Source organism: Pinus tabuliformis, chromosome 1_2, assembly GCF_031772625.1.
Source record: "Pinus tabuliformis cultivar Carrire ecotype Pingquan chromosome 1_2, CPIR1, whole genome shotgun sequence".
Classification (NCBI taxonomy): domain Eukaryota; kingdom Viridiplantae; phylum Streptophyta; class Pinopsida; order Pinales; family Pinaceae; genus Pinus; species Pinus tabuliformis.
Window position 1 is genome coordinate 1,289,770,335 of NC_142298.1, and position 72,089 is coordinate 1,289,842,423.

Consider the following 72,089-nt stretch of genomic DNA (forward strand, 5'->3'; position numbering starts at 1 on the left):
AATATGTAATAGTATTTAATAGGTAATAATATTATTAAATATTTAAATTCATTTACATTTTATTATGTAGAATATAAATCAATAAAGAGATTGTTTTTCAATCCCATGAACTAATATCATAATTTATTAATCCGATATGTCTCCAAAAAACAATAACTCATTTCACGATAAAAATATTTTATATTTTAATTTAATTTTATAACATTTTCTTAATCAAATTGTAAAGTAAAAAGAGAGTGGATATTTTGACAATTATTCATATTGTCAAAATATTTTGAGAAATAAACAGAATAGGTTTTTACCCTATCCAAAGTTTTGATTGGACACTTCACACACCATCACGGACCAAAAAAAAAAATCACTCATCATTAGGGATTAGAAAGCATATCACTTGCTTTCTGGTTCGTAATGTACAACACTACATAGTTTATTTCCCAACAAATTGTGAGGTGTCCTAAAATGTACAAAACATTAAATATCTACATAGTTTATATCCCAACAAATTTTGACAAAAGTAAAAGAGCATAACTATCTTTGTAATAAATCTCAACTCTTTAATATCTACATAGTTTATATCAAAAGTAAAAGATCATAACTACCTTTGTAATAAATTTCAATTCTTTATTTGGGATTATTATTACAAAAATTTCATAAATATTTTATAATATTAAATCTCTATTATTCAAATGAAAAAAAAAAAAAATTGAAACATATTTGGAAACAAACACCCTTATAAGCATAATCAAATTTATATATAAGATTGAATAAGTATACCTACCCAAATAATGTAAGAAAGATATGAGAAAAATAAATATACCTCCATAAATAATGTGAGAAACACATAATGTTTCGAGGGTTGCGTTTTTGAAAAGGAATCCATGAATAATCCACATTGCATGATTAAATAACGAGAAGCGAAAGTAGGTACCCTTATGGCCATCATAAACATAAAGTAGAAATTACATGAAGTATTTTAAATATTCTCAGACAGTGTAATTACGTTGATACATGTGTATTATAGAATAAAGTTTTTAGAATTTCAATTTAATTATTAATAGTTAGCTTAATGTTAGAGTTCAACATCTATAATTTTTTTGAATATTTTTAATAGTATATACAAATCAAATGTTGAGGTTTATTTTCAAAATATGTATGCTCTCTTTTCCCTCTTGATTAATTTGATTAATTAAAAAAAAGTCAGATGAACAAGTATAATATCAACTAAGTTATGTTTTTTTGAGCATGTAAGATTGACAAAGCATGGTATTGTAACAAATTTATTTATAAATTAATAATATCCACATAGAATCGTATTCCATATATTTTTTTTATTGTATATATGTCTAACTTATATATGTTCCATTATCCATCTAAAGACTAGATCGAACACTGGTTTGGATGGATCAAATCTCTTGATATGCAAACATCTTTTAGAATAATAAGAGATTTGATCTCTCGACAATTGTTACGTCAAGAATTATGATGGATATAGGCTCGTTTAGTTATTAATTATAATTAGTTATAGTTATATATACACATATATCACTATTAATTTTTTATTTTATTTTATTTTATTTTTCAATTTTTTTAGTCTAATTTGATTTGGTCAAAATAGTAGGCCATTATAAAATCTCTACCATACTAGATTGGAAAAAGCCCCTCAACAATAATAATAATAATAATTAAAAATTAGTTATAATATAGTTAGTTTTTATATTTTTTTATTTCTTTATCTTTTGAGTTTTTGAGTTTTTGGTTAGAATTACAGTAAGCATTCTTTAAGACAAATTCTAATTCTTCCTCCTCGTAACCTATGATGATCCAATTGTGAAGAGTAGGCAAATTCGACCCTACAATATTCCAAAAACATTAAAAAAATAAATAAATTACGGTAATTACGACAATACTTGAAAAATTACCATAACAAAAATCCTGATTGAATTAATGCTATAAGGTACTATGTCATTATTTTGTGCCATGTAAAATTTATTCGACACATATTCTCGTGCAATTATAATTTATTATTATGCATTGATTTACGGTATTATTGGCATACATATTTCAATGGTTTGGCTTAATCATTTATTACCCTAACACGATACACCTTGGATTCCCAACACCATGGGATTGGGAGAGCGGGCTTCTGGTTGATTCTGACTACTCTCGAGTTGTCTGACACTTCATGGGTATGTTGCCTCATCAACGGTCTGATACAAATCCACTCCATCAGACTGTTGAATATGCTTGCCTTAATTATTTGGTTCATGACATCCTCAGGCAACTTCGACATTTCGCTCTTTCTTTGGTAGAGCTTCCATGTTTCGGTTCTTGGCTACGAGGTTTCTCTTCAGGTTGCTCTGGCCTCTCCAAGCAGTTGAGCATGCTTCCCCTATTCAGTTGTGTTTCCTCCATAACTACCTGCTGGGTGAACAGTTTGTCGGACTAGCTTGGGTGCTTTCTCCACGGTAACCCAACCAGGTAAAGATGGGTGTCTCTATTCACTTCCTGTTGTAGGAAATGAGAGCTTCTTATTTATTTTTCATCATTAATGAGATGTGTATCTATTCTAGGTACTTCGTTTTTTTTTATATCAGTTAATTGAATCTTCAATATGTATTTAACGTTTCATTCCTGTATGCCTAGGTTGTCGAGGGTTCCAGCAACGGTGGTGGTTCCTTTCATGTTGAGACCCTGCCTCGCTAAGCCGAACCGCAGATTTGCAGCCTCTATGCGTAATCCATTCCTGGTAAAGTGAATAATATTCCGAGTATTTCTTGCCATGCAGGTTTTGAGTTCTTAAGGGGTTGAATGGCTAAAATTGCCATTTTTTAATGTTAATTTCTTAGTCTGTTTACTAGCTTAAGACTAGAGCGTAGATGCTAGAACATAACATTTCTTAGCGCTACCTTCTTGTTGTCGTGTTTTTGTTTAAATTAGTTCTGGTAATTGCAAACCCCAACTGTGTTGTTAGTTTTTCGAGCATCCAAGATGTAATTTAAGTCCAGAGAGTTGGATGGCTGATTTTGTATCTTCGGCTCTCTTGACTTAGTCAGAACTTTGTTTGTAGAACCTTTGCATCTTGTTGGTTCGATTATAATCTATGTTTGTGATTATCGTTTTAGCGCTGGTGCATGATTTGGCAAGGTACTTAATAAGATTTATTTGAATTTAGCTCGTCCTTATCTGGTTAAGAGAGAAATTATTCAGTTATTCCATGTAAAAGGATTCTGGCATATATATGTACAATTTTAATCTGTGTTTTGTTATCAGTACTATAATTCTTCTATTACACAGTTGAAATCCATCATGCCTTAACACGATTTGGTATTTATGCATTTTCCTCTGTTAAATTACTACAACCTGGATATTTGATCTCCTTTCATGTGTAGTTGTGTTATATTCTGTTTTCATGCATTAACTTCCGCGTGGTAATTTGTAATGAATCTCTTCCCTTTCACATTTTTCTGATAATGCTTCTACTTCAGGTTTCTTATTCAATGTAATCTTTACGTTAGATTGGCTTCCCAACTTAGTCTGTCAACTCTGTTTACTTTCTTTCACAACTAAAGGGTATGCAAAGGGTCGAAATCCTACTAGGGTAATATTCCCAGTTGAATGTCTTTGTTCATACTTTACTCCTTCTAGAACCATAAATGCTTTTGCGTGAAAATTTTCTCACAGTATTGTTATTTTCAAAGGGTTTCATGTTTGTCTATTCCCCGTATTTAAAGAATTTTACACAATGAACTTTCCAATTTCCTTTACAGTTTTATTCCTCTGTGTTCCTTTGTTAAATGGTTGCACACCCACCGCTGGGCAGCTAAAAATAAATTACGCCTAAAGTCTGACATGATATTTTTCCTATAATAGCCCCTTTATCGTTTTTAACAGAAATTGAAAGTCCTAATTTAGACTTAACAGAAAATCAGACCTTTAATTTAAACTTTACAGAAAATCATAATTCTAATTTATACAGTATAATTTCTTATTTTAGAATTCAAAATAGGGTTTCTGCTATAATAACCCATCTACTATTTTTAAACAGAAATCAAAGGTCTAGGTACTTATCTGTTTCTGTAGATTTCCATTACTTTCCTCCTGGACTAGATTCAACTATAAGCTAACAAATTTCCTCCTAATCATGAGACATTCTTTCAAGCCAAAGTCTCCCCCCGAGATGTTGCTCACATGACAGATACTTTCATATAAGACTATTGTCTGATTCTCAACAGCTATCTGGTCTTAATTAGACTTAGCTCCTGGACCCATCTGACATATTAGCATAGAGACATTTCCTTTTCTTCTCCTTTCTTCATCTCAAGTACCAATACCCTCCTGATCTCCTGTTGGAGAATTAATCTTCCAGGAGATATTTAGGGATAGGTAACTACCCATCCAACTACTTTGACATGTGAGAGTCAAAACATTTGTTATCACTCCAACATTTGTTTAATGCATAACTTCATCAAAATATTAAATGTATAAATTTAAATAATAATAATAATATCGAGTCTTGTTTTACTATGGTAAATAAATATTTACGATTGTTGGGGACATCACATATCCTCCCCCTAAGATTAAACATTGTCGCATATTTTTCTGCTGCAAATAGATCTCAACAAGTCTCCCTCATAACTTGTTTATCCTCCCAAGTGGCCTCCTCTAGCCCAAAGTGTTGCCATTACACTTTAACCTAGGTGATAACTCATCTTCGCAACATTACTTCTCTCCGATCGAGTATAACTAGAGGTTTAACCAAGAACTTGCCTTCCAGTTCGATCTACATGCACGAAAAAAAAAATAGTCAGTTCTTTTCCTTTAGTAACATTGTCTTGACAGAACTATCAGAATTAGATTACTTGTATATCTTGCCAATTGATTATATGCTAAAGATCATATATAGATATATATATATATATATGTATGTATGTATGTATGTATGTAGAGAGAGAGAGAGAGAGATAGAGATAATACAAAAACATGGAAAACATTGTGCACATGTATGTGGCTGGGCAAGGTGAGCTGGTAAGCCACTTGCCCGATTCGAGCCACAATCTGAAAAGGACCACAAAATCAGGTGCCAATTTATCACATCAGCTTTATTGTAATTTACTCTTCTTAGTTCACACACACACATAAACATGATCTCCAAGTTGAAATTCTCTGAAACTCCTCTTTCAATCAACAAAGTTCTTTTGTCGCTCTTGTGCAGCCTTTAAATTGAAACGTACTTTTTTTACCATCTCATTCATTTCTTTTAACATGTCTGGTCCTAACATCAATTTATCCTCTAGCCCTCCCCAACTTGAAGGTGTCGTGCACTTGCGTCCATACAATACCTCAAACGGGCTCATTCGTAGCGATGTATGGTAGTCGCTGTTATGATCAAATTCTACGAAATGTATGTAACCCTCCCATTTGGTTGGATGTTTCATCACATAAGTTCGCAGCATAACTTCGACTACTTGATTTACTTTCTCAGTCTGTCGATCAGTTTGAGGGTGGTAAGCAGTGCTGAAATGCAGTGGTGCGCATAAAATTTCTAATAAAGCTTTCCAGAAAGCTAATGTAAATTTAACATCACGATCGGAAATTATGACTTTTGGTAACCCATGTAATCTAAAAATGGTTTGCATGAATATGTTTGCAATTTATACATCCTTGTAAGTTGACTGTAACGGTATGAAGTGGGCAAATTTTCTCAACTTATCCACTACCACCATTATCAAATCATTCTTCTTTTTGGAGTTACGTAGTTCGGTAATAAAATCGATGGAAATGGTTTCCCACATCCTTTCTGGAATAGGAAATGGTTGTAGCAATCCGGCTGGGTGTCGATGCTCTTCTTTCACTTGCCGACATTCCAGACAGCGAGCCAAATACTCAGTTACTTTCTTCTTCATACCAGGCAAGAAATATTCCTTCGTAAGTGCAGTAATTAGCTTTTGGTATCGAGGGTGGCCTGCATACGGACTTTTATGATATTCATCCAAAATTAAGTCTTTAATATTTTGTTTTTTAGGTACATACATCCTCCCTTTATAAATCATCACATGTTCATGATTTATCTCACATCCTAGCTATCGTTCATTGATGTTTGAAATTTTAGCTTGTTTCCATAAAAATTGGTATTCTGGACCACGTCTGGTTGCCTCTTTGATCAGCTCATTAAAGGTAGTTCGCATCTCACTAATAGAGACCTTGTAAATACAGTGTACCTTCCAACTTAAGGCATCAGTGACCCAGTTATCCTTACCTTTCAAGTGCTTAATTTCAAAATCAAATCCACTTAAAAATTCGACCCAACGAGATTGTGTAGCATTCAGAGTATGCTACTTAAAATAGTTAGTTAAACTATGATGATCAGTCATTAAGAGAAATTTCTTACCCGTCAGGTAATGCCGTCACAAATTTAATGCATGAATGACTATTGTTAGCTCCAAGTCATATGTGAAATATTTTTTCTCATGCTCCTTAAGTTTCCTAGACTCATAAGCAATTGTGTTTCCTTCCTGCATTAGCACACCACCAACGCCTTCATTGCTACATCTGTACAAACCACATAGTCTTTATTGGGGTCTACAATGCTTAAAATAGGTGTGGTGGTAAGTAAATGCTTAAGCTATTCAAAACTCTTTTGACACTACATAGTCCACTTAAAAGTTTTTCCTTTCTTCTGCAGGGAGGTAATTGGGTATTCTACCTTGGAAAATCCTTTAACAAATCACCTGTAGTATCCGGCTAGACCCATGAAAGACATTATATCCACCATGTCCTTTGGGACTGGCTACTCAATTATAGATTTTACCTTTTCTAGGTCTACAAAAATTTCATCCTTGGTAATGAGATGTCTTAGATACTGGATTTGATCTTTAAAGAAATTGCATTTGTTGTATTTAGCATATAGTTGATGTTCTCTCAGAGTTTGCAAAACTATTCTAAGATGCTATTTATGTTCTTCTATATTCTGAGAGTAAGTTAATAGATCATCGATAAAAATCAACACAAATGTATCCAAATACTGATGAAATATATTGTTCATGAAACACGTGAAGGTTACGAGAACATAGTTAACTTGAAGGGAAACACAACGAACTCGTAATGTCCATAGCGAGGTCTAAAAGTTGTTTTAGCTATATCTTCTTCTTTAATTCTGATTAGATGGTAACCAAAACGAAGATCAATATTGGAAAACATGGTTTCACCCCTCACCTGATCAAACACCTCGTCTATATGAGGTAAAGGGTATTTATTTTTTATGGTTAGTTTATTTAATTGGTGGTAATCCATGCACATTCGTAGGGTTACATCCTTCTTTTTAACAAAAAGCACCGGGGCTCCCTAAGGTGATACACTTTTATGGATGTAATTTTCATCAACCAGTTCTTGTAACTGCATTTTTAATTCTGTCAACTCCGACAAACTCATGCAATAAGGAGCTTGTGATATCGGAGAAGCTCCTAGAATCAACTCAATGCTAAAGTCTATATCTCTTTTTGCAGGAAGTCTCGGAATTTCCTCAGGAAATACATCTAAAAAATTCTTTATTACAGGTATAATTTCTAAAGAAATGGATTTTTATTTTGAGTTAGCATATCCTACCTATATCGCATAAATTTGACATCCTTTTTTTCTACACTTTTCTAACTGACATGTTGTTACTGGTCTTAATTTTAGAGGTCTTAATATACCTTGAATTTCCTGCCTCTTTCCCTCTTCATCCATATAGCTAATAGCTTTGGTTTTACAGTTAATGAGGGATCAATGCTTTTGCAACCAATCCATGCCTATTAGGATATCATATGATCCTAGGGGCAATATATTCAGGTCTTCCACAAGAGGCTGAATTGCTATTTTTAAAGGGAAGTTGCTGACCTTGGCCAACATGCTTCTCTTTTCTCCTATGGCCATTTGTACTAACCAAGGACTCTTAAGCTTAATGGCTTCCAAATAGAATTGTTATACTATCTTAGGTATAATATAACTCAAAATAGCTCCTCGCTCAATTAAAATAGATTTAGTTTGGTCAAAGATTTTACCTTCAAATTCCACCATGGTTGGCTTGTATTCCACCAAGTGGTATTCAAGGGTAGCATTGATTTTTGGAATTCTTCTCGCCACTTATCGTATAATTGATGCTTCATCAATCTGTGCAATCTGATCAGTTCCCTTGCGTTTGGGACATTTTTTTACATAATGTGGTCCTCTGCATCCCTAGCACTGTACTCGGGGTCTTGATCCTATTTCTACTTTTGTTCTGCTTGATTGGTCATTAGTTTTGGACTCATTTGGAAGTATAAATCTAGATTGATTTCGATTCGTATTTCCATTTACTTGCCCTTTATGGGGTCCCTTGCTGATTATGGCTTTATTTCCCTTGCTTCCAGTAGGAAAATTAATTCCCTTTTTATTAGACCATTTTTCCCCACTTCTCCCTTTTGTCTTTTTTGTTGATATCATATTCAAGATGTTTTGTATAATTTCATCCATGGTCTTTGGGTTATCGAACTCAAGATGCTCTTTCATGAAAAATGGGAGACTGGTGATAAATCGTTGCACCTTCGCTTTTTCCTCTCGTATGTAATGTACATATCGAAGCAAGGATGTAAATTTTGTTATGAACTCGTCCATAGACAACTCACCCAATCAAAGATCGTGAAACTCTTTTGCCATTTTGTCATAAAATATTTTGGTTAAGTATTTTTCCTTAAAATATCTTTAAAAAATTTCCCAAGTTATTCTCTGCTCACTCACTCCACACACAACCTTTACTTCTTCCCACCACAGGGCAAGCTTTCCTTGCAGTTGGAAGATGGCCAAGTGAGCTTTTAGGTTATGGTTGTATTCATACATCTGAAAGTACTTATTCACATTAATAAGCTATCTTTCAACTACCTCTTCCTGTTCACCATAAAAGAGGGGCAGTTTTATTTTCTGAAATTCTTCTCGTAGTTCTATCTTTTGTCTTTTCTGTGTTTTGTGTTCTGATGCATTATCAGATTTCTCATCCTGATTTTCTTCTACTTCTGTCCCTAAATATTTTGTTCGTATCTCTTGTTCGCTAGTCATGTTCTCGTGCTCTGGGTTGGGGATTGGTTGTTGTTGATTCTATTTACCAGACAGACTCTTCATGATCTTTTTCTACTCCAGCGTCAACCTTTCATTATCTGTTCACATCTGGGCCATCTCATCCTTTAGTTCTTGCACAATTTCCATGACTGCAGTGTTGGTATTGCGTGGTTCCTCCTCTAATTGCACTCATACCACACGATTGGCTTCTTGAAAATATGTCGGTCATATTTCTGTCATCGATCTATGAGGTGTAATTCTAGTGCTCCTCATGCCAACTGCTTTTCTTTCTTTCTCTGTGTGAATCATCATAATCATTGTTAATCATATATTTCTAGAGGTCTCAACTTTCTAACCTGAGCACTTTGATACCACCTGGCACATCTCTCAATAAAAACAATAAAAATAAATAAATTATGGTAATTACCACAATACTTGAAAAATTACCATAACAAAAATCCTGATTGAATTAATGCTATAAGGTATTATGTCATTGTTCGACCCCATCTAACATTTATTCGACACATATTCTCATGCAATTATAATTTATTATTATGCACTGATTGACAATATTATTGGCATACATATTTCAAAGGTTTTGTTTAATCATTTACTACCCTAATGCATTACACCTTGGATTCCCAACCCCAAGGGATGGTGGGAGCGGTCTTTTGGTTGATTCTGACTTCTCTCCAGATGTCCATCACTTCATGGGTATGCTCACCTCATCGACGGTCTGATATAGCTCCACTCCATCGGACGACTGAACATGATTTCCTTAATTCTTTGGTTCATGACATCCTCGGGAAACTTGGACACATTTTTCTCTTTGTTTGGCAAAGCTGCCCTATTTCGGTTCTCGGCTACGGGGTATCTCTTCGGGTCACTCTTGCCTCTCCAAGCAGTTGAGCATGCTTCCCCCATTTAGTTGTTTTTCCCTCGTGACTGCCTGCTGAGTGAATATTTTTCCAAAACAACTTGGTTGTTTTCTCCATGAAAACCAAACTAGGTAAAGAGGGGTGTCTATGTTCGTTGCCCATTGTAAGCACTGAGAACTTCTTCTTTGTTTTTCATCATTAATGAGATGGGTATCTGTTTTGGGTACTTCATTTTTTTTATATGAGTTAATTGAAGCTTCAATATGTATTTAACATTTCATTATGTGTATGCCTAGGTTGCTGAGGGTACCAACAGCGATGGTGGTTCCCTCCGTGTTGAGACCCTACCTCGCTAAGCTGAACCATAGATTTGCAACCTCTACGCCTAATCCATTCTGGGTAAAGTGAAGAATAATTCCGAGTATTTCTTGCTATGCAGGGTTAAGAGTTCTTAAGTGATTGAATGGCTAAAGCTGCCAGTTTTTAATGTTAACTTCTTAGTCTGTTTACTAGCTCTAAGACTAGAGCGTAGATGCCAGAACATAACATTTCTCGGTGTTACCTTCATGTTGTCGTGCCTTTGTTTAAATTAGTTATGGTAATTGCAAACCCCAATTGGGCTTTTAGTTTTCTGAGCATTCAAGATGTGATTTAACTCCAGACAGTTGGGTGGATGATTTGTATCTTTGGCTCTCTTGACTTAGTTAGAACTTTGTTTGTAGAACCTATGCATCTTGTTGGTTCGATCGTAATCTATGTGTGTGACTATTCTTTTAGCGTTGGACTATGATTTGGCAGGTACTTAATAAGCTTTATTTGAATTTAGCTCATCTTTATCTGGTTGAGAGAGAAATTATTCAGTTATTCGATATAAAAGGATTCTGGTATATATATATATATATATATATATATATATATATATATATATATATATATATATATCGTTTTAATCTGTGTTTTGTTATTAGTATTGTAATTCTTCTATTACACAGTTGAAATCCATCATGCCTTAGCAAGATTTGGTATTTATGCATTTTCCTTTGTTAAATTACTACAACTTAGATATTTGTTCTCCGTTCATGCGTAGTTGTGTTATATTTTGTTTTCCTGCTTTAAATTCTGCATGGTAATTTGTAAAGAATTTATTCCCTTTTACATTTTCCCGATAATAGGTTTACTTCGGGTTTCTTATTTAATGTAGTATTTAAGTTAGATTGGTCACCCAACTTAGTCCGTCGACTCTGTTTACTTTCTTTCACAACTAAAGGGTATGCAAAAGATCGAAACCATACTAGGGTAACATTCCCAGTTGGAAAGTTTGTGTTAATACTTTACTCTTTCTAGAACTAAAAATTCTTTTGCTTGAAGTTTTTCTAACAGTATTATTATTTTCAAATGGTTTCATGTTTGTCTATTTCCTGTATTTAAAGAATTATACACAATTAACTTTCTAGTTTCTTTTACAGTTTTATTCCTCGGTGTTCCTTTGTTAATGGGTTGCACACCCACTGCTGGGTAGCTATAAAAAAATTACGTCTAAAATTTGACATGATATTTCTCCTATAATAGCCCCTCTATCGTTTTTAACAAAAATCAAGAGTTCTAATTTAGACTTCACAGAAAATCAAACCTTTAATTTAACCTTAACATAGAATCAGAATTCTAATTTAGAGAGTAGATTTCTTATATCAGAATTCAAGATAGGGTTTCTGTTGTATTAACCCATCCACTACTTTTAAACAGAAATCTCAGGTCTAGGTACTTATCCGTTTATGTAGATTTCCACTACTATCCTCCTGAACTAGATTCAACTATAAGTTAACAAGTTTCCTCCCAACCATGAGACTTTCTTTAAGGCCAAAGTTTCCCCCATGTTGTTGTTCGTATGACAGATACTTTCCTGTAAGACCACTGCCTTATTCTCAATGACTATCTGGTCTTAATGAGACTTAGCCCCTCGACCCATCAACACAGAGACATTCCTTTTTTTCTTCTTTTTTCATCTCATGTACCAATACCCACTTGATTTTGTCTTGGAGAATTAATCTTCCAAGAAGTAGTTAGGGATCTAGGTAACTCCCCATCCAACTACTTTGACATGTGAGAGTTACAAGATTTGTTATCACTCAAACATTTGTTTAATGCATAACTTAATCAAGAAATTAAATGTATAAATTTAAATAATAATAATATCAATATCTAATCTTATTTTACTGCAGTAAATAAATATTTACAGTCAAAGTCAACATTATGAAATATATCATGTATTATAAAGTGTTTTAAGGTTTACTAGATTAATGCCTCCATTTAAATTTATATGGTATTATGTCTAAAGTCTAATCAGGAAAAACATTTTTTTATCAATTTTATTTCTAAGGGATACTTACTCTTCATGTCTCGCAGATTATGGTGAGAGAGTTTCAGCTTATGGTGACAGAGTTATCCATGGTTAGGTAAGTCCCACATGTTTGACATTTAGGCCACGCATATTCTGTCAAGAGATTCACCATCTAAAGGGATATTTTTTTAGATTTGTTTGATTCCTTCCACCCTTCATTGAATAGGTTTCCTCTATTATTATATAGTTGTCTAGAATGGCTCTCCTGTATTCTCAACAGTGACCGCCTTTACGACGAACTCTACAAATGGATGGCCGCGGACTCTCAGGGTAGGTGAAGACAACAATATCAGAATTACATTATGTGACCTCACGCTTGTTTTCTTGTCTATAACAGAATGGGACCAACTATTACTCTTACTTTCCATCTAAAGGGAGATTCTTCTCCAGAGAAATTGAGAGTTTGGAATTTTCAAAAGAATTACTGCTAATGTTCGTTTCATGAATGATTATTTCAGATAATGGTATCTGAGTCTATTGAACCATATACAACAAATTTCTCTCTGTTACGTAGAGAACATGTCCATTTGAATAAGAGGCCTGGAAGAGAGCATCAACTTTGGAGACATCCAAATTGACACATTCAAACATAGGTTTGCAATAATGGTAGAAGAAAGGAGAGGGTGCGAGACCCACCAGAGAAATCAACGGTCCGAAATGACCAGGGATTGCCGAGATCTTGCTACAATGATTTAGGAACTATACTTAAGACAAACAAATCAAAATAATGGGGTTGAATTTTTCTAGTTCATGATGATTTGAGTAATCTTACGTAAGTTACTATTGGTGTTTTAGAAAAATAGAGGTAGACGTGTTATCAATATGCACTCAAGACAAATATTCATTTATTTATGTATGGGAGAGTTTATGTACGGTGTTTTTTTTTGCTAGAGAAAGAGTCTTGCCTTCTATATCATTAAATCAAGCATAATTTACAACATATATACATTTCCACCCAACTCTGTGGGCTAAGGCAAAATAGGAAGTTGCCTGATTGAAACAAAGCCCTCAAACCCCTAAAAGTACCCACGAAATCCTTTCGAGTACAGACAAAATAAGCAACAAGAATAGCAGGGCAAATGAATCCTCCCCACATGTATCTACGCCATCGTACATCTAACCTTCCCTTTTAATCGTTGTTTTCCATTCTTCTTTTTTAGTCTGACGTCGAAGATAGATATCGCTCCATGAAGAAGCAAGAAGGTTAACCCCCCGACCCCACCAAACCGCGCGATCAATCCTAATCGTTGGTCTGCCTTACTAAATCGGATGGCTGAGATGAATATTGCACTCCTGAAGTAACTGAACTTTAGTGTGTGATGAGGGTGGTTTTCAGACCCGACCCTCATCCACGTGTCATAAGTTGTATGGCATCGCTGCCAAATCTTCAAAACCACTTTTGGCTTGAAAGCGGTGCGATCGACCCAAAACCACTCAGGAGGCGGTTTTGTCTCCCGACTCTGGAAAATTGGGAAATGATGCCGCCAAAAACGTTTTCTGCTAGTTATTTATTTCGACCTTTCTCAGGACTGAGAAAACCTTTCGCCAAACACCTGGGATTTTTGGGATTATGATTACTGAAGCTAGTGAGGTCAACCGTGGCCTGCCTCCCACCATAGACCTGTCTGAGCAAAATTGTGAATCCTTTAGATATCTGTTCATTGCGATTTGGTTTCCTTAGTTTTGTTCTAATACACTTCTTTATCCTCTTCCACCTGGTTATGGCAAAGTTCTTTTAGGTTGCTCTAATATTGCGAGCCATTACATCGAAATTCTACTTTCCTTACAGCTAACACCTTGGTTAGCTAGAATGTCCATTAATATTTTTGCCTTTCTATGCACATGGTTGAATCTGAGCGTGCGTAGTCCCTGAAGATGTCCCTGTATTTTATGGAGAACATGTATCAACCTCCAATGTTTTGTGACTTTTTCCGGCCTTGTTGCATGACTAATTCTCTTGGCCGAGTTGATGAATAACTCTAAACCTACTTCTATTATAACATTTTGGCAGTTGTCATGTTTTAGAAATTCTAAGCATTGCTCCAGAACCACTAATTCCACCATGTTGTTGGTGGCTTTCCCTAAATGATAATGGAAGTGGGAGATAATGCTTCCAGTTTCATCCCGAAGAACTCCTCCAAAGCCTGCCATTCCCAAGTTACCTTTTGAAGCTCCATCTATGTTATATTTCAAAAAACCTTCCAAAGGAGGATTCCAGAACTCTTTAACCATTTCCCTCATGACAAATTTCTTATCCTGACCTTGTGGAATGAGCCCCTGCATGCCTAACTGCCTAAGAATTCTCAATTCCTCTTCTGAGAGAGGATTTTTGGGGAGATCCCTTACTGTGGTACCAACTGTCTCCTTAAGCCATTTCAATATCTGCTCCAACAAGCAAAAAGAGGAATTCTTCTCTTCTTTGAAGATTCTTTTGTTTCTTTCTTTCCACACATTCCATATAATAAAACCTGGCAATATAGCCCAGGTAGAGTTAAGAACTTCATAATCTGAATAATTATTCCTCCAATTTCTTAGGGTATTAGTAATACTTTATTTGTCCCTATCGTACTAATTGAAGATGGTGGTAAAAATATCCCATAACCTAGAGGTGAAAATGCAGCTACTGAGAAGATGTTCCATAGTCTCCTCTTGGGCTTCACAGAGCTGGCATCTGGAGGGTCCCAGCACACCCCTTTTTCTAATATTATCCTAGGTCAAGGTTTTCCTATGCTGAACCATCCACATAAAGAGTTTGAACTTCATCCAGCCTTTGTGTCTCCATAGCTTTTGCCAGATCCTATCTGGAGCCTGGGACTCTAGCCCAAGGAGAATACCTTTTTCTTCCTTAATATTAAAGTTTCCCTCTTTTTTGTTGCCCCATCTTAGTTGATCTTGCCCTTTAGTTACTAAAATCATCCTCTGATCCAACAACATCTTAAGTGTCTCTGCTCTACTTTTGAGGGTTATGTCCTCTCTGCCATCTATTTTTCTCCAGGTCCTCCATTTTCCTGTATGATGAGAATGCTCCCAAAAGTCCTTTACCTTTACTAATCCTTGGATTTTTGTCTCATGCTTGAGGCCCAAAAATTCCTCTTTCAAAAGAGTTGGTTCTTGATGCCATTTGTGCTCCCAGAATAGTGCAAGATCTCCCTCTCTAAATTCCCAGAAACTGTTCTTTTGCACCACCCCTCTATTCTCCCAAGCCTTGTTCCATATGGGAGAGCCCTTCACATCTCTAGACATTCCTATTATATCAAAAGAATGCCAGGAGCTTGCATATTCTTCTTTCCAGATGCTTGCCCATTGAGCCTATGGATCCTTAACCCACTGCGACCAAAGTTTGGCCCCTGGAGCGTTACTGAGAATTTCTAGATCATCCAATCCTAGGCCTCCTTGGTCCTTGGGTTTACAGATCTTCTCCCATGAGACTAAAGCCCATTTTTTCCTTGTCTTCTCCTTGCCCCAAAGGAAATCTCTTTGGATGTTTCTAAATTGTTGTAAGACTCCTTTAGTAGCTAGGAGAGATGATAGCATAAAGACTGGGATAGCTTGGAGCACCGCCTTTGTAAGAACCAGTCTACCAGCCAGATTTAAAGACCTGAAGGTCCATTTCCTGACCTTATCTTGCATCTTGATGATTAACGGTTCCCAAATTCTCTTGTGCCAAGGTTTAGCCATTAGAGGAATTCCCAAGTACTTAGAGGGGAGGGACTCTCTTTGAAAGCCAAGAATTCTGGAGACATTTCTCTGAATGGCTATATGGGTGTTAAAGAAAAATATTTTTGATTTGGAAAGATTGACTTCCATACCTGTTGCCATAGCAAATTCATTCAAAATTTGTTTGTATGCTAGCACCTCCTTGACTGTGGGAATTCCCTGTAACATGGTATCATCTACAAATTGTTGATGAGTCAGAACTTGACCATTCTCCGATAGTTGGAGTCCTTGAATTTTTCTCGTTATTCTAGCATGCTTAATAGACCGACCGAGTTGTTCCATCATGAGGATGAAGAGAAAATGAGAGAGCAGATCTCCCTGTCTAAGGTCTCCTGAAGGAAGAAAAATTTCAGAGTGAGAGCCATTAACTAGAATTGAAAAGCTGGAGGAAGTCACCAGGGCCATTACCCATCTGACCCAGTTATGATCAAATCCAAACATTGTTAGCACTTTCTTGATATATGTCCAGTTCACTTTATCATACGCTTTGGCAATATCCAATTACATGATCATACCTACCTTCCTTTCACTTGTTAATGAGTGAACCACCTCATGAGCTTGAATGATGTTATCTAGTATTTGTTTGCCTTCCACATAAGCAGATTGTTCCCCCAAAACAAGCGCAGGCAGCAAAAGTTTGAGTCTATTGGCCATGACCTTGGAAATTATCTTGTAAACTACATTGCATAAAGAAATGGGCCTATACCTCTCTGGCGTTTGAGCATTCCTATTTTGGAATCAAGGAGAAGAAGGAGGTATTGAGTGCCTTCAAAATAGTTCTATTCAACCTAGAATCTTCCACTACCCTTAAAATATCCATTTTGACAATATTCCAACAAGCTTTGAAGAAATCCACATTGAAACCATCCGGACCTAGAGCCTTGCCGTTTTGCATTTCCTTAATGACCTCACTAAACTCATTTTTAGTTACAGGTCTGTTAAGATTACAATTATCCTCTATGGATACCAACTTAGGCATACGTTTGGTAAAGTCCTTGATGAAAGGTTCCCTTACTAAAATGTTTTCCTGGGCAATACCTCGGAAGTTCTTAACTAACATTGCCTCTATCTCCTCATGGGATCGATGTATCTGCCCATCGTCATCCTTGATCGAAGAGATCTTGTTGTGAGTCCTATTCGCAATAGTGGATCTATGAAAAAAATTTGTGTTATGCTCTCCTTCTTTTAGCCATTGAACTCTAGATTATTGTCTCCAAAAAATTTCCTCTTGTTTACACAAATTTTCCCATTCTTGATGATGCTTCCCTACTTGATCATTTTTATTCTTATCAAAGCCTTCCTTAGTCAAAGCTTGGTTGAGCTCTTGAATTTTCTTTGCCACAGATATATTTCATGCAAAAATATTACCAAATTCATTCTTGTTCCAAGCTTTTAGCCTCAGCTTGATGTGCTTTAATCTTTTGTGTAGCAGGAACATTGTTAATCCTTGAATCTGCAAATCTTCTGCCCACCATTTTTCAATCTTGCTGTGAATTCTGGGTGTGAAAGCCACATATTTTGAAATCTGAAAGGTCCATTTCTTGGGGTGCCTATGCCCTTGATCTCCATTTGAACCGACCAGTGATCTGAGCCTTCAAAAGAAAGAATTCCTTCTATTATTTCCTTATCTATAAGCAGTAGATCCTCAGAGATCATGAATCTATCTAACGTGGAGGCTACCTAGGAATCCCCTCCTCTTTTATTGTTCCATGTGAAGAGGTCACTGCTAGTCTCAATGTCAACAAGCTTCATTTATCTGAAAAGATTTGGAAGGCTGATGAGTCTTTATTTAGAGCTCTTGTACCCCCTTTCTTCTCTGAGAGAGATCTAATCATATTGAAGTCCCCTCCAATGACCCACGGTATTCTAGTATGTCTGACCGGGTGATCCACCAAGGATTCTACAAACCTGAGTTTGTCATCTAACCTTTGAGGGCCATAAACATTCGTGACTAAATAAGTGTCCTTGTCTCCTACATGATGAATAAACATTGATAAATAATTCCTTGATGCCTCTACATCAATTATTCCAATTTTTTTGGGATTCTAGAGAGTAAGGATATCCCCTGCAGTATTTTCTGCTTGAACTTCTAGAAACTCAAATCTGTTGAGCCATTTACTATGGATTTGCCTTAACTTTTGAATGGAACATTTAGTTTCTTGGGCGAAAATTATATCCATAGCTGCCTGTTTCATTCTATTATTCAGCATTCTCTATTTTCTCTTACTGCCTAGTCCTCTAATATTCCAAGTTACGAATTTCATAATTAAAGATTGGTAAAGGAGTAACTCGTTAGATCTTTCATCTTACTTGAGTCTATCATAAGATTTCCACATTCCATTAGTAGCTCGTTCTACTTTTTCCTGCCTCTTTTTTTCTTGGATTTCTCTGTGCTAACCCCATAGTCATTTTCACTATTTTCACACCTTCATTCCTCTATCTTTCAATGTTATTTACTCCCTCCAAACCCTTTGCCTAAGTTTTCCATAAGAATAACTGTTGTATTCGATTAAACTCTTCTTGTGGTAGTGATTCTACCCCGCGAGTTGTTCCCTGAATCAAGAACCCTTCTAGGTCCAGGTTTTTTCTGTCAGGAATCTCTTGTAGCTCATTGTCTTCCATTTCCATCTCACTCTGGGTCATTTCCTGATCCATTTCCAGTTTTGTATCACTCATCATGATCCCTTTCTATTTTTCGTTTTCATGTGTCTGATCACGATCTTCTTCCTTCTCCTTCTTCTCATAAACTTCATTCATTGCTTGATCTTCTACTGCTATTTGTTCATCCTCTTCAAGTACTTGGAACTGGTTCTGACTAACATTTTTTCCTTCATTTTGGTGTAGCTTTGGCCCTTTTTTGCCGCTTTTTCCTTTATGTACTACTTTGTGAAAGCTGTCAGTGTCTTTCATTGTGTTAGTTTTTCTTTTGTTCTCTGCTTTACTGAGAGGGAAGTCTCTTAGAAGGTGCCCATGTTCATGGCATCTACGACATCTAAATGGAATATGCTCGTAGTCTACTGTCTGCACCCATTCCTCATCAAAAACTTCCAAGATGACCTCATTCAAAAGAGCTCTGGATAGATCCATCTCCACACATATCCTTGCAAAGGAGGTGCATTTTTTCCTCCTTGTGACTTCAGAAGCTTTGACGAACCTTCCTAATTTATTGCCTATGGCAGCTAGGAATTCTATTTGCCAATAATCAAGCGGTAGAGAATAGAGTCTTACCCAAACCGGGATTGAGGTAAAAGTTTCCCGCTCTGGTACAAAGTTCATCATCCATGGCTGCATATAGATCCCTGCTGCCGCATAGAAGTAAGGCCCGCCTTCAAACACTTTGTCTTTGTCTTCAATGTTAATGAACACCATAGTGAAGAATCCCTTGGATCCTAGATGAAGATTAATGCCCCCTTTGGGTTTCCAGTGGTATCTGATCCATGTTTGTAAAGCTTTCTCAGTGGGCCATAATCCCATGAATTTGCAAATAATTGCATAAGTCCGCATGTGATCCCTATTGTCACGCCCCTGAGTCTACGGTAGTCTTCCAACCGTTATCTGGCGGGGTGCGGCACTACCATGTACTTTCTTTTTCGTAATACTTGTACATATAGACTACGCCTTACACGTTAATATGCTTAATTCATCTTCTTTAATTAAGACAAGGCATTAATCTTCATATATAACCATAACCAATATGCAATGTAAAACCGAACATGTAACAATTGCACACAATGATAATGGGAGGGGCAACTCCCGAACGAGTTCGCCCAAATATATATTATGAATCTCTTTCAATAATACAATCACATAAGTGTGCCGGGTGTACCCACGGCCAGCACTTAAGATAATTACAATGAGGCAAGAAAGCCTTTTACAATTCAATACCAATTACCTTTGGTAAGAGCGAGCTCACCCGAGCCTCCAACAACTCTACCAAATCAATTCGGCACCGAATTACCCTTCACCGTGAACCGTCGTCCTCAACTCAATTCCCGGTTGAACTGCGCACTTATTCTCTTTATGCGCATGAGAGATGTGCACTTCTCTGCGTCCTCTTATATCTAGATCGATGACCAAGAGGAGAGCGAAGTGCTTGTTGTTCAAATGAGCCTTCTACTCCACGAATATATAGCTATCTCACTTTATGACGAAGGGGTGTCAGCTCTTTAAGCCGACCCCCAAAATACATACGTTGAAGCCCCTTTCTTTACTTATGGGCAGGTCAGCCCTTGCCTAAGGGAAAGGCCTCCCTACGCCCTTATAAAGTCTTGTGACTCAATCGCATTATTTCCAAGTTTTATGTAAGTGCTCCAACGTCGCAGTCGGCTCGTAGGAAGGTCGCATGCCGCCCTTTGTCGCACTGCTGTTTGATGTCGCACGCCCGGTTATGGTCATGTTTCTGCCCATCCGTCGTATGGAGAGGCGCCCGCCCGGGTCGCCCTCCCTTTGCTCGCATGCACACGCCCAATTGTGCCATGCCCGTGTCAACCAACTCGCGTCCACCTTGCTGTCCGCCATGTCGTTGTTCGCCATGTCACTATCCGCCATGTCGTTGTTCGCCATGTCGCTGTCCGCCATGTTGTTGTTCATCGGGTGTGGACCGCCCATGGGTCGCCCGCCCGTCGGGCGCGGGTCGCCCTTGGGTCGGCTCTCCGTTTCGGCTCGCCCGAGCCTCAACCATAAACTGTCCGCCGGTTCGGTAGCTGCACCCGCGTCTAACTCTGCTGCAACTCGTCCGCAGCTCGCCCTTTGTTCGCCGGTTGTCGTCGCTTGCCAAACCTGCCATCGCTTGCCGTGCACGGGTCGCGCGCCTGGGGCGCCCGCCCGTCGTGCACGAGTCGCCCGCGGGTCGCCCACCTGGGTCGCCCATCGAGTGAAGGCGCGCCTCTGCCCAAGTCGCCAGGGCGTTACACTCTCCTCCACCTGAAGACATTGTCGTCCCGAAAACATACCATCTTAGTGATTTTCACCAAGACTAATATCGACCATGATGTAGAATCCTCCATATAAAGCAATACCTCTGCAACATATATAATGTCCCCGTCTCCACCAAGTCATCTCCATGTGCTAACTGCCCATGTATAACAAGTGTTACACATCCTAGCCATGTGCCAACACTTACTTCCACGATCCCATGCCCAGGTCCATGGAAACCCCATCTTTCTGCAGCATGTTGTGATCACCATACCTGCTCAACCAAGTTTGAGGGCTCACTGCCATGAGCAGCTTAACAATGAGCCCCATCTTCTATGTCATCTAAGAAGATGTGGAGCGAGAAGAGCCTGGAGGCTCTCCTTCACTAATCAGCTCGATCCATCTATCTGGATCCTCAACCTCCATCCTTTGTAGATATGCTTCCCGATCTTCCTTCTGGATGTTCGGCCTCATATATAGCTCATCATCGTCATCATCGTCCTCCACCAACTCTAGCCTCCTCGATAAGTTCAAGATTCTATCTGAAAGTTCTTGGATGACCACAGATTGTTTTGTAATCTTTCCCTCCATTGTAGACAACCGCTTGTCTACCTATACCTTGCCCTCCATCTGCATTCCTCCTAATTTATGATCGGGTTTTGTTACACCAATGGGCACATCTTCCCTTCCATCATAAATGAAGAGTTTCCTCAAATGTGGCACAACCATAGCTTCAAACTATTTCATAAACTCCATCCCCAATACTACCTCATAGTCATCAATCCGCACTATGGTAAAGTCCACCTTCCCGGTCCATCCACCAAGTGTGGTGTCCACCTTTTCGGCCATACCAAGGATTGCCATAGGAGGAGAATTCACCGTCTTCATTTGTTCCTTCACAGGTACAAATTTCAGCCCAAGTCTCCTTGCGGTGTCTTCACTCATGAAGTTATGTGAAGCCCCACTATCAACCATAGTGAGTACATCGGCCCCACCAATCTTCATCTGAACATACTCCAACCTGTTTCTTTCCGGATCCCTTCTAGAAGCCACTTCCGTAGTAGCAGCTGCACCAAGTATCTGCATCATCCCTACAGAAGCATTGTCATCCTCCTCGGCAGGTTGTGTAACAGTGGTCAACTTTGGTTTAGATGGGCAATTCTTCACTGTGTGTGGTCCTTCACATAACCAACACTTCAAAGGCTTCTTCATCTTTCCACCATCATCTGATTTCGGAGTATCCTCCTTCTTCTTGTCTTTCGGTTTATCAGACTTCTTTTTCTCATTAGAAGTCTCATCATAGTGGTCCACCAACCTGTCAACCGCAGCAAAAGCTTCTTCAAGTGTTCTTATTTTCTGCCTCTTCACCTCATTGCGTGCCCAAGGCTTCAACCCAATAATAAAGTTGAACACCTTGTCTCTTTCCGCCATGTCGGGAAGTTCCAGAGCTGCACTTGAAAACTCTCGCTGATATGCTTGTAGGCTTCCGGTTTGTTTGATGAACTTGATCTTCATCCTTGCTTCCCATGTTTCATCCTGAGGACTGAAATGGGTTTGCAAAGCTTTCTTCATGTCGTCCCACGAAGTGATGTCATCAGCATTTCCATTGATAATCTGATCCACCCTCCTTCGCCACCACATCTTGGCATCATTTGTCAGGAATTGAGCGGCTACCTTGACTTGTGTCTCCCCATCAGGCAGACTTAACCGTTCCAAGTACTGCTCCATGTCCCACAAGAAGTTACCAAGAGTCTTTGCACTCCTTGTACCGTCATAAGATTTCGGCTCTTTGACCTTTACATGAGGTACTCCTCCACCTGAGTTATACCTCATGGCTCTCTTCAATACCGCAATCTCATCCTTGGCTTGACCAAGACTTTTATTTACTTTTTCAAGAGTTCCTCTCAAGTTCGTGATCTCTGCAAGACCCTGATCTCTTGATTCTTCAACTTCCTTGACCCTTCCTCCCAATCGAGTACACATAAGATCATTGTACTCACATTGTGCTTTGAGCTCATCGTTTTGTGTCCGGACTTCTTCAAGTTCTTCCCTAACCTTCGAGATGGTTTCTCGTTCCTTAGTAAGCGTGTCCACATCTTGGTTCCAAGAAGACTCCAAAGTCTCCATCCTTTCAATCACCTTTTCCATGAACTCTAGATGAGGATCCTTCACGGGGTCCTTCATTGTATGGCTAGACCCACCTTGAGAGTTAGCGGCCATCTTCTTTTGCGACCTTGTTTCGACCATTCATCGGCTTCTCCAAGTCACCTACAAGAACCTTTGTCAACTGCCAACTTCCAAGTGTGTGAGCAACCCTGCTCACCAGCTCTAGACCGAGCTCTGATATCACCTGTCACGCCCCTGAGTCTACGGTAGTCTTCCAACCGTTATCTGGCGGGGTGTGGCACTACCATGTACTTTCTTTTTCGTAATACTTGTACATATAGGCTACGCCTTACACGTTAATATGCTTAATTCATCTTCTTTAATTAAGACAAGGCATTAATCTTCATATATAACCATAACCAATATGCAATGTAAAACCGAACATGTAACAATTGCACACAATGATAATGGGAGGGGCAACTCCTGAACGAGTTCGCCCAAATATATATTATGAATCTCTTTCAATAATACAATCACATAAGTGTGTCGGGCATACCCACGGCCAGCACTTAAGATAATTACAATGAGGCAAGAAAGCCTTTTACAATTCAATACCAATTACCTTTGGTAAGAGCGAGCTCACCCGAGCCTCCAACAACTCTACCAAATCAACTCTGCACCGAATTGCCCTTCACCGTGAACCGTCGTCCTCAACTCAATTCCCGGTTGAACTGCGCACTTATTCTCTTTATGCGCATGAGAGATGCGCACTTCTTGCGTCCTCTTATCTCTAGCTCGATGACCAAGAGGAGAGCGAAGTGCTTGTTGTTCAAATGAGCCTTCTACTCCACGAATATATAGCCATCTCACTTTATGACGAAGGGGTGTCAGCTCTTTAAGCCGACCCCCAAAATACATACGTTGAAGCCCCTTTCTTTACTTATGGGCAGGTCGGCCCTTGCCTAAGGGCAAGGCCTCCCTACGCCCTTATAAAGTCTTGTGACTCCATCGCATTATTTCCAAGTTTTATGTAAGTGCTCCAACGTCACAGTCGGCTCGTAGGAACGTCGCATGCCGCCCTTTGTCGCACTGTTGTTTGCTGTCGCACGCCCAGTTATGGTCGTGTTTCTGCCCGTCCGCCGTATGGAGGGGCGCCCGCCCGGGTCGCCCTCCCTTTGCTCGCATCCACACGCCCAACCGTGCCACGCCCGTGTCAACCAACTCGCGTCCACATTGTTGTCCGCCATGTCGCTGTTCGCCATGTCGCTGTCCGCCATGTCGTTGTTCACCATGTTGTTGTCCGCCATGTTGTTGTTCATCGGGTGTGGACCGCCCATGGGTCGCCCGCCCGTCGGGCGCGGGTCGCCCTTGGGTCGGCTCGCCCGAGCCTCAACCATAAACTGTCCGCCGGTTCGGTAGCTGCACCCGCGTCTAACTCTGCTGCAACTCGTCCGCAGCTCGCCCTTTGTTCGCCGGTTGTCGTAGCTTGCCAAACCTGCCATCGCTCGTCGTGCACGGGTCGCGCGCCCGGGGCGCCCGCCCGTTGTGCACGGGTCGCCCGCGGGTCGCCCACCCGGGTCGCCCGCCTGTCGTGCACGGGTCGCCCACGGGTCGCCCGTCGGGTGAAGGCGCGCCTCTGCCCAAGTCGCCAGGGCATTACACCTATGCTCCTGTAGCGCTCAATCATTTAAAACTACTCTAAGAGTTATTTTAGCTTTGGGTTTACATGGACCCTTCTGATTTTTGTCTTTAGTTCCCTGTTTTTTGTCATTTTCCTCCTTGTCTTTTGTGCTATCATTCTCCTTCAATTTGGTACCTTTTGTTTCCTCTTCCCTGATTCTTCTTCCTTCCTCAGCAGTACCTCTACCCTTTTCCAGAGGCTTCTTGCCCTTATTGGCCACCGCCTCCTTGTAGAAGCTCCCTCCTCTACGCCCATCCATGGAGAAAAACGTCTTCCGCAAACTGTAACCCTAGTCTCTTTCGCTTTGCTCCCGCCTCCGATCCACCTAACACAATCCCAAACCGTAGACTCAAAAAAAATAAAAAATCGTTCGAGTTTATGTACTGTGTTAGTTACTACAGAGATATGTAAAATATTGGGGAAAAGCTTGAATTTATATGGCCAAAGCCACTCCGAGATATTTTGAGATCATTGGATCATTCATATGTCATTTGAAAATATATTCAAGTGGATATGTACATCTTTGAGTGTGCTGGCCGAATAAGGCTATTCACGTGGATTTGTATTTGTTATTGGCACCCAGGATATGGCTTTCATATGATTCTTCTAAGGTTTCATTATAATGAGACTCTCATGTCTCACACACTTTTCGTGAAACTAAATACCATCAAACTCAAATCTCAGTACCATCAAACTCAACAGCGATTTACGAATGTAAATATTAGTAATAAGAGAAAAGATCACACCTGACACCTTTTCATTAATATGTGTGATGACAAGCGTTTTTATGTATGGAGGGAAAACAACTAAAATTAGAAAACACCAATTATTACATCGGCAAAAAAAAATAATTTTTTTATTAAATATATAAATAATAATCATCACAATACCCTACCCTATTTATGGACTTGCGTTTAGACAAATGAAAAGGGTTGCTTGCTATGCCATGTTTGAATAACTAGAAACCTAAGTGAATGTATGTTTAATCGCAATCCTCATAAGTATATACTCAATTTTTAATTACAATTTTCATTTCAATGACCTTGTCTATTAATGTACGTATTATTTTTAACTGAATTCAAGAATGTTGAATTCAAGAATGTTTAATTGGTAATTATTATGTAAATTATAATGTTTTCACTAAGTTTAACTATAATATTTATTACAAAACATTATTATCAATATATGTACTATTTCTTAAGTGACATCAACCAGTTTTAATGTATAATTATCATTTAATGTATAATTATCATGTAAATTACAATGGATTTATCAATTTCCACTGCAATTTTTATTGGAAAGCATTATTTATCAATATTTATACTATTTGTAAGTGATATTAATGATACTAATGAAGCTAATTCTATAAATTAGAATGTGTTATTATTAAATTTTTTATTATAATTGATCTATAAATTAGAGATTTACATGTTATTCATTTCACCAACATAAATATTTTACAGAATTAATTTTCTATTCATTAATGTTAAACATATATAGATATATGTCCTTAGAATGACTACAAGGCTTTTATTGTTGGTTTAGTATTGACTACTATTACACCTTACAATTAAAATGTGGCTTTCTCTTCTAGTTTGGCTTGCACATATGAACTTAACAACAAAAAAATAATTAAGATAATAAAATTGAAAATTCGATAAACACTATTTGTTGTACAATTTATTTAGAAATTAATATCTAAGTGAATTGAATTTATCAAAATTATTAGGTTGACATATTTTCCCACTTGCATAGTTATGTAGTTCTAAGCATATTACCTTACATACACCACATATTTTAAGACAAATTAAAATATCTATGGAAATGAAAGAATCCATTATTTGACCTATCAATGAATAATACTAGATAGAAGTAGTATATTTTTATTATTTTCCATTTATATTTGACATTTGTAATAAAATTACAAACGTCCTCAATCATGATGTGACTCTTGGCTAAATTTTTTGAGAATAGAGGATGATTTCATTATATAGAATATTGATACCATTAAAGAGACATAGGATAAAAAAATAGCAAGATATTATTAATATGACATTTATTTTAATCCAAAAAATCAAAAGCATTTTTAGAAAAAAGTTAACATTTCTGAACTAAGAATAAACAGTCATGAGCACCCTAATAAAACATGATATCTGAATTGAGTGAGATGGAAAAAAGTGTTTTCTTTAAGAACTTAAAGAAAAAATCATTTTTTTCTTTTAAATAAGTAGAATCACCATTAAAAGATTACAAAAATAATAACAAACAAAATAAAAAATATTCTTTATATATTTATACAAATTTTCTATCATATTTATATAAAAACTATTAAAAGAACCATCACATTATACTTTATAAAAAAAATAATATTCAATAATTAAAAACTGAAGCCATAAGCCATATAAAATATAGAATGTTAACGAATACATAGTATATATTTTTAAAATTTAATTGTTTGTGTTTTTTTAAATGATATTTAAATTGTTTTCCATATGTTTAATTATTTGAGAAAATTACAAATGTCTTCCATCATGATATTAACTCTTGACTGAATTATTAGAGAATGGAAAACGATTTCATTATATAGAATATTAATACCATTAATCGTTATCATTATAAAAAGTTATTTTAGTTTATTAAATTTTATTTTAATACCATTAATCGTTATCATTATAAAAAGTTATTTTAGTTTATTAAATTTTATTTTAATTTATTTTAGGTTAAAAAAAAACTATAAAAAAATTGATGAAAAGAGAAAATGAAGTAAAAGTGAAAAAATTGAAAAATCCAAAACTTCGAATTCTTAAATAATTTTGCTATAGCATTGATTCTCTTATATTTTTCATCAGAAAAGATGGAGAGATCTACTTTGCGATGAATAATGTATTTTACGGAATCATTTTATAAGATTTAAATGCATCATCAGCTTGATAATAACAAAAATCTTGTGCAAAGAAATCATTTGAATCCTGACGAGAACTATTCTGGTAAGAAAAATCTTGTGCAAAGAAATCATTTGAATGCTGACCAGAATGAATCCTGATGAGTTGGTTATTTCTGCTTCATCCTTGCTCGGCACTTCAGCTGTAATAGAAAAAGCAATTTGTCAAGACTGCCCATCTTCACAACTTTTCTGACCAGGTCTTCCTCTGCAAAATTCAAGAAGATTTCCTATTACATTAGTAGGATAAGAACTTCTTTCCCACCAACGTAGAATATTTGGAATTTCTTTGGATTTGAATGCAATTAAATAACAGATATGAATCTGGTAATTCGTTTCGAAGAGATACATACCATCCTCAGCCAGATATGGATTTGGATTTGAATGCAATTAAATAAGAAATATTCGCTGATGTGGATTCACGATGTACCATCCTCGCCCACCTTTTGGGCCTATTTTTATTTGCGTCATTTTAAGTCACACACAACTCGACAACTACCTGGGCCATGTTGACTTACAACTAAATCTGCTTCGTGTAACCCATGAGCTGTCTTACCTAATCCCAGAACCTTGAATTTTCCTGAAATCCCTTCCAATCCCTTCCCTTACCTCCTCTTTATTACCAACCAGACATCCAACGCTCTCAATAGCCATCAACAAATCGCTCTCTTCTCCAGACAGTGCTTGAGCAGCAGATAAAAGGGGAAATATATAATAGCTATTATAATTATATATCTATCTAATCAAACTATAAATTATTTTCAATATAATTCAAGTGTAGATGAATGAAATTAAATAGTTGATTTTATTCTTCTTTGTCAAATTTTAAAATATTTCACAAACTATCATCCAATTAAAAAAAATTAACAAAATAATTAAAAATTCTAAATTTATAGATGGATTAAAAATTTCCTTATAATTGGCATTCATATTTTTATTGAATTTTTATAACTACCTCATTTAAAATTTATATTCCTACTTAACTACACTTCTTCAAATGTTGCAAAGATGCTCCACATTTCTTCAATTGTTGCGAAGATGCTCCACTGTGTACTAAATTTGAGAATCATTTTTCTCTAATAACTTCAAAATTTATATTCCACTTATTTTCCACACTTCTTCAATTGTTTCAAAGATGCTCCACTACGTACTAAATTTGACAATCATTTTTCTCTAATAACTTCAAAATTTATATTCCTACTTAACTACACTTCTTCAGTCGGTGCAAAGATGCTCTATTGTCTTCTAAATTTGACAATCATTTTTCTCTAACAACCTCATTATATTGCTTAAGGACTTTGTCTTTTTGAAAACCAAAATATGTGAAACAAAATCTTTTCCTTGGCCTCTCTTTCTCTTGTTTCACGACAAGAACACTATGAAGCAATACCAAAATTGTTCATTTGTTTTCCACTTTGAATCTCCTACCTCTAAACAACCATGAACTCCAACTAGAAATTTGTTGTTCTTGAAGCTATGGGTTCTTTTGTTGTTGAGGAGTCCTAGAGAATCAAACTTGGCTTTCATTTCCATCATGTTAATTGTCTAACCATATTCTTGTTTAACACTCTCACTCAGTTTTGATCACAATACCGTTAACTTTATCTAAAGCTTTTCTGAAAAAGAAAAAAAATGAAAACCACTTTACCTAGATGCATTGAATGGTGTTATCTAGCGTTACAACACGAGAAGAGGCGAGTATGAATTCATAGCTTTTGACCACCATGAGAAAGGATCAAGGAAGCAGAGAAATGGTAGAAGGTTTGTCCACCACAAATCCTAGATGGATTCCAATGAATGAACAAATAGTTTTGGTAGAAACCATGTATAGTGAAGGGATTTTCAATCCCAATACCATTCAACTCGATCAATTCGTTGGTTGAATATGGATTTATGGCAACATAGAAGGGAGGAATGCGTTCTACTAGTTCCAAAATCGTAAATCTCACGAGAAACAAAGATAGAAAGAAGATAGAATGGCTTTTTTGGTATTCGTTCCTCGTAGGCAATTCTTGGCTACAAAAACTAAACCGAGAAACCAAATCGACGAGTCTTTAGGTTCAATTTGGCCCTTGAGCCAGAGGAGGCTCCCTCAATTGTTACGAGGCTTTGTTTAATGTTGTTCACTATCACTCGACAACAACCAATGAAGCACAATGACCATATTTATGATTTATTTTGGTTGGTGTTTAATGATTATCCAATATTTGTTTATGAATAAATCCCTCTCTTGCAGAGTCTTTGGTGAAAGTGCGAACATCGAATTTGGCATAATAACAAGATTTTTTAAAGAATTTAACATAAGAATATAAGGGAATTCATGATAATTAAGTAGTCATATTAAATACTTAATCAACGTGACATAGTGGATGCATGTAGAAGATTTCTATACCCAAACAAAACACATTCAAAAGATGACAGAAAGCAAAAATTAACAAATGTAGAGGAATTAACCAAGACAGACAATCTAATTAATTAATCTCTTTAAATGATTATAACTTTACATGGGATTTCAGAGAGATTGACACTCAATCTATTCTTACCCAGATCTCTTATGTTACTTTGACCATGTGTAGAAAATAAGGTACGAAAGCACTAGAAAAACATAAAGGAAACACAATTTCTATAAAAAACTAAAGCTAGAATACTTCAATTAGAATTTCTATAATAAAAGCTTTACAAAGTGACAGGGTTTTTGCATCAAAAGCCCACTCTTTTACATTACAATTGAAACAATATATAGAATAAATCTCTCATAAACTGTTACAATATTTATGGAATGAAATCCTGAACAATAACTAAAAATAAAATAATACCTCTATTTTATTTTTTGGAAACTTGGAGTTGTTTACAAGTCATCTGCATTGAATTCTTAAGCTGCTTAAACTGTCTGTTGGAAAACTGCACTTTGATCCCCGTTTCTTGATCTTGCACCGCTAGGTGTCTTTTGAATATTGATATCTTTGCATCTAAATCTGAACATGAGTCATTGTTGATCTTCCTCCTTCTTCAAATGGTAAAATCATGTCTATAATCTGGTTGACTAATCGGTTTTGCTATGTGTCCTTTGAATTTCCAATGTTTGAAATAACCAATGATTCTATGTCATTTTTTTTAAAATACTTCACCATTGTTGTAAAATATTTTGGAAGAAAATATGTTGATAAATGTTTTTCAGATATTCTCTATTTTGATAAATGAATTTCATACTTCTCTATTTTCATGAATTTCATAAATTAAATTCTCAAAATATTTCCTCAAATAATTGTATCTCATAAATCCATCCATTGTTTGAAATTCGTGTCTTGTTTTGAAATCTGTCTTGTTTTTCCCTGAATTTATATATTTATCAATAAATAAAATTCATAAACATATTTCATAAAACCATCAACTCATTCCCTTCCCATGGTTTTGAAAACCTTGTGTTTTTTTTCCTGAATTAATATATTAATGAATAAATGGATTCATAAACATATCTATAAAAACCATTGACTGATTTCCTCCCCATGGATTTTTTAAAAACCATGTCTTGTTTTTCCATGGTTGATAAAGTACTTTTTTTTACTTTCCCCTTTTAATCCTCTAAAATATTTGGATAAGTATTTATCCAAATCTCATTTTCCATGCATTTATCCTCTTTATACCTTAGAAAAAAAATGTCTTTATTCTCTGTAAAAAAAATATTTTAACTCACCTCCTTTTGTTTTCACTTGTAGCCTCATTTCATAAATATATCACCTGTAAATTCATTTACATAAATGTATGACCTGTAAAAATATCCTTTCACCTCAATCGCATTTTACTCAGCCTCCCATTCATATAAAATTTAGGAGTTGTCTTTAGTGAGACATTTTGGAGGCTTTTCTCGTGGGTTTTTCGAGTCTAATTTCTCTAAAATCTAGAAGGAATTTATTGAAATCACTAGCTTGATGGGTAACTCCTACATAATCAAAGTTCCCTAGGGGTTTTTCAAGGTGTTGAATCCATATATAAAATTTAAAAACAAGTTTAACGAACACAAATTAAGATTTCACCTCAAAAGTTTTTTCCGGATTCCAGGACCGAAAAGTCCAAAAAGTCGCACTGAAGACAACTCCTAAAATTTATTTCATAAACATATAAAATTTCTAGCCCACCACATTTTATAAAATTCGAATTAATACGGATAATGGTTTAGGAGGGGGTAGTAAGTGGTTTAGTATGGGGGGTCCGAAATGGATGGGAGCCTTACAGCTGTAAAAAGTAGTAAATTTAAAAAAGCTTTTCGGAGGGGATGGGGAGCTAGGTAAAAAGTCGAATAGGCAACCCTCCATTGATTAAGTATTCACACATCTCGAGGCATGAAAGATTAGGATGGTTTAGTAGCTAAGTGCGGGGTGGGGGTATACATTTAATTTTGACTTTTTTCGATTTGATTTGGGACTTGACGTATTTGGCATAAGATAAAATGTGGTTTCTATAGTTTAGAGATTAGGTTTGTTATTTTTTAAAACTAAGTTTTAATATTTTAAATAAATAATTATATATATATATATATATATATATATATATATATATATTATAAAATCGATTTTTATTTAAATAAAAACCTGTAAAAATAACTAGGAATGATTTATAAAAACTTCATAAATTTCATGGTTTAGCTAAAGTAATACTAAAGTAATAGTGGTCAACATGATCATCGATTGATTGCTAGAGTCATGCATGAGTAGAGACTAATAAGAAAATAATTTCTTTTTCACAAGATGTTGCCATACCTTCTTGAATAAAACCAACCATATGAAGACTCTATATTTCATCTATACCTTTACTCTTTATCCTTATTCAAAATTTTGCTTCACTATTACACTCATTGCATCCCCACCATTTTTATGCCTGTTTTTGATTTCCTCTTTTTAAAATTATATATTTTATTTTTTCATATAACTAATTTGAAATTATATATACTTTTAATAATCATATTATAATATAAAAGATATTTCCTATAATATAAAAGATATTTCCTTTTAAACAAAAATGAGAAGAAATTATATAAAGTATGTTCCTCGTCTTCACAAATATACGGTACTTTTTGTACATGGCATCTTATTTCATAGGGTCTTCCACTATGTGAGGTACCAAAAAGACTATAATGGAAACAAACTACAATAGAAAATCGACATGCATAGATCTTCGAAAATTATTCTAACAAAAGGACGCATTTACATAAGGATCCCTTTAATAAACAAGAAAGAAAGTCTCATATTGAGGTTTCTTTATATCTAAAGGTAGAATTCCTCTATGAGGACTTGAAGTAGTACTGGAAATTTTTTTGCTTGTGAGTGCTTTAGGCATTTGTTTTAGGTCCTCTATCTTTCGTCGAAGTGCATCAAGCTTGTCATCTTGATAGGATATATTGACCTTCAAAGAATAAATTTCCTCTATGAGTAATATTAGATCATTTATCTGTTGATGAAGTTTCCATTTGATATCCATGTTCTCCTTCTGAAGGGCCTCAATTTGGTGACTGAATTCATTATAGGCCTTGGTGCTACCAAGAGAATCATGGTTTCCTTTCCTAGTCATTATTGTCTATGACGTGGAAGGGTGGACTAGGTGATAAAGTAGACTAGGCTCGAGGAATACAAATAGGATAAGATAGGGCCATAAAAAGGAATGTAGGAGATGCGAACAAGAAATGAGGAGACAAAAACTATATACACTAAAGGGGCTATGCCAAGGGGAGGCCAACTTCAGTTCGGAGTATTTACCGGAATTCGTAGGGCTTGGGATTAGACAAATTGAGCAAACTAAATGCTGAGGGAGGATCTAGAAAGAAAAAAATAGACACCAAAGGTGACAAATTTTGAGGGGAATAGAAGAATTCACCCTAATGAAGAAAGGAAACTAGATAGAAACAAAGCTCTAGAAAATAACCCCAACCTAAGAATTTGTCCCATGGTCTTTGATATCTAGAATACTAAGGATATCATAGACCATGCAACTACCACCACGTTGTAGAGACAGATCGTGAGTTCCTGAGTAGAGATAGTACAAATCTAGCTCGTTGCAAGGATGTGAGATATGAACACATAACCTATTGACACGCTTAGAACAAGCATTCACAAAGAGGCAAATACGTAGCCCATTGTCTCGATGGGTAGCAATCCAAATAATTCCTTCAAAATGAAGTGACATAGAAGGTGCTAGGGGGGAATTTGGAAGTTTCTCTCTAATTGTACCCTAACACTTCTATGAGGGAACCAAACAAAATCCAAAGATTTATTACAGGAGCCCTAGGCTTCATAGAGAGAATCCACCCTATCAAGCATAATATTAATGATGCCTATCTTCATAAAACTCCACATAGTAAAGTGCTTAGTCAAGTCAAGGTAGGTGATTATGTATGAACATTGAGGATGGAGCAAGTGGATCTAATAGGGTGGCCTCCCATACACATTCCACTCGCCTAGCAGGGGCCATGACATCGGACTATAAATATCTCTTCTTATGTTAATCCAACCTTAAATTTTCCATTATATTGCCTCCCTATATGAGTTGCGTTGAGTTTGGTGTAATTCTATTACACCTCATATTATATCTAAGGTATAGTTCTTCATCTCTTATATCTGTTTATTTCTGTCTAACCCACATTGACAAGGAAGGCCATATTTGCTTGATTGTGTGCTTCTCTATTTTTCCTTCTTAGAATATGATAGAGAGGTTTCGAGATAAAGCGTTCTAGAGAACGTTTAAATGTTTGGAGGAGGATCTTACGTTGTTTCTCTTTAGGAGATGAGTCATTGTTCAAATGTTGAATAGTGATTACAAAGTCTGCTAACGTTACAATACTTGGGATGTCCATATTGTGACCCAATAGTATGCTTAATAATAGACAATACATTTAGCAAAAAATACTTAATGGCTAAATTTCCTATAAGATTAATTATAATACCTCTCTTTTGGCACCCTATAATATAAATATTTTAATAAAATAATATAAAATAATAATAATAAAATAATTTAAAATAAATTTCGAGAAAAATATTTTAGTATTTTGTTTTTAATATATTAATATGTAAAATTTAATATAATGAAATAAAATAATTTTAATAAAAATATTTCAAATTTTAAAGATTAGATTTCTTTTCAATACGCTGAGATACTTTAAAAATATATATATCACTAAAACACATATCGGACACATCAGATGTATTTGTTCGAGATGAGTTAAAAATGTCGATAGAAAAAATTGAAACAAAGGTATCTCATGGGTTGGGAAAAAAAGAGATGTCATCGGATAGATACACTTGAAGTGTATTCCAAAGGAAATTGCATTTGTTAACTATCATAATAATAATGTTATAATAAATTAACGATAATAATGTTATAGTTAAATTATGTGAATATATATAGGAAAGGTCGATAAACACAATATATTTTATATTATTTGAATTTAAAAAAATAATAAGTTTAACCAAATATCATAATAAAAAAAAAAAAAAAAAATTATTTTTATTTTAAAATATTATTATTATTAATTAAATAATAATAATAATAAATATATATATATGTAATTGTATTTAATATTTAATAATATTATTACATATTTAAATTAAATTTAATTTAATTATATAGATTTTTTTTTGCTGAAGCAAGCGTCGATCCTTCTATTTTAAATCAACCAGAAAATTACATAATGTACAATGCCTAGTCCATACCAAGAAATCGGGAGACTGAAAACCTAATTAAGAACAAGACCACCCATTGATAAGTTGATCGACTTACCTATTGGGAATAAACAAGTAAAGGTAAGATAAGCCTCCACTCAAACTGACGGAAAAACAAAGTCTCATGGGCCCACCCACTATACTAGACCCTACTGCCGCCCAAAGACCCCACACCACTACAGAGTGGAAAAGCACGCCAAAACAACAGAGAGGACAGAGCCCACCTGGCCCCACAACAGCACGATCGATCCCATCCGTTAATCTAGGGTGCCGGATCCAACGGCTGGGAATCGTATCACACGGCCTAACACTACCGAGGGATAGTGCGTGATCGAAGGTGGTTTTGAAATCTACCACTTGCCACGTGTAACCAACTCTATGGCATCGCTCCCACAACAACAAAACCATTAACCACTGATGAAACGCGCGATCGCCGGAAAACCATGCAAGCCAAGTTTGTCGTGCCCGAAAGCGGAAAAGGGAGAGATAACCGGCTGCCTGGAAAATGAACCCTGCCATTTGAATGTTCCTGCTACAGAACCGAGCTCCGGTAAGATTCTGAGGTGGGAAGAGACCTAGCACCTTATCCTTCAAGGAACCGAGAATCTCCTTCGGCTGCCTCCAGGGTGAGATGAAACCAAAAATTTCTCTTCTGTCGCCCATTAACAAACTGGAAGGAAAGCCAAAACCAACTGGAGAACTCAAGCCATACTAGTCATCCTGGCCCGGTTTCTGAATATTTCATTATCTTCTATGGCTTGTTCTTCGCAGAGAACTTTTATTCTGTTTTGTGGTATTTCTTGCCACATTTTCACCATTTCCCCATCAGTATTAATCACCCCTTGATTGGCAAGAAGATCTGCAAGTTTGTTGGCCGATCTATGAACGTGATTGAAACTCACCGTACGAAGCTTCTGGAGATGAATATGGATTTTTTGGTAGACCTGTATTAATTTCCAGTGTGTAGAGACTTTGTCTGGTCGGGATCCTCCATTGATTTTTTTCACAGAGTTAATGGTGATCTCTGAGTCTGCTTCGACAATGACATTTGAATCATGGTACTGGTTCAGAGACTCAAGACATTGTTCCATAGCCATTAATTCTGCCATATTATTTGTGGCTCTTCCCAAATGACAGTGAAAGATAAAGATGATACTGCCCTTATCATCTCTTAACACTCCTCTGAAACCTGTTGTTCCTGGGTTGCCTTTTGATGCCCCATCGATGTTGTATTTCAGATAACCTTTCGAAGGAGGATGCCAGAAGTCCTTCTCTCTCTCAAAATTTATGTTCTTCTTGCAAAATCCTTGGGGGATAATTCCTTCCATTCCCAGTTGTCTCAGAGTTCTGAGCTCCATCTCAGAGGGGGAATTTTTAGGGAGATTGTGAACTGAGATACTCACAGTCTCTCTGAGCTGCTTTAGGATTAGATCAAAAAGTCTTAGAGGAATAACCTTTTCATTCTTGAAAATTCTTTTATTTCTTTCTTTCCAAACATTCCAGATAATGAAACTTGGCGTTAAGGCCCAGGCCAAGTTAAGGTACTCATTCTCCGAATAATTTCCTCTCCACTTGTTTAGGGTATTTGTGATACTACTCATGTCCCTGTCTGTCTGATGGAAAATGGTGGAGAAGGAATCCCACAACCAGGTGGTATAGGAGCAGCTATTAAGAATGTGTTCCATAGTCTCCTCCTTCTCTTCACATAGCTGGCATCTGGAAGGCCCCATTACCCCTCTTTTCCTGATGTTGTCCCACGTTAAAATTTTCTTATGATGAACCAACCACATGAAAATCTTGATCTTTATCCAACCTTAATGCTTCCAAAGGTGCTTCTAGGTATTTTCTAGAGCCCTTGAGTCAAGCTCCAGAAGAATACCTTTAGCTTCCTTGAGATTAAAGGTGCCTTTATTATTATTGCCCCATCTCAATTGATCTTGTGCCTCTGTTAGTGAAATAATTCTTTATTTCAACAAGTTTTCCAAAGCCTCTGATTTTATTCTAGTGGGACTATCATCTCTGCCTTCCACTTTCCTCCATTTTCTCCATTTTCTGGAGTTTTGGGTAGGATCCCAAAAATCCTTAACTTTGTTTAATCCTTGGGCATCTGTTTTCTGTTTGAGGCTTACAAATTCCTCTGATAACAGCATAGATTCTTGTTGCCATTTGTCCTCCCAAAAGAGTGCAAGATCTCCTGCTCTAATTTCCCAAAAACTGTGATTTTGAACTAGGCTTCTATTTTCCCAGGCTCTGTTCCAGATGTGAGATCCTTTTAAATTTCCAGACATCCTTATGAGTTCGTAAGTGTGCCAAGAGTTGGCATATTTCTCTTTCGAAATCCTTGCGCACTGTGCTTTTGGCTCTTGAACCCATCGCCACCAAAGCTTGGCTCCAAGCACCTTGCTGAGAATCTCCTGATCATCCAAACCCAAAACCCCATGAGTTTTATGTCTACAGATTTTGTCCCAAGATACCAGGGCCCACTTCTTCTTTGTTTCTTCCTTACCCCAGAGGAAATTTCTTTGTATATTTCTGAATCATTCTAAAACCCCTTTGGGAGCTATGAGGGTTGATAACATAAAAACCGGGATGGATTGTAAAACCGCCTTTGTCAGAACCAACTTGTCAGCTATGTTTAAGACCCTGAAGGTCTAATTTCTGACTCTATATTGCATCTTGTTAATCACTAGTTCCCAAGTACTCTTGTCCATCGGTTTGGCTGTCAGTGGGATTCCCAAATATTTTGTGGGGAGGGTATCCCTTTGGAAGCCAAGAATTCTTGAGATGTTTCTCTGAACAACAATATTAGTATTAAAGAAGAAGATTTTTGATTTAGAGAGATTGACTTCCATACCTGTAGCCATGGCGAAACCCTTCAGGATTTGATTATAGGCAGAAGCTTCTTTGACTGTGGGGATTCCTTGTAACATGGTGTCGTCAACAAATTGTTGGTGAGTTAGAGCTTGACCATTCTCAGATAAATGGAGACCTTTAATTTTGCCCAACTCCTTAGCATGTTTAATTGATCTGCCTAGTCCTTCCATCATGAGGATAAAAAGAAAGGGAGAGAGTAGGTCTCCCTGCCTGAGGCCTCTAGAAGGAATGAAGATCCCAGAGGGAGAGCCATTCACCAAAATTGAAAAGCTGGAAGAAGTTACCAGAGCCATGACCCATCTGACCCAGTTGTGATCGAAACCAAAAGCAGTGAGAACTTTCCTGATGTAATTCCAATTTACCTTGTCATAAGCTTTGGCAATATCCAATTGCATAATCATCCCTGCTTGCTTTTTACTAGTAAGTGTATGCACCACCTCATGGGCTTGGATAATGTTATTTAAAATTTGTCTGCCCCCCACATAACCTACCTACTCCTCTGAAACTAGGTGAGGAAGGAGAGATTTTAGTCTATTGACTACAACCTTGGATATTATCTTGTACACTACATTACATAAGGCTATGGGTCTTTACTTATCAGCCATTTGTGCTACATCCTATTCGGGGATCAAAGAGATGAAGGCGGTATTGAGGGCTTTCAAGATGGTATTGTTATTCCTGGAACCCTCCACAACATTCAAAATATCCTGTTTGATAATATGCCAACAAGTTTTAAAAAAATCCACATTGAAACTGTCCTGTCCTGATGCTTTACCATTCTACATATCTTTGAGAACTTCGCTTAATTCCTCTTCGGTGTAAGGTCTATTGAGGTTATAATTGTCCTCTCTGGTAACCAACTTAGGGATATGCTTTATTATTTCCTTGATGGAATAATCCCTATTTGGATTGTTTTCCCGAGTGATGTTTTGGAAATACTGAACAAGCACAGCTTCAATATTTCTGTGAGTGTTCTGAAGCTCCCCATTCTCGTTCTTTATTGAAGAGATTCTATTGTGTGTTCTATTAGCTATGGTGGACCTGTGGAAAAATTTTGTGTTCCTTTCTCCTTCTTTGAGCCATTGAACTCTAGAATTTTGCCTCCAAAATATTTCCTCTTGTTTGCATAAATTTTCCCATTCTTGATGATGTTTGTCAGCCTGTTCACTTTTAATTTTATCAAATCCTTCCTGGATCAAAGTCTGGTTGAGATCCTGAATTTTGATCTCCAAAGATTTTTTATTCTCAAAAATGTTTCCAAAATCCTTCTTATTCCATTCTTTGAGTCTGAGCTTGACATGTTTTAGTATTTTGTGAAGGAGGTACATTGGTGATCCTTGTAATTGCAGATCTTCGGACCACCATTTTTCAATGTTACTGATGAAATTCGGGTGGGAGAGCCAGATGTTCTCGAATCTGAAGGGCCTATTTCTAGGAGAAGCCATACCTTGGATTTCTATTTGAATTGCCCAGAGATCAGATCCTCCGAAGGGAAGGATTCTCGCTATTATTTCTTTGTGGATGCCTTGGTCCTTTTTTGCCCATGTTCATGGCACTGACGACATCTGAACGGGATATGCTCATAGTCCACTGTTTTCACCCAATCCTCATCAAAAACTTCCAGGATGACTTCATCCGGAAGGGCTTCTGATAGATCCATTTCTACGCAAATTCTAGCATAAGATGTGTATTTGCCTCTTTTTGTGGCTTTCAAAGCTTTAACGAAACGACCCAGTTTATTGCCTATGGTCGAAAGCAATTCAGTTTGCCAGTAATCAAGGGGAAGAGAATAGAGCCTTACCTAGACAGGAACTGAAGTGGAGGTCTCTTTCTCCTGAAGAAAGTTCATTATCCAGGGGCGCATATAGAGGCCAACTGCTGCATAAAAATAGGGACCTCCTTCGAATATTCTGTCTTTATCTTCGATATTTGTGAACACCACAGTGAAAAATCCCTTTGATCCTAGATGCAGATCGATGCTGCCTTTAGGTTTGTAGTGGTACTTGATCCACATCTGTAAAGCATTTTCCGTGGGCCATCATCACATGAATTTGTAGATTATAGCATAAGTCCTTATGTGTTCCCTGTGGGCCTGCAGTGCAAGATTGTTTAGCACTACTCTAGGTGTAGTCTCCGTTTTGGGTTTGCATGGTCCCTTTCGTTTATTGTCTCTTGCTCTCTGTCTTTTGTCTTCTTCCTCCTTGTCTTGATCGCTGACATTCTCCTGGGGCCTGATCCCCTCTGTCTCCTTTTCGCTAGTATTTTTTTTTTTCCCTCTTCACCAGAACCTCTGACATTTCCCAGTGGGGATTTACCCCTGCTGGCTACTGCCTCCTTGTATGAGGGAGTGGATCTCCCTCCTCTATGGCCCTCCATAAGGAGCAAGCTATGAAACTCTTCAAAACCCTAGCTTCACGATTTTCCTCTCAGCTGCGCGTCGTCGTTTGTTCCTCTCAAAATGATATTTTTATCGGATGGGATAAATTCGAGTTATTATATAGATTCTAAATCAATGAAGAGGTTGTGTTTTAATACTATGGATTAATATCATCATTTATTAATTTTACATGTTTAAAAAATAATAATTCATTTTACAATCAAAATATTTTATATTTTAATTTGATTTTATAATGTTTTTTAATCAAATTATAAAGTAAAAAGAGAATCGAGATTTCCACAGTTATTCATATTGTCAAAAGATTTTGGGAAATAAATTTTGTAGGTTTTTACTTTATTTAAGGTTTTGGCTGGACATTTCACCACTAGTGAGGGACTAGAAAGCAAATCATCACTGGACACTTCACCCATCGTCAAGAACTAGAAAGCAAATCTCTGATAACTGAAGTTTTTGAAATGTAGAACATGTATAACCAGGTAATCATGGACCAAAAGGAAAAAATCACCCATCATCATGGACTAGAAAGAAAATCACTTTGCCTTCTCTGCGGTAATGATGAGTGAAGTGTCTCAAATGTAGAACAAGATAAACATCTACACACTTTATTTCCCAACAAATTTTGACAAAAGTAAAGGAGCATAACTACCTTTGAAATAAATTTAAACTCTCTATTCTTTATTACTACTACAAATATTTCATAAATATTTTATAATATTAAATATTGAAATTAAATTAAAATTTTTCCAATATATTTCAAAACAAACACTCCTATAAAGATAATCAAATTTATATACAAAATTGAATAAATATACCTTGTGTAGGAAAGATAATAAATATACCTACGTAAATAACGCAAAAAACGCATAAGTTTCCAGGGTTGTTCTCTCTTGAAAAGGAATCCATGGATAATCCACATTGCATCATTAAATAAGTGGGCACCCTTATGGCCATCATAAACATAAAGGAAAAATTAGATGATCTAAAAATTAGATGAAGTATTCCAAAGTATTTTATTTTAATTATACGTGTATAGTCTAATTATATTGATATAAGAATAAAAGTTTTAGAATTTTAATTTAATTATTACAAATATTAGTTTAGAATTCAGATTTAATCTCTATAAAATATTTTTGAATATTTTTAATAGTATATACAAATCAAATGTTGAGGTTTATTTCCAAAATATGAATGTTTTTTTCCCTTCTTAATTAAAATGATTAATTAAAAAAAAAAAGTTATATGAACAAATATAATATAAATTGAGTTACGGTTTTTTAGGCATGTAGGATTGACAAGCCATGGTATTGTAACAAAATTTATTTAGAAATTAAGAATCTCCACACTAAATTGGTGTTAAATTTCCATGTTTAAGAATAGTGTTCCATGCTTTTTTTTAAATGTATATATGTTTAATTTATATATGTTCCATGATCCATGGTAAGTCTAGATCTAACCAGAGTTGGGAGGGATCAAATTTCTTGGTGTGCAAACATTTTTTAGAATAACAAGAAGTTTGATCTCCACAATTGCTATATCAAAAATTAAGGTTGATATAAACTCATATATATATATATATATATATATATAGTATTTTACTTTTTTACTTTTTTCATTTTTTCTAAATGTAATTTGATTTGTTCAAAATTGTAGGGCATTATAAGATCTATACCATACTGGGTTGGAGAGAGCCAATAATAATAATAAGAATTAAAAATTAGTTATAATCGAGATAGTTTTTATATTTTTCTATTGCTTTGTCTTTTGAGTTTTTGGTGAGAATTAAAGGAAACAATTTTTAGCCAAATTCTGATTCTTCCTCCTCATAACCTATGATGCTCCAATTGTGAAGAGTTCACAACTCAATCTTATGATTCCAACAAATAGTAAGCAAATTCGAACCTAAAATATTTCAAAAAAATTCCAAAACATATAATAGGTAAACTACAACTTTTTTTTTTTAATTTCAATATTATGAAATATATTGTGTATTATAAAGTGTTTTGATACTTGCTAAATTGATGCTTATAAACATTAATGAGCCAATTAAATTTATATGGATGTAATAATAAATAAATATATTAAGTCTAAAATCTAACCAGAAAAAACACTAAATTTATTTAAGGGATATTGCGTCTCCATGTCTCTAACGGTGGGAGAATTTCAGGTTATGGTGACAGAGTTATTAATGGTTAGGGTACACAATTATGTGAGGAAAGTCCCATATGTCCAACAGTTAGGCCACGCATATTCTGAAGAGCTTGGCCGTCTAAAGGGATGTGTTTTTAGATATTTGTGAGTCCTAATTCCACCATTCATTGAATATGTATCTTCTCTTATTATATAGTTGTCTTATTATATAGTTGTCTAGAATGGCTCTCCTGTATACTCAACGATGACCGGCTTTACGACTCTGCAAATGGATGGCTCTGAACTCTCAGAGCAGGTGAAGACAACAATAGCAGAATTACATTATGTGAACTCACGCCTGTTTTCGTGTGTATAACCGAATGGGATCAACTATTACTCTTACTTTCCATCTAAAGTGAGATTCTTCGCTAGAGAAAGTGAGAGATGGAAATTTTCAAAAGAAATACTGATAAAGTCAGTTTCATGAATGATTATTTCAGATACAGAATATACATCTGGTATTTGAGACTATTGAACCATATACGACAAATTCCTCTGTTAGCATCAACTTTGGAGACATCCCAATTGATAAGTTCGAATATAGATTTGTCGTAATGGTAGAAGAAAGGAGAGGGTGCGGGACCCGCCAGAGAAATCAGCTGTCCGTTAGGACCAGGCATTGCCGAGATATTGCTAAAATGATGTAGGAACTATACTTAGCACAAAGAAATCAAAATAATGGCGTTTAATTTCGCTGGTTCATGATGATTCGAGTAATCTGACGTAATCTACTATGGTTGTTTTAGACCCAAAAAAAAAAAGTAAACACGTTATCAGTATGGACTCAAGACATATATTCATCTGTTTATGGACTCGAAACATATATTCATTTGTTTATGTATGGGAGAGTTTGGGTTTCAGGTATTGTGTTTTTTTTTTGCAGAAACGGTTAGCGGATATATTAGATATTTGGCCTTAATGCCAAAAAGCTGATTACAAAAAGAGAGCTTAATGCCATGAGTAACTCTGCAAGGCCATCTTATTTATGCTTAGCTCATATCTCTTTTTAGTTGCTACTCTGTGGTCAATTTCAGAGATTTTCCCAAGTTTGTGGATACATACATACTGATTTAACAATAGGCAGTAAAACATAACAACTCTCTAAATTAAGGAATTGGTTTCCATGTTTCCTGTCCGCCTCTGAGCAAAGCTCCAGTGGTAAGAAGGGCTGCTTTGTTGGATTCAATGTCCGCCTCCTTGTTATTAGCTCTCAACACGTGGTAGAAATTCAATTTCTGAAATGAGTCTCCGAGATATGTTATTCCGAAAATCAGCCTTGCAAGCCTTAAGTCCGTTGGCTTAGCATGTGTCACCATAGTGTTAATGATAACCTGAGAATCTCCAATTACATTAACCTCCCTTATGTTCAGCACTTTCAAAAGCTTGAGCCCTTGGAAAAGAGCCAAAGCCTCAACTTGAATGCTAGAAACGATGCCCAGACCCCAAGTGAAACTGTGGATCCTTATGCCATCTGGATTCAATATTACACTTCGAGCGCCAACTCCTCCTGGATTGCCCTTTGCAACCCCATCAAAAAATAGAGAGTGTCTCGACTGATTTGTAATCCATCGCTGAAACTCTTTCGCTGTAACTCTTATTTGCCAATCTTTGGGGAGGAAGATACTATTTGCAATTTTTGGGAACTGAAGATCAAGAGAAGAGCCTCAATTTATATCTTGTTGGCTTAGGCTTAAATCGTCTTTATACTCTCTCAAGAACTCTTTTCACTGGCATTTAATCTTAACTACCATGAGCCTGGAATCCTATTCGTGGTTTCTGAGGATCCTTTTATTTCGTTCAAGCCAAACCCTCCAACAAATAATTTTAGGGAGAATAGACCAAGCAGCTCTGATAGTTTTATTTTTTGGAGGGGGACCGGGATACCTTTGCAACCATTTAGCAAAAAGATCAGGAATGGAGGAAGGCAAAGCGATGCTAGAACTCAAAGATCCCAGTAGCTCGGTCCAAATCTACATTGTGAAAGTGCATTCAAGCATCTGGTGAGTTATGCTTTCCTGGTTTTCCTTGAAAAGGCAGCACCTTGAAGGGCCATGGAATCCTCGCTTCTAAAGATTATCATCAGTCAAAATTTTGGAGTGGCATAGCAGCAAGTTGAAGAAGTCAATTTTTGGCAAGGAGGGATTATGCCATATCCCTTTCCACGGTTCTGGGTTCGTGGACACATGAGGGCGCTCATACAGCATGGCGTAACCATGAGATACTGTGTATCCACCAGCGTGCGCACCCCATCCTCTTGAATCACGATTTCGTGCTAGCGTTGGAGCCAATTCGTGGAGCTTAGATAACAGGATATCGCGCTCCATAAACAATTTTGGGGGTATTTGAATATTCCAGCCAGCCCAGCGTGAATCTTGCCAAACAGAAATGTCCCACAGGGAACGCATTCCAGTCTCGCTCATCCATCTGCACAGCACTTGGAGTGAGCTACAGTCTCCCAACGGCTCATTGTTCATTATCCTGTCTGTCCAAAGGTTGATCCTTTTTCCATTACTGGGAATCCAATAGGCATGAGCATTGATGAGAGGACAGGTTTTGAAACAGAGCTTTAGAAAGGGCATATTTGGATGTGTCTGAGGGTGGTCTAGGTAGCAGGATTGCTGGCCTTTGAAACATTTTTTCCAAAGATATAATTGCACCCAGCGAGGGCTAAGAGCAACAATTTTCCAGATTAATTTAGCTCCCATTGCAATATTATGGATGCCAAGATTTTTGAAATTCAAGCCTCCTTCCAATAGAGGTTTGGAGATGGATTCCCAGTTGACTAGCGGAATCTTTTTCTCATTCTACTTACCCCCCTTCCAAAAAAAAATTCGAATGATCTCCTCCATTTTGCTGAGAATGCCAGTGGGAGCAAGAAGGACAGAAAAATGAAATAAGGGAATGTTGTTAAGAACAGATTTTATGAGAACAGACTCACTAGCGATGTTAATCCAGGAAAAGCTCCAGGCAAGAAATTTGATCTTGAATTTCTCCAATTGGGGGAGCGAATCTCTGTTGTAGGCTCTTTTGAGAAATACAAGGAGGCCCAAGTACTTGAAGGAAGTCCAATTTGACGAAGCTGCAAAGTCAAAGGTTCTAGAAATAGAGTTGAGCAAGCTAGAAGTGGTGTTCTAGCAATAGATATGACATTTTCCATAGTTTAGACTACTTCCTGAGACCATACAAAACTCATCCAGAACTCCTTTAAATCTGGAGGCCATGAGCACAGAGGCAGCTCCCAGTAATAAGGTGTCATCCACAAAGGGGGAGTGATTTATGTTTTTAACGCCTCTTGCTATGCAAAGCCCAACGATTTCTTGATCCATCATTTTTTTGTCTAAATAAAAACTAAGGACTGAGGCTTGAAGAACAAATAGAAGTGGTGAGGGAGGGCATCCCTACTTGAGCCCTCTCGTGGCTTTGAAAAAATCAGCAGCTCTGCCATTTACTAACTGGGCAATCCAAGGCTCTGAAATGCAAGCCTAAATCTACTTTATAAATTTGTCACCAAATCCAAGCTTATCTAAGACTTTCATTAGAAAACTATGCCTAACTCGATCAAATGCATTTGCTAAATCAAGTTTGACAACCATACCTTTTTCATTGCAGCTCAGACTTGAGTGGATTGCCTCTTAGACCAGAATGAAATTGTCCACAATCTGTCTACTTTGAATGAAGCCTCCTTGGCTTTCCGGAATGATTTTGGGGAGGATGGGCTTTAATCCATTAGCGATAACTTTGGTAATCAATTTATAACCAATATTACAAAGCGAGATCGGGTGAAACCTGTTGAAGGAGTTGGCTCCTTTCTCTTTGGGGATGAGAGCAAGAAAAGCAAAGTTCGTGTTGCTTCTGATTTTCTAGCAAACTTGGGACTTTAGAACCATTTTGTAAAGATCTTTTTCCACAATCGACCATCAAATTTGGAGGAATCTAGCTGAGAATCCATCCGGCCCAGGGACTTTGTCTGGGTCCATGGCAAAGTGGGTATCCTTGACTTCATTCTTGGTGACTTTAGCTTCAAGGAGATGGTTCATTTCAGCAGTAATCAAGGAGGGGACCACATCCATCATATCAGAGTTTTGGTCCAGATTTATATCTTCACTATACAGACTTTTAAAATGAAAGGAGGCTGCTTTTTTATGTTTGTATTATCCTTTTGGATAGTAGTGCCATCTTCGATTCAGAGATGGAGTTGGTACATTTCCTTGCCTGAGCTTGTTTGTGAAAGAAGGAAGAGTTCTTGTCTCCTGCTTTAAGCTAGAGGCTACGTGACTTAAGCCTCTTGTATTCTTCCTCAACTAGACAAGCCTTATGATAGTTTTGTTGGAGCTGGGCTTCTTTATCTAGAATCTCTTCTGTTATATCAGCTTTTTCAGCCTAGAGATGGTGAATTTCTAGTGTGCATTTGAAATTTTTTTGTTTCATTGGCTCGATTGGGTAGAGATTTGGCCCATCTTTTCAATGCCCTTTTCACTCTTCTAAGCTTCTCCTCCCAGACGAAAAAGGGGGAGCCTTTGACCTGTTGCAACCAGATGTCCTTAACTAATTGCATGAAGCTAGATCCTTAGCCCAAAGTGGGCTAAATCTGAAGGGAATAGGACTAAGATCAAGCTGAGACACGAGTTCTAGCTTGATGGGTTTATGATCAGAAGTGTTGCATGGGAGAATGTGGACTTTAGCCTCTAATCCAAGCAGAAAAAAAGAGATTTGAAGAAAGAACCTGTGCAACCTGGAAGTAATGTGACTGGGTCCAATTCTTTTATTAGTCCAAATGTACTTGCCAAAAATTAGCTTAATGTCCAGCAGATCCCAATGTTGCATAAGGTCCTCTGACCATTCCCTTGTCGGGTCGGGAACAATGCTACCTCCGCTCTTGTCAGTTGACAGGAGAGTTAGATTAAGATCTTCGACAATGATGGTGTTCTCAAGATTAACGAGGTCTGCCTGGTTTCTTATGGATTCCCGACAGGCCTTTTTTTCCCCAGCGTTCATAGGGACATACACATTGAAGAGACAAAAAATCTCTTTTGAGTCTAAGTGCTGCAATTTTAAGAACAACCAGTGAGTATTGCGGGTCTCAGAAATGACTGAGAATTTACTTGCATTCCAGAGGGTGCCCAACCCACCGGAAGCCCCTCGGACTAAGATTGCTTTTGCCTCACATTTATTCTAGAGTTTATTACTTACCTGAAGGAAGATGGAGTCCTCCAGTTTGGTCTCCTGGATGAGGAGTATGTCAGGAGCTTCTGTCCTTATTAAACTTCTGATGACTTCTTCTTTATTTCTGCTCCTCATACCTCTACAGTTTCAGGAGACAATCTTCATCATTTGTATTTTTGGTTGGCTCCGTTGGAGCCTTGGTGCTGATTTCTCACCATGTTTGGTTTTGACGCTAATAACTTTTCGAGAGTTGGCTGGCTGCCTTGGTGCTTATCTTTGAAATTTTCCTGCTCTCTTTTTTCCCGATCTATTTTTCAGCCTCTTGTGGATCTCCTTACTGAAGCTTGGGATTCTCCTATTTCGCCTTCTTCCTCCGAGCCTTCAGATTCTTGCTCAGCTTCCTTGACTTCTACAATGTTTCCTTTACAGCTCTCAGCAAGGCTTGCCCCCTTGGGAGAAGAGGGGGTAACATTTGCGAGGGGGGATGATTTTTTGGTATTTGCTTCCTTTGTTTCCTCTATTTGCGAGCTTAGAGGGGCAAATTTATTTTCTTGCTCCATTCTGGAAGGGGGTTGCTGAGGAGGGGCCTCTTCCATTTGGACCAACATTCTTTTGGGTTTTCTTGGCTCACTTGACCTGGTTCCAACTTTCTTCTTTACCCTTATCCAATTCAGCATTGGATGGGCATTCCCTAGAAAAGTGTCCATAGACATGGCATTTTCAGCATTTGAAGGGCAACTGCTCATAATATAGCTTCTGCAAATGGGTCCATCTTCCTACTTTGATTTTGATGGCTTACGGAAGTCCCACTTCTAGATCTACTTCTACGCAGATTCAGGCACAGTCATATTGATCTTTGTTATTTTCCCTATCTATGAATTTCCCGAGGGCGTTGCCGATGTGTTTCAGCAAGTCCCAGTTCCAGCAATGCACTGGAAGGTTTGGAAGCATGACCCACACCGGGACAGTCGTGGGAATGTCAACTGCAGGGTCAAAATCCGACGTCCATTTGTTGAGATAGAGACCCATGGGGCCCATGAAATAGGGGCCATTCTGGAAGATCAGATCCTTGTTGTCCTTAGAGGTGAATTCGAAGAGAAAAAACCTCGTCCTAAGAAATAAGAAGTGACACTATTCTTGATCAATGGTGCCCAGTTATTATTGACCCATATCTTAGTGGACTTAGGAGAACTCCATAGACTAGTGAACTGGCAAGGACAGGGTGACTTAGATCAGGGTTTCTACCGGCAAGGAAATTTCAGGAATATCCTCGAGCCTCTTGACAAACTTGGTTGGTTCATTCTTTTTCTTCGGCAGCAAACCAGCCAAGAGCTAAGAGAAGGCTTTGGTAGATGTAGGGGGTGAGGGGGGGAGGTAGCTCGCCTGGGGCGTCCATCGGGGAAAACCTTAGCTTACAAGCCCCTCTCAGCGGCAAACGAACATAACAGCAGCGCAGGCTCTCAACCTCAGGGACAGTCGCAGTAAGGCACATGGCCCAGGGCCGCGAGGCCGCAGGGTAGGAGGACCTAGGGTGCAGAAGAGGCGTTGAAGCGCAGGCATAAGACTAGGTCTTCATGGGTTGCACCATTGCTCAAGGTCGCAAAAAAACCTAACATAATTTTCTTTTCGGTACTAGGTATTGTGTTAGTTACTACAGAGATATGTAAAATATTGGGGAAAAGCTTGAATTTATATGGCTATAATGCCAATACATGTCTTTGATTTTAAAGGCTTAAAATACAGAATTGTGCCAAATACTTTGTGTGTAACACAAAGGCAGTACCGTTTATTTCTGTATTGCGTTTCATAAAACATGTTTGACACCACTATTTCATGGCCTAATTATAAAGATGGTTTCAGATAATATATAGTCTTGTGCAACATTTTCACCTTTCGTCAAATCGTATTTTTATGTTCTTTGAAATTACTAGCGTATTTGAATGGGGCCAAAGCCACTCTGAGATATTTTGAAATCATTGGATCATTCAGATGTTATTTGAAAATATTTGAAAATATATTCAAGTGGATATGTAAAGCTTTGAGTGAGCTGGCCGAATAATGCTATTCACATGGATTTGTTTTTGTTATTGCCAACCAGGATATGGCTTTCATATAATTCTTTTAAGTTTTGATTATAATGAGACTCTGATATCTCACGGACTTTTCATGAAACTGAATACCATCACACTCAAATCTCAGTACCGGTACCATCAAACTCAACAACGATTTAGTAATCTAAATATTAGTAATAATACAAAAAGATAACACCTAACACATTTTTCATTAATATGTGTGATGTCTCAAACTCAAATCTCCATACCGGTCAAACTCAACAGCTATTTACTAATCTAAATATTAGTAATAAGAAAAAATGATAACACCTAACACATTTTTCATTAATATGTGTGATGCCCTGCATTTATGGAGGGAAAACAACTAAAATTAGAAAAAACCAATTATTTTTCAGTGAAAAAAAATATTATTAAATATATAAATAATAATCATCACAATACATTATTTATGAACTTGCTTTTAGACCAATGAAAAGGGTTGCTTGCTATGTCATGTTTAGAAAACTAGAAATATAAGTGAACGTATCTTTAATTGCAATCGTCATAAGTATATACTTAATTTTTAATTACATTTTTCATTTCAATGACCTTGTCTATTAATCTACGGGTAATTATTATGTAAATTATAATGTTTTTACTAATTTCAACTAAATAGTTCAGGTTTCTGTGATCCATATCAAGTTTGTGAGAGATTTTTCGGCGAAAATCACATGAAATACTATTTGTCGACGCGTTTCGAACCAACTAGTGTGGTTCATCGTCAGGACTACTATAATATTTAGTACAAAACATTAATATATTGATGGCCTAGCCCTTCCAACGTGGTGGCGTTGTGTCCACGGTGCGAGAGTTAATGTGAATGAACGTTGGAGTTAACGCGGTTGTACAGGGTCTGGATATTTCGGAGGGCTAACCGGTGGTACAGGTTACCAAAATACACCCGTCGGTTCCTTACCTCAACCTACTCCCGCCTTTTGAAAACCAATCCTCGTTTACTGGTCATTTCATTGTTCACTGTGTGAAGTCTCTGGCTCTGCTCTGTGGAGGGTTCTTTGCGCCTCCGGCTTCTCGTTCTGGCGTTGGGTTCCTCTGGTGCCTCCGGCCTCCTGCTACTCTGTGCGTTGGATTTCTTGTGAGGGCGACATGCTGCTAGTTCTCTGCACTGTAACACGATATATTTGTTGTTCCTTTGATTGTTTTTCCGCTGAGATGGGTTCGTTCCACGCTCTGTTAATTTGTGTTTGATATTATGGCAGGTTTCTTTCAGTCTCGTGCTTCTGCTACTCGTTTCGCCTCAACCCGGTCTCAGAGGTAAGCTCTGGTTCGATGTTAAACCCTGTCTTCACACCTTTTACAGAGTTTAACAAGCTCGCCCCTTGCTCTTCAGGTTATGGGTGTCGGGTTGTTTGCAATGCCGCCTGTCCAACTTCAGGTGAGAACCCAATGCGGTTGTGTCTATTCGTTTACAGGTGCTTTTATTTATTTTCTTGCCTCAGGTGCTAACCCGCATCTACTTTTGTTGTTGCAAGTTTCTCGGGTGGCTGGCCGCCGTGGGCTTATGCTCTCTGCGCGTTCTGGAGACAACCCAAAACCCTCCCAACCTTATGTAACGGGTAGGGTCCTTCCAGCTTGGCTCCGTTTGTTTGGTTATAAAACGGTTGTAGGTTTTGTATTTAATGTTCACAGCTACCTGGGTTGTAAACGAACTGTATTCATCTCTGTCTTTAAGTTCTGGTCTGTAGATAATCATTGTCGTTTCGGGTTGTAATAGACCTGGTTCATCCTTTGTCGCTTATGGGACCTTTAGCCGGTTCGGTTTCTTTTAGTTTCTTGAAACGGATTTGTTTATAAGGGGACTGTGGTTGGTGAGCGTTCTATGCTCAGAGAAACTTGTTGTGCACCTTATTCGTAATGGTTACATTAAATGAAACTTTCGTATATTTCATTTCCAGCATTTACATAACTTATGAAAAGTATTTAAGCTAGTATGTTTGTTACCTGGTTTCTTATGTTGATGACGGTTGTCAATCCTCTCTTCTGTATGGGATAGCTTTCTGTAGCAGTGCCTTCTCTTCTTGTTGTGGTTTACTGTCTTTAACTTCAAGTATGTGCTCAGTGTTTCGTATTTTCACTCGTGTGCTTACTGTGTCTTACTTGCAATGGATGTTTAAGCAAAACAATATCAACCGAGTAAATTTTGTATGCCTGTTATATTCTATTTGCAATGGATGTTAGTGCAGAAACAATATCAATAAATTAATGTGACAGTTGTTCTTAAAACAAACAGTTTGCTTCTTTTACAGAGGAATGTATCTGTCTCTTTCTGTTTGAGGGGAATCTCCCTTCATTATCCGTCTCCCTCTGTTTTTACATCTGGGTAGCGTAACTGCTCCCACTTTCAGTTGAACTGTTTACCAGAATCATTCCAACTGTGTACCAGTTTCTTGTACTAAATACTAATTTACTGCTAACTAATTTCTAAACTTAAAACAAAACACAGTTTTCAATTACCATGGTCTCTAAATGACCTTCTAGGAAATAAAACAAATAATAAAAGAAATTAAGATAAATGTCAAGTTTGTTAACCTGCCTAGCTATGCACGTGTGCTCTGCTTGTTCTTGTTCTCTCCATGAGACAGTTAACGACCTTCTGTCTCCTCAGAGCTGGATGCTCCTGCATCAGGCTCCCGGGGTGGCAAAAAGTCATGGCTCCGTTCCATGAGGTCGTCAACGGAATAGCCTGATTTCTGTATCTGTGTTGCGTTAAGCCAAGAACTGTCCTCTATCAGACGGTTCTTCCACTTGACCAAATACTGCAGATATTCCTTCCTGCGTGTGCGCCTGGCTACCCGTGTGTCCAGAATTCCTTCGATCTCAAGGGGTGGTGCCACTGGCATCTGCCTCATCCACGAACTTTCCTCACAACTGGTGTCCCGCGGTGGCTCTACTGCGGTTTCGTCCTTCGGATCAGCGACATAAGGGAACAGATCTGCCACGTTAAAAATGGGAGAAATACCAATCCCTGGTGGCAACTGTAACTCATAGGCGTTCGCAGAAAATTTGCGAATGACTTTACAGGGACCGATCTTTTTAAATTTTAACTTGTTGTACTCCCGTTTTGGAAACCGCTCCTTACGTAAATACGCGAGGACTTCATCTCCCACGTTGAACTGAACTTCCCGGCGCTTGGAATCTGCCCGCTGTTTATATTTGTGACTGCTGTCTTGTAATTTCAGCTTGACCTTCTCATGCAGATTGCTCATTGCTTGAGCGAAATCTTCTCCATCAGCACTTCGTTTTTCGAGCTTTCCCAAATCTCGTAACTCATGCACGCCTTGTGGACGCATGTTGTACAAAATCTGGAAAGGACTATAACCAGTACTGCGATTAGGTGAATCGTTATATGCGAATTCCGCCTAAGCTAGTACACGGTCCCACGTCCGGGGATTCTCACCTGTTAAACTCCGAAGCAAGTTCCCCAAACTCCGATTTACAACCTCCGTTTGGCCATCGGTCTGCGGGTGATAAGCAGAGCTGAACTGTAACTGATTGTTCAACGTTTTCCACAGGGTTCGCCAAAAATGACCGGTGAATTTTACATCCCTGTCGGAGATGATGGACCTTGGAAGTCCATCTAGTCGAACAATCTCATTGAAAAACAGATGTGCTACATAAGTAGCATCGCTCGTCTTCCTGCAAGGTACAAAGCGCGCCATCTTTGAAAATCGATCTACCACAACCATTACTGAATTGAAACCCCGTTGTGTTTTAGGCAAACCCAAAACAAAATCTAAACTGACGGAGTCCCATGGTCGGTTCGGAACGGGTAATGGTAAGTATAAACCTGTATTCTGGCTGTGCCCCTTTGCTAGCTGGCAAACTTTGCATCTACTCACATGCCTTTGTACATCTCGTTGTAGTTTTGGCCAAAAATAAGAATGCCGTACCTGCGCTACTGTCTTATCTATACCGAAGTGTCCAGCCAAACCTCCACTATGTTTCTCCTGAATAATGTTTTCTCGCATAGAGCAGTTGGGAATACACAGTTGTCCGCCCTTAAACAGCAATCCCTCCTGTAAATTATAGTCCAACCACAGACTGCTGTTTCTCAACAGAGGGTTCTGACAAGCCTCATAGGCCTCCTTAAAATCAGCATCTGTCTGATACAGCTCTTTTAGGTGTTCAAAGCCTAGAACCTGCAACGTACCTTCCTGTAAGAGTAGAATCCTTCTACTCAGCGCATCTGCCACCTTGTTTGCTTGCCCACTAATATGTTTCAGTACAAACGTGAAATTCTGTAAATACTCTACCCATGCTGCATGCTTATGGTTCAATTTATGTTGCTGCATAATGTACTGTAATGCAGAGTTATCCGTAAACAGAACAAACTCATTACCCAACAGATAGTGTCTCCAATGTTTTAATGCTTGGATAATTGCATAAAATTCCTTGTCATAGGTTGAGTATTTCTGTCTACTCTCGTTCAGCTTTTCACTGAAATACGCGACTGGTCTATCCTCCTGACTTAGTACTGCCCCAATGGCTGTATTACTGGCATCACAACGAACCTGAAAAGGTTTGTTGAAGTCAGGCAGCCTCAATACCGGCCTTTCAGTAATCTTTCTTTTCAAAATCTAAAAACCTCTTTCCGCTGCTTCAGTCCAGTGAAAAGGCTGATTTGTCTTCTTAATCGTATCCAGCATAGGTGTGCAGATCTCAATGAAATTTCTGATGAATTTCCGCTAGAAACTCGCTAGTCCGTGGAAACTGCGGACTTCAAATAAACTTCTCGGTGAAGGCCAGCTAACTATAGCTGCCACCTTTTCTGGGTCCATCTTTAATTCGTTTTCTGCAATTACAAAGCCCAGATACACTAACTCCCGCTGAAAAAAAGTACACTTTTTCAGATTGATCAGCAATTTATTCTGCTGCAGCTTCCTCAACACATTGCGAACATGCCTGAAATGTTCTTCTTTAGTTTTACTAAAAATCAAGATGTCGTCCAAGTAAACTATTACGAATTTCCCAATAAATTCCTTCAGTACTTCATTCATCAAGCGCATGAACGTACTGGGAGCATTGCTCAACCCAAATGGCATCACCAGCCATTCATATAAGCCTTCATTCGTTTTGAAAGTTGTCTTCCACTCATCTCCTTCCCGAATTCGGATCTGGTGATATCCACTTTTCAAGTCAATTTTTGAGAAATAAGCCGCCCCACTCAAACAGTCCATCATATCGTCCATTCTTGGTAGGGGAAACCTGTACCTAACCGTAATTTTGTTAATGGCTCTAGAGTCCGTACACATTCGCCACTCTCCTCCTTTCTTTGGAGCCAAGACGGTTGGTACTGCACAGGGGCTCATGCTCTCCCTAATCAATCCTTTGTCTAACAACTCCTGGACCTGTTTCCTGATTTCTTCATGGTCCTTAGGACTCATCCGATAAGCTGCTTTATTTGGCAGACTTGCCCCTGGTATAAAGTCAATGCAGTGACTAATACCTCTCCTGGGTGGAAGTTCATCCGGAAGGTCATCCACCACAATGTCTCCAAACTCCTGCAGCATCCTTTGGATTTCCTCGGGCAAATCTGAAATCTGTGTATGCAATATCACTGCTTTTGGTCTTCTTATGACAGCGAAATTTACTTCACTATCCTCAATCTGTTTCATAAACTCTTTTCCGCCCATCAGCAATGCCTTCAATCCACTGGCTTCTGTTGTACTTTCCTCTTTGATGGGTACAAGCGTGTGCTTGATCCCATCTTTAACAAATTTATAACAATTGGTTTTTCCGTCATGAACTGCGCTCCTGTCAAACTGCCAGGGTCGTCCTAGCAATATATGACAGACATCCATCGGCATAACATCGCAGATGATTTTGTCTTTATACCTGCCTATCTGAAACTCCACCTCACACTGTTCATCCACCAACAGTTGGTGTCCCTTCTGCAGCCATGACACCTTATATGGAGTGGGATGTTTCAGCTTTTTCAAACCCAGTTTTTCCACCATCTCTACTGCTACCAAATTGTCGGTACTTCCACTATCGATGATCAGCTTGCAGCACTTACCCTGTGACTTGCAAACAGTCCGGAACAGAGCTTTTCGCTGATCAGGCTCTGCAACTTCTTTTGCTGGTTTTAACAGCACCTTATTCAACACCAAAGCTTCGCCTGTCTCTGGTGCGTTTTCCACTTCTTGAGGTGCTGTTTCAGCATCCTCTGGCTGAGCAACATAAGCTCCTCTTCCACCTACAGGTTCACCCTCAGGACAGTCATACGACTTGTGCCCTAACTTGTGGCAACGATAACACTGGACAGTTCCCCTGCCCCGACCATTTCCTCGCCCTCGCTGAGCTGGTCGTCCTCCTCTAGTGCTATTGTCCTTTTCTGTTGTACCAGCAGACTTAGAACTGCTGCCTTCCTCACTTGAACCTGCACTTCTACCTCTACCAAAAACCTTACCTTTTCCTCTGCCAGTTCCGCCTCCTCTCCTGGCATTCTGTTTTCTGTTAATTTTCTCCTCTGCCTTCAGTGCAAACTGGTATGCTTCATCCAAAGTTCTGGGTGAGAGGATACCGATTTCATCCAGTATTTCCCCCCTCAAACCATTCACATATCTGGCTGTTTTTTCTGGGGTATCTTCCACATACCCTGCCCGCAAATTCAACTTATAAAATTCCTCTGTAAATTCTTTAACAGTCATCCCTCTCTGTTTTAGGTTCTGCACCTGTCTATACAACATAATCTGATAGTCTTTTGGCAGAAACTTTTCCTTCAGTTTTGCCTCCATTCTGGCCCACTTCTTTATAGGCTGTTTGCGTAGCCTCTTCCTTTCCGCCTGAACGCTGTCCCACCACAAGGATGCATGTCCTTTCAGCTTGGTGGCGGCGAACTTCACCTGTTTATCCTCACTAGTTTCCTCAAATTCAAAATATTTGTTCACTTCACTTAACCAATCCAATAACACATCTGCAGATAGATTCCCGTCATAAGTGGGTAGCTCATGCTTTGGCTTATGACTAGACAGCAAAACTGACTTTAATAATCGGAATTCCGGTGTCACCCCTTCAAACTCATCTTCTGGTTCTGCCACATCTTCGTCACTATCCTCTGCTGGGTCTCGCCTTCCCCCAGCTTCCACCACTGCCAATCTTTCACGCAAAGCGCGAATCTCCTCACGGAGTTCCTCTTCTGCTATCCTCCGGACCGCTCTTCCTCTTCCTCTTCCTCTTCTGCCAACCTCCATTTTCTCCTACTCAACAACCTGCTCTGATACCACTTTTGATGGCCCAGCCCTTCCAACGTGGCGGCGCTGTGTCCACTGTGCGAGAGTTAATGTGAATGAACGTTGGAGTTAACGCGGTTGTACAGGGTCTGGATATTTCGGAGGGTTAACCGGTGGTACAGGTTACCAAACTACACCCGTCGGTTCCTTACCTCAACCTACTCCCGCCTTTTGACAACCAATCCTCGTTTACTGGTCATTTCATTGTTCACTGTGTGAAGTCTCTGGCTCTGCTCTGTGGAGGGTTCTTTGCGCCTCCGGCTTCTCGTTCCGGCGTTGGGTTCCTCTGGTGCCTCCGGCCTCCTGCTACTCTGTGCGTTGGATTTCTTGTGAGGGCGACATGCTGCTAGTTCTCTGCACTGTAACACGATATATTTGTTGTTCCTTTGATTGTTTTTCCGCTGAAATGGGTTCGTTCCACGCTCTGTTAATTTGTGTTTGATATTATGGCAGGTTTCTTTCAGTCCCGTGCTTCAGCTACTCGTTTCGCTTCAACCCGGTCTCAGAGGTAAGCTCTGGTTTGATGTTAAACCCTGTCTTCACACCTTTTACAGAGTTTAACAAGCTCGCCCCTTGCTCTTCAGGTTATGGGTGTCGGGTTGTTTGCAGTGCCGCCTGTCCAACTTCAGGTGAGAACCCAATGCGGTTGTGTCCGCTCGTTTACAGGTGCTTTTATTTGTTTTCTTGCCTCAGGTGCTAACCCGCATCTATTTTTGTTGTTGCAGGTTGCTCGGGTGGCTGGCCGCCGTGGGCTTATGCTCTCTGCGCGTTCTGGAGACAACCCAAAACCCTCCCAACCTTATGTAACGGGTAGGGTCCTTCCAGCTTGGCTCCGTTTGTTTGGTTATAAAGCGGTTGTAGGTTTTGTATTTAATGTTCACAGCCACCTGGGTTGTAAACGAACTGTATTCATCTCTGTCTTTAAGTTCTGGTCTGTAGATAATCACTGTCGTTTGGGCTGTAATAGACCTGGTTCGTCCTTTGTCGCTTATGGGACCTTTAGCCTGTTCGGTTGCTTTTAGTTTCTTGAAATGGCTTTGTTTATAAGGGGACTGTGGTTGGTGAGCGTTCTATGCTCAGAGAAACTTGTTGTGCGCCTTATTCGTAATGGTTACATTAAATGAAACTTCTGTATATTTCATTTCCAGCATTTACATAACTTATGAAAAGTATTTAAGCTAGTATGTTTGTTACCTGGTTTCTTATGTTGATGACGGTTGTCAATCCTCTCTTCTGTATGGGATAGCTTTCTGTAGCAGCGCCTTCTCTTCTCGTTGTGGTTTACTGTCTTTAACTTCAAGTATGTGCTCAGTGTTTCGTATTTTCACTCGTGTGCTTACTGTGTTTTACTTGCAATGGATGTTTAAGCAAAACAATATCAACCGAGTAAATTTTGTATGCCTGTTATATTCTACTTGCAATGGATGTTAATGCAGAAACAATATCAATAAATTAATGTGACAGTTGTTCTTAAAACAAACAGTTTGCTTCTTTTACAGAGGAATGTATCTGTCTCTTTCTGTTTGAGGGGAATCTCCCTTCATTATCCGTCTCCCTCTGTTTTTACATCTGGGTAGCGTAACTGCTCCCACTTTCAGTTGAACTGTTTACCAGAATCATTCCAACTGTGTACCAGTTTCTTGTACTAAATACTAATTTACTGCTAACTAATTTCTAAATTTAAAACAAAACACAGTTTTCAATTACCATGGTCTCTAAATGACCTTCTAGGAAATAAAACAAATAATAAAAGAAATTAAAATAAATGTCAAGTTTGTTAACCTGCCCAGCTATGCACGTGTGCTCTGCTTGTTCTTGTTCTCTCCATGAGACAGTTAACGACCTTCTGTCTCCTCAGAGCTGGATGCTCCTGCATCATATATGTATTATTTTTTAAGTGACATCAACCAGCTTCAATCCATAACTATCATGTAAATTACAATGGATTTATTAATTTCCACTAAATTTTTATTGGAAAGAATTATTTATCAATGCTTATGTTATTTGTAAGTGATATCAATGATATGAATGAAGCTAAAGTGACAATTACTATGTAAATTAAAATGTGTTTATTAATTTTGCAGAATTAATTTTTTATTCACTAATGTTAAATATATGTAGATATCATTTTTAGAATGACTACACCACCTTTATTGTTGGTTTAGTATTGACTACTATTACGCTTTACAATTAAGATATGGCTTTCTCTTTAGTGTAGCTTGCACACTTCAACCTAACAACACAAAAAGAATTAAGATAATAAAAATGAAAATTCTATAAACATTGTCTTTGGTACAATTCATTTAGAAATTAATATCTAGGTGAATTGAATCTATCAAAATTATTAGATCGGCATATTTTCCCACTTGCATAGTTCTATAGTTCTAGGCCTATTACCTTACATACACCACATATTGTAAAGTTGAATCCACACAAATTAAAATATCTATGGAAATGAAAGAACCCATTATTTGACATACCAATGAATAATGGTAGGTAAAAGTGGTATATTTTTATTATTTTCTATTTATATTTTTCGTATATAAGAAAATTACAAATGTCCTCAATCATGATGTTAACTCTTGGCTAAATTATTGGAGAATAGAGGATGATTTCATTATATAGAATATTTATATTATTAAGGAGACATAAGATAAGAAAATAACAAGATATTATAAAGAGGGTATTTATTTTTATCTAGAATATCAAAAGCATCTTTAGAAAAAAATCAATATTGGTGAACTAAGAATAAACACTCATAAGCTCCATAATAAAATATGGTATATCAGAACTCCTATAGTAGAGTGAGAAAAATAGATTGTCCTCTTTAAGAAATTAAAGAAAAAAATCATTTCTTTTAAATAAATAAAATCATCATTTAAAAAAAAATTACAAAATAATAACAAACAAATAAAAATATTATTTATATATTTATACAAATTTTCTATCATACTTATATAATAACTATTAAAAGAACCATCGCATTATACTTTATAAAAAAATAATATCCAATAAATAAAAACTTAATCTATATCTTATATATTTTTAAAATTTAATTGTTTATATTTTCTTAATAATATTTAAATTATTTCCAATAATTTTAATTATTTGACATATTTAAGAAAATTACAAATGTCCTTCATCATAATGTTAACTTTTCACTAAATTATTAGAAAATAGAAAATGATTTCATTATATAAAATATTGATACCATTAATTATAAAAAACTATTATAGTTTATTAAATTTTATTCTATTTAATGTTAAAAAGTTAAATATATTAAAAAATCGATGAAAATTTATTATAGCTGTTATTTTTAGCCGTTGAGTCATGGATTCTCTGTCATGTTTATTTAATGTGTTAAATGTGATTTACTCATTCAACTTGTTCTGATGATGAATCACATTGGATGGTTCCAAATGCGTCGACATAAGTTTTTCTATGTGATTTTTGCCGAAAATTCTTCAATAAAATTGATATAGATCACAAAAGTCTCAATTCAATAATTAAAAATGAAAAAAATAAAAGTGAAAAATTCAAAAATTCAAAACTTCGAATTCTTAAATAATTTTTCTTATAGTATTGATTCTGTTATTTTTCACCAAAACATGGAGAGATTAAATGTAATTCCTTTGTAGGAGAGACATACCTAAATGTAATTGGATAACTGATGTGGATTCACGACTTACCATTCTCACTGAAATTAAAATTACTGGCATATAACTTTACATATGAAAATAAATATATAATAACTATTATAATTATATATCGATTTAAACAAATTAGAAATTATTTCAATATAATTTAAGTGTATATCAATGAAATTAAATAGTTGTCGATTTAAACCAATTAGAAATTATTTCAATCTAACTTAAGTGTATATCAATGAAATTAAGTAGTCGATTTTATTTTTATTTGTCAAAATTTAAAATATTTCAAAAACTACAATCTAATTAAAAATAATTTTATAAAATGATTAAAAATTCTAAATTTATAAATGGATCAAAATTTTCGTTATAATTGGCATTCATATTTGTATTGAACTTTTATAACTACCTCATTTAAAATTTATATTCCTACTCGATTACATTTTTTGAAATGTTGCAGAGATGCTCCATTGTATCAATCATTTTGCTCTAATAACTTCAAAATTTATATTCCACTTAATTATACAGTTACTCAATTGTTGCAAAGATGCTTCATTGTCTATTGAATTTGACTATCATTTTGCTCTAACAACCTCATTATTTCGCTTAAGGTCTTTGTCTTATTTGAAAACCAAAATATGTGGAACACAATCTTTTCCTTGGCCTCTCTTTCTCTTGTTTCACGACGAGAACTGTATGAAGTAGTACCAAAAATGTTCATTTTTTTCCCCCTTTGAATCTCCTATCTCCAAACAACCATTGACTCCAACTACAACTTTGTTGTTCTTGAAGCTATGTGTGCTTTTGTTGTTGAGAAGTCTTAGAGAATTCAACTTGGGTTTGATTTCCATCATGTTAATTGTCTAACCATATTCTTGTTCAACACCATCACTCAATTTTTATCGTAAGACCATTAACTTTATCTAAGACTTTTCTGGAAAAAGGAAAAAAATGAAAACCACTTTACCTAGATGTGTTGCATGGTGTTATCTAAATTTAACAACATAAGAAGAGGCCAGTATGAATTCATACTTTTTGACAACCATGAGAAAGGATCAAGGAAGCAGAGAAATGGTAGAAGGTCTATCCACTACAAATCCTAGATGTATTAGAAACCCTGTATAGTGAAGGGATTTTCAAACCCAATACCATTCAAATTGATCAAATTGTTGGTCAACTACATATGTATGGAAACATGGAAGGGAGGAATATGTTCTACTACTTCCAAAATCATAACGATCACAAGTAATAGAGATAGAAAGAAGATACAATGGTTTTTATTGTACTCGTTTCTTGTAGGTAGTTCTTGGCTGCAAAAAATATGCCGAGAAACCAAATCGACCAGTCTTTAGGTTCAAGTTGGCCCTTGAACCAAAGGGGGCTCCCTCAATTGTTACGAGGCTTTGTTTAACGTTGTTCATTGTCACTAGACATCACCTTATGAAGCACAATGACCAGATTTATGATTTATTTTGGGTGGTTGCTAATGATCATCAAATCTCTGTATATGAATAAAGCCGGCTCTTGCAGAGTCCTTGGTCATAGTACTGTCCAATTTGACAGAATAACATGATTTTTTTTAATAATTTGGCGGAAGAATAAAAGGAAATTCATGATAATTAAGTATTCATACTTAAATCTTAATGACCGAGACATAGAGGATGCCTGTAGAAGATTTCTACAACCAAAAAAAACATTCAAAAGATGGTAGAAAGCAACAATCAACATATGTACAGAAATTAACCAAGACAAACAATCTAGTTAATTAATCTCTTTAAATGATTATAACTTTACAGGGGATTTCAGATAGATTGACACTCAATCTATTCTTATCCAGATCTCCTATGTTACTTTGAAGATGTGCAAAAAATAAGGTATGAAAGCACTAGAAAAACATATAGGAAACACAATTTCTATCAAGAACTGGAGCTAGAATACTTCACTTAGGATTTCTATAATAAAATCTTTACAAAGTGACTAGGTTTTAGCATAAAAAGCTCACCCTTTTACATTACAAATGAAACAATATATAAAATAAATCTCTCCTAAACTGTTACAATATTTCTGGAATAAAACCCTGAACAACAACTAAAAACAAAATAATATCTTTAATTTATTTATTGGAAACTTGGAGTTGTTTGCAAGTCTTCTACCTTGAACTCTTGAGCTACTTAAACTATCTATTAGAAAACTACACTTTGATCCTAGTTTGTTGATCTTCTGTTGCTAGGTGTCTTTTGAATGCTGATATCACTGCCTCTAAATTTGGATAGGAATGACTAATGATATTCCTCCTTCAAATGCTAAAATCATGTATATAATCTAGTTGACTAATTTGTTTTTCTAGGTGTCCTTTGAATTTCCAATGCTTGAATTAACCAAATTTTCTTGATTAATGTTTTCCAAATTTTCTGTAAATAAATTTCATATTTCTTTCTTTTCATGAATTTCTCCTCAAATAATTATATCTCGTAAATCCATCAATTTGATTGAAATCTATGTCTTGTTTTGGTATTTATCAATAAATATAATCCATAAACATATTTCATAAAACCATCAAGTGATTCCCTTCCAATGGATTTGAAAACCATGTGTTGTTTTGTCTAAATTAATATATTGATAATACTTGGATTCATAAACATATTTCTAAAAACCATTAAGCGATTTCCTCCCCATGGATTTTTTAAAAACCATGTCTTATTTTTCCATGGTTGGTAGAGCATTTGTTTTTACTTTCCCCTTTTACTCGAGTAAAATATTTGGATAAGTATTTATCCAAATCTCATTTTCCATGCATTTGTCCTCTTTATACCATAACAAAAATATATTTCTTTATTCTGTGTAAAAAAAAGAATGGTTTTACTGGCCTCCTTTTTCTTTCACCGATAACGTCATTTCATAAATATATCACTTATAGCTTTCACCTGTAAATTCATTTACTTAAATGTATGACCTATAAAAATCTCCTTTCACCTCAGTGGAATTTTACTCAGCCTCTCATCCCTATAAAATTTAGGAGTTGTCTTTAGTGAGACTTTTTGGAAGCTTGTCTGGTGGGTTTTTCCTGTCTAATTTCTCTAAAATATGGCAAGAATTTATTGAAATCACAAACTTGATGGGTAACTCCTACACAATTGAAATGCCGCAGAGGCTTTTGAGGGTGTTTAATTCATTTATACAATCAAAAAACCAGTTTAAATAACACAAATTAAGATTTCACCTCGAAATTTTCCGTTGGATTCTAGCAGCGAAAAAGTCCAAAATGTCACACTAAAGACAACTCCTAAAATTTATTTCATGAAAATATGAACTTTCCCTCCTGTCACATTTTATAAAATTCAAATTAATATGGATAATGGCTTTTGGGGAGGGGGTTAGGTAGTAACTGATTTAGGAGGGGGGTAAGAACCTGAAATGCATGAGAGCCTCACAGTAGTAAAAAGTAGTAAATTTAAAACAACATTTTAGAGGGAGGATGGGGGGTAGGTTAAAATTCGAATAGGCAATCCTGCTCCCCTAGAAACCACTGATTAATCCTTCACACATCTCGAGCCATGAAAGGTTAGGGTGGTTTAGTACTTAAGTGCATACAAAATTTTAGGGGCGAATGTTCGCCCTTAGGTGAAATTAAGGGGTTTTAAAGTTTTAGTGGGTGAATATTTTGTATCATAGTACATCTTTACAAATCACCTCAAATAGCCCACCTTATTTTAAGGGAGAGGGTAAAAAAGGTAAATTTAGCCCTTGAAATTAGGAGTTACAACCTTCCATTCACCCATTTTCAAGAATAGGTTTTATTTAAGTGAATCCATTCGCCCATTTTTGAGAATAGGTTTTATTTAAGTGAATCCTATGGGCCAAAGGCCCAAATACCATATTTATAAAAAAGGTATGGTAAAATAATAAAAATATAAATAAATGAGAGGTATGGTAAAAAAATAAAACATTTTTTATATTTACTCCATAAGTCACCTTATATGCATGCAAGGGTGTAAACAAATCAAAATATAAGTAAAGTGGAGGCATGGTAAATAAATAAAATGTCTTTTTATACTTACTCAAAAGGTATGGTAAGTAAATAAAAATATAAATAAACTAGACACATGGTAAATAAATAAAACCTCTTTTTATATTTAGTCCATAACCCTCGTTCTATTTATGAAAGCTCAGGAAAGATGTTTTATTTTAGTGAATCCTATGGGCCAAATACCATATTTGTAAAAGAGGTATGGTAAATTAATAAAAATATAAATAAACGAGAGGTATGGTAAACAAATAAAACATTTTTTTATATTTACTCCATAAGTCACCTTATATTTACGAACTCTCAAAATATGCATTATATTTAGGTGAAACCTATGGGCAAAATACTATGGGACAAATACCATGGACTAGATTGTTATTAATGCCATGCAAAAAAACACTATTAACCCCAATATTAGTATTAATAAAAATAAAAATGGTACATGGTATTGACCCATGGTATTCACCAAAATGGCACATGGTATTGACCCATGGTATTCACCTGGAATGTAGCCTATTTAAATGGGGGAATTAAACCAACATAGGTCCATCCTTACTCTGGATCTACTAACCCTCGAGAGGTATCAAATATCATGATATGCAAACTAGCATAGAGTGAAAAATATTTGATACGATCAAGAGTAAAAATGGATGTTGTAATTTAATGTATGTTAAACATTTTAGCTTGGTTAAATAAAAAATAAAATAAAAATCAACTATTAATTTTATTATTTTTTATAAATTACTAATGGTAATTTTTAAGCTCCAGGTTTATGATAACCCATGGTATTGACCCATGGTAATACCATGGTAGTCATGTGAGCATAGACTATTTAAAGGGGAAATGCTATCATCTTAGATCCATCTTAATTCCGGGTCTACCAAGTGCTCAGAGGGATAAATAGATTTCATCCCCCTAAGAGTGGTAGATGTGGAGTTAAGATGGATATAGGTTGGTTTTTATGATAATGAAGATATTAAATAGACTTAGGAAATTATATTGTAAAAACATCTTAAGGTGAATGGTTAAAGCATAGACATTGGACAAGTATATTTGTATAACTGAAACAAATCTAGGGCTAAAAGGAATGGATTGATTGCACTAGTCATCCTTATATAACTTTCCAACATATGCTCGAGTAAACAGATTGTAATTTGGGTAATTTTTCTGATTGCGAACAGGAACATACTTGTGTATTGGCAGGGTAGCTACGAGGTCCCTAGAAGTGATGAATTTGAATTTTTTTTGGTTTTATATATAGTATTAGGTTTTTTTCTCATGCTTTCTGTGAATGGCACGGGTGAATTTTATCCTACACCCACTAGGTTATCAATATGTAATTTCGATAGTTTTGATTTCGAAAGATATTTTAAAGAAATGTAATGATTTCATTTTTGTATTCAATAAACACAAGATTTTATAATTGAGTAAAATATTTGCCATGTCTGGTGAGAGATTCGCCGAAGAATTATATATACATATCATATTATTGATAAAATTGCCTTCCATTTTTCCTATATACCATGGAGATTCACCCATTTATTATACATGTAAATTTAGGGGGGTTCTTAAAATTTTCCATGCTTAAGTGTGGGGTGGGGGCGTACATTTAATTTTGACTTTTTTCGATTTGAGTTTTGATTTGACGTATTTGGCATAAGATAAAATGTGCTTTTTATAGTTTGGAGATTAGGTTTGTTATTTTTTAAAACTAAGTTTTAATATTTTAAATAAATAATTATATATATATATATATATATATATATATGTGTGTGTGTGTGTGTGTGTGTGGATATATTATAAAGTTGAATTTTATTTAAAATAAAAACCTGTAAAAATTGCTCGGAGACATTTATAAAAACTTCATAAACTTCATGGTTTAGCAATGGAAAGGGTTAGATGAAATGATATTTAAATGAAGGAATTTATTAAGGCAAAGATAAAATTGTAGGAAGGTGACAAATTCTTTTTAAATAATTTTGTAACTTACATGGTGTCAAAGTAAGTTACAATAGTTTCAATGCTTCAAACTTTTCTCTCGCACCAACAACGATCATGTACGATCAAGTCTCGACGCAAAAGCGGGTTAGTTCGAGCAACAATCGACCTTTACAAAATCATCCTGAAAAATAAATTTCCAAGAGCATGAGGATAGTGAATACGAATGAGTTCTCACTATTTGAAAAAATTATTAGTGACATCGGACAGATCACACTAAGCCTGAAATAAGGCATCCAAAATTTTGTCCAATTAAATGTTAACAAATTACTTTTTGAATTATAATAAAAATTATTTTATTTATTTTTAAAATTAAACATTATAATTTTCATTATTCAATGCTAAATTAATAGTGGTCAACAGGATAATCTATTGCTAGAGTCACGTCTCGGTAGAGACTAATAAGCAAATCATTTATTTTTCACAAAATGTTGCCATACCTTCTTGTATAGCAACTTTGTTATCAAAAACTTCTTGAATAAAACCAACAATATGAAGACTTTACATTTCATTTATACCTTTCCTCTTTCTCCTTATTCGAAATTTCCCTTCACTATTAAACTACTCTCATTTCATCGCCGCCATTTTTATGCATGTTTTTGATTTCCTCTTTTTAAAATTATATATTTTATATTTTCATATAACTAAACTAAAATTATATATAATTTTAATTATCATATTATAATAAAAAACATATTTTTTTAAAACAAAAATGAGAATAAATTATATAAAGTATGTGCCTAGTCACAACAAATATGCGATACATTCCGTACATTGCATCTTCTTTCATAGGGTCTTCCACTATCTGAGGTACCAAAAAGACTAAAAACAAACTACAATAGCAATTCACCATGCATAGATCTTAGAAAATTGTTCTAACAAAAGGACGCATTTACATAAGGACCCCTTTAATAAATGAGAAAGAAAGTCTCATATTGACGCTTGTTTAGATCTAAATGTAGAATTCATCTGCGAGGACTTGAAGTAGTTTTGGAAATATTTTGGTTTGTGAGTACTTGAGGCATTTGTTTTAGGTGCTCCATCTGTTGTCGAATTTCATCAAGCTTTTCATCTTAATAGGATATCTTGACCTTCAAGGAATAAATTTCCTTTATGAGAAAGATTAGATAATTTTTCTGTTGATGAAGTTTCCATTTGATATCCATGTTCTCCCTCTAAAGGGCCTTGATTTGGTGACTGAAGTCATTATAGGTCCTGGCGCTGCCAAGAGAATTATGGTTTCCTTTCCTAGTCATTATTGTTTGTGACGTGGAAGGGGGGACTAGGCGACAGATTAGACTAGACTTGTGGAATACAAATAGGATAAGATAGGGCTATCAAAGGGAATGTAAGAGATGTGAGCAAGCAATGAGCTGACAAAAACTATATACTTGATGGGCTATGTCAAGGGAGGCCAACCTGAGTTCAAAGCATTTACGAGAATTCGTAGGGCTTGGGATTAGACAAATTGAGAAAACTAGAGGCAGAAGGAGATTCTAGAAAGAAAAAAATAGACACCAAAGATGACGAATTTCGAGGGGAATAGAAGAATTCACCCTAATGAACAAAGGACACCAAATAGAAATAGAGCTCTGGAAAATGACACCAACCTGCGAATTTGTACCATGATATTTTATATCCAGAGTACTGAGGCTACCACAGACCATGCAACTACCACCACGCTACAGAGATAGATGATTATCGTGAGTCCCTAAGTGGAGATAGAACAAATCCACCTCGTTGCAAGGATGTGAGAGATGAAAACATAACCTATTGACACACATATAACAAACATTCACAAAGAGCCAAATACATATCTCGTTGTCTCTATGGGTAGCAACCCAAATAATTCCTTTAGAATGGAGTGACATAAAAGGTGCTAATGGGAAATTTTGAAGTTGCTCTATAATTGTACCCTGGCATTTCTATGAGGGAACCAAACAAAATCCAAATATTTATTATAGGAGCCATGATGAAAACAAAAGAGACAGAATATATAAACTATTTATTAACTTGGCTCTCCAGTTGAGATACATGGAGAGTGTACAAACGCTCATACACACCCTATATTTCTTGAGTCAGATGAGCCTCAAATATATAGGCTTTCACAACATCGGGTGGTTTGAACCACTCCCTAACAAATAGGACCTCAATCCCATTCTAAAGTAACAAACACTTAAACATAGGAAAGCTAAATTTCTCCATTAATGTGAACACTCCCCCTTAATGGAGAAAGGGTTCACTAAAAAAAACTCAAATGACATATGATGCCTGCCGGTCTCAGTCTTAGCTAGGATTACAATGGTAAAAGACAGAGATCTCATTTTTGTCTTCTTGCAACAGAGCCCATACTTGTTCATTTTTGGATGAAGATTCACCTTCACTTTCTTTTCCATAAGAAAATGATGGAGGTTCACCTCCTTTTTACATTTTCTCCCCATCCAGAGGAACACATGAAATTTTATCCTTGTCTTCTTCGAGTATATACTAACATTCTTTACATTTGATATTGCACGTTCTTGGGATTCTTCAATTTCTTCTTCTTGTCTCCCAATATCTGCACAAAAAACAATGTTAGATTTATAAAGAGGATCACATTTGCTTTTGTCTTCCTGCTCCTTTAGGAGAGCTTTCATTTCTTCATCTCTCCCTAATCCATCCCTTTCTGCTATCATAGTTATGCTTTCAGCCTCTTCATTTAGTTCTGTTGCTGTAGGCATGTTCTGCATTTGATCTGTATGCAAGGATAGGCCTTCCTTCTCACCAAACATTAATTCATCAATAAGATGTTCTTCAATCATCAAATTGATCCACTCATCATGAGGTATATAAGTCACATCAAACTTGATTTCTGCATCTAGAAAAATTTTAGGTTCTACAATAATCGATGTGTTTTCATCATCACAAGTTTCAGTTATAGACACACATTCATCACCCATCATGGTATCTTTAGTTTCACAATCAAATATGGGATCATTTTCAAGAGAAATATCTTCAACATCATTGCCCTCATTCAAACATATTTCATTTCTAAAACATCCCATAAGAATTTTGTACGAAGAATCTCTCCATGTTCATATATTATACTGAGTATGATGTTGTCATCTAATGCAGATGTTATAAGACTTAATATTGATGCATATCCACTATCATTAATAACATCTTCTACATAATCCAGTAAATTTACCTTCCATAATACTGTTTTCATTTCACTTGGCCATATTTCATAATTCATACTTGAAAACAACGGTAAATTTAACCATTTAATAATCTCACCAAGTTCCAACTCTGCATCTTGATCAACTACTGGTTCATCAACGTTAACCTGAAACAGATCACTAAATTTAGCAAAACAATATTTTGCATTTCTCCTTTGATGCTTTCTCCTTAGTTTTTTTACAAGGCTCTTTCAGTTTACTTTGAAGAACCATTTTCTCCCCTATCAATTTCGGATCTGGAAATTGATCCACCACAGTCAAATTCTCTACCAGCACTCGAATATTTCCACCGGCTCTATGGATCCACAGATAGATCGAACAGTCTCCTCTTCAGGCAAATATGCCTCTCCAGCAAAAGTCTGAACGGAGACATCACTCCAACACACAATGAGAGATTTCCTCACACTGCTGGAAGCATTCAACGGCTCTCACCAGCCCCACGCAGATCACTTCACAGGCAGTTCCTCAACAACATCCACAGTTGCCTCCTCAACAGCAGATCCTCACACAGATATTCACGAAAATCTTTATGATCTTCTTCATGATCTGCTCAATTGTGCTAACAGATCTTGCTCTTCTCGTGTCTCCTTTCACACAAGCGGCCACCAATTTACATTGATCCGCAGCATGCAGGGCAGATCTCAACACCACGAGCTTCTCACCAATAATCCATGCAACAACCTCCTCTATGTTGCCTCCCCCATAGGCCACCAACACTCGTTAATCCCTTCTCAATCTACGCCCACTTTCCACATTTGGACAACACTCAAAAGTCCACAGCCCTCCTGTTTGTGCTCCAAACAGATGTTCCCAGTACCAAATCACGCAACCAGCTCAATGGTGCATGGCCTTAAATAAAAACAATGTTTCTCCACGGTCACTGGAATCAAAAACTCTGCTTAGCAATAAAAACAACAGGTCCACTCATCAGGTCAACTTCTGCCACATCAGGTTAAGACTACCACCAAAGACCACCAACACAGTTTTGAAATCAAGCGTCCAACAAATTCCAAAAAGAAAACAAGCCTCCTGCAAAAAGAATCAGCAACAAAAGTTTCTCCTTAGCCTCATTTGCACCAGGCCTCTACGCTCTCACTCACTTGATCCATGCTCACCGCACAGTGAGTTCTCCTCCACTCATGAATTGGACACTAAGCAAGAATATGGTATCCCAACAGCTCACCAGTGCTTGACTCTCTCCCAATATTTTGGTGTGGGATCAAATCCATGTAACAACAATTGAGGTTGGCCACGATGCTTGTTGTGGTGACAGGCCAAAAATCTGCTTGACACAGCAAGAGATCCACTATCCCACTTCTCGTTGACCAGCTACACGCAATCAACAACGTTTGATCCACGCCATAGTAGATCCGCCTCCACTACTGAAATTTCCAACCTCCAACAACAAATTCGTGGGGATGGGACTCTCAACAACCACATATCTTTATTACGATATGAACTATAATGTTTGCTACACTTGTTTGAACAAACGAGAAAGAGATCCATGATCAATCCAAGGACAAACTCATCTCTTGTATTCCGGGATTGACAACACTCTGCCTCAAAGATCTGCCCAACTACCTGATAGGACCAGACTCCTCCGAATTTATGTTTCAATACTTCTTAAACACGGGAAAGAGCACGCACCAGGCTTCACTAATTTTGGTTAACAGTTTCGACGATTTAGAAGGGCCGGTGTTGAGGGACCTCAACAATAAATTGTCAGGAAAAGTACTCTCTATCGGTCCTCTTTTACTGTCGGCAGGGGATACAACAGTAAACACCAACATATGGAAAGAGGAAACT

The 72,089-nt window shown here is 36.8% G+C and overlaps 1 protein-coding gene across 1 annotated transcript; it reads right to left on the bottom strand.

Annotated features, from left to right (window-relative positions):
* Positions 1 to 53,523: 53,523 nt before the first annotated feature.
* LOC149210939 (uncharacterized) lies at positions 53,524 to 57,596 on the bottom strand. Its single transcript, XM_089399146.1, has 6 exons — positions 57,559 to 57,596; positions 55,960 to 57,343; positions 55,381 to 55,770; positions 54,916 to 54,990; positions 54,464 to 54,675; positions 53,524 to 54,373 (listed from the first exon to the last, which is right to left on the bottom strand). Exons 1-6 carry the CDS (start codon positions 57,594 to 57,596, stop codon positions 53,524 to 53,526), a joined length of 2,949 nt encoding a protein of 982 aa, XP_089255272.1.
* Between the last annotated feature and the right edge of the window lie 14,493 nt (positions 57,597 to 72,089).

Bases quoted from the DNA above. Each gene is read 5' to 3' on its own strand.
- LOC149210939 (XM_089399146.1), bottom strand. From the start codon at position 57,596: ATGACCAGTAAACGAGGATTGGTTGTCAAAAGGCGGGA. The intron at 55,771-55,959 runs GTCTGTCATATA...TTTATGAAACAG, and splicing joins GCGATGTTATGCCGATGGAT to ATTGAGGATAGTGAAGTAAA. The intron at 54,676-54,915 runs GTTAGCTGGCCT...AAACCTTTTCAG, and splicing joins CAGAAAAGGTGGCAGCTATA to GTTCGTTGTGATGCCAGTAA.